General features: G+C 38.1%; 3 protein-coding genes across 3 annotated transcripts; 2 read left to right on the top strand and 1 right to left on the bottom strand.

The window, feature by feature from the left end:
- Window positions 1-34,449: 34,449 nt before the first annotated feature.
- LOC122051891 (protein CHUP1, chloroplastic-like) lies at window positions 34,450-48,537 on the top strand. The gene is made up of 6 exons (XM_042613207.1): window positions 34,450-35,694; window positions 35,802-35,933; window positions 36,026-36,207; window positions 36,284-36,395; window positions 48,048-48,182; window positions 48,284-48,537. The coding sequence occupies exons 1-6, from the start codon at window positions 34,450-34,452 to the stop codon at window positions 48,449-48,451; spliced, it is 1,974 nt and encodes a 657-aa protein (XP_042469141.1). The 3' UTR covers window positions 48,452-48,537.
- Window positions 48,538-52,157: 3,620 nt separating this feature from the next.
- On the top strand, window positions 52,158-54,152 carry LOC122053747 (probable polygalacturonase). The gene is made up of 5 exons (XM_042615728.1): window positions 52,158-52,731; window positions 52,807-52,927; window positions 53,038-53,212; window positions 53,287-53,357; window positions 53,436-54,152. Exons 1-5 carry the CDS (start codon window positions 52,399-52,401, stop codon window positions 54,074-54,076), a joined length of 1,341 nt encoding a protein of 446 aa, XP_042471662.1. The 5' UTR covers window positions 52,158-52,398; the 3' UTR covers window positions 54,077-54,152.
- On the bottom strand, window positions 54,125-55,245 carry LOC122050421. The gene is made up of 3 exons (XM_042611325.1): window positions 54,877-55,245; window positions 54,574-54,788; window positions 54,125-54,497 (listed from the first exon to the last, which is right to left on the bottom strand). Exons 1-3 carry the CDS (start codon window positions 55,243-55,245, stop codon window positions 54,125-54,127), a joined length of 957 nt encoding a protein of 318 aa, XP_042467259.1.
- Between the last annotated feature and the right edge of the window lie 16,844 nt (window positions 55,246-72,089).

Genomic DNA, 72,089 nt, shown 5'->3' with positions numbered 1-72,089 from the left:
ATACCTTTGGGGCTATGCTCTAGACACGGCAGCTTTTATACTCAACCGAGTTCCATCCAAGGCCGTGATAAAGACACCATATAGGATATGGACTTGGAGAGATGCCCAGGTGTCTTTCATGAGGATTTGGGGTTCTGAGGCTTACGTTCGACGTCAAGTCTCAGACAAGTTAGGACCCAAATCCGACAAGTGCTACTTTATTGGATATCCCAAGGAAACTAAGGGATATTACTTCTACATTCCGAGTCAGCACAACGTAGTTGTGGCAAAGACTGGGGTCTTTCTAGAAAGGGACTTTGTTTCTAGAAAGACTAGTGGGAGCATGTTCGATCTTGAAGAAGTTCAAGATGTGAACAATAGCACTGATGCCTTGATGGAAGTTGAACTGGAACCACAAAGTGTTGTGGATGATGTTGTTCCACAAAGAGTTGAGGAACAACAACCAGTTCAAGTAGACATACCTCTTCGCAGGTCTGATAGGGTACGTCGTCAGCCTGAGAGATACTCATTTCTCTTGTTTGACCATGATGACGTTGTGCTCATAGATGATGAGCCTACCACCTATCAGGAAGCTATGATGAGACCAGATTCCGAGAAATGGCTAGAGGCCATGAGATCCGAGATGGAATCCATGTACACCAACCAAGTATGGACTTTGGTTGATCCACCTGAAGGGGTAAAACCCATTGGGTGCAAGTGGGTCTTTAAGAGAAAGACTGACATGGATGGACTTATCTATAAGGGTCGCTTGGTAGCTAAAGGTTTCAAACAGATTCATGGTATTGACTATGATGAAACCTTTTCTCCAGTAGCGATGTTTAAGTCTATTCGGATCATGCTTGCTATTGCAGCTTACCACGATTACGAGATCTGGCAGATGGATGTCAAAACCGCATTTCTGAATGGAAACCTGCTCGAGGATGTGTTCATGACACAACCTGAGGGTTTTGTAGATCCAAAGCATACTAGCAGAGTATGCAAGCTGCATAGGCCCATTTATGGACTAAAGCAAGCTTCTCGGAGCTGGAATCTTCGATTCGATGATGCAATCAAACAGTTTGGTTTCATCAAGAACGAAGATGAACCTTGTGTCTATAAGAAGGTTGTAGAGAACACAGTTGTCTTCCTCATATTGTATATGGATGACATACTGCTCATTGGGAAGGACATCCCTTTGCTTCAGTCTATCAAGACCTGGCTAGGGAGTTGCTTCTCAATGAAGGACTTAGGTGAGGCATCCCGCATTCTAGGGATACAGATCTATAGAGATAGATATAAGAGATTTCTTGGCCTAAGTCAGAGTACATATATTGACAAGGTACTCCTTCGGTTTGCCATGCAGAACTCCAAGAAGGGATTTCTGCCGATGTCACATGGCGTGAGTCTTTCGAAGACTCAAGGTCCCTCTTCTAGAGAGGAGAGAGACCGCATGGATCAGATCCCTTATGCCTCAGCCATAGGATCTATCATGTACGCCATGCTATGTACTCGACCTGATGTCTCGTATGCTTTGAGCATGACGAGCAGATACCAGTCAGATCCAGGTGAAAGTCACTGGATAGCGGTCAAGAATATTCTTAAGTACTTAAGAATGACTAAAGAGTATTTCTTGATATATGGAGGCGATGATGAGCTAGCTGTAAAGGGTTACAGTGATGCTAGCTTCCAGACCGACCAGGATGATTATAGATCGCAGTCGGGGTTCGTGTTTTGCATTAATGGTGGTGTTGTGAGATGGAAGAGTTCGAAGCAGGACACAGTTGCTGATTCTACAACAGAGGCCGAGTACATTGCTGCATCAGAGGTAGCAAAGGAGGCAGTTTGGATCCGCAAGTTCCTCACTGAACTTGGGGTGGTTCTTAGCATTGCTGGCCCCATTGAGCTCTATTGTGACAACAATGGAGCTATAGCACAGGCAAAGGAACCTCGCTCACACCAGCGGACCAAACACATACTACGGCGCTTCTATCTCATTTGAGAGATTATCGAGAGAGGAGATGTGAAGATTTGCAGAGTATCCACAGAGGCTAACATCGCAGATCCCTTGACCAAGGCTTTGGCACAGAGGAAGCATGATGGTCACACTAGGTCATTAGGGCTTAGAGCCTACACTGATTGACACTAGTGCTAGTGGGAGATTGTTAGCTAGAGCCCTAGAGCCAGTAATTTCATGATTGTATTTTGGACTTGTTGTATCATATTCTATATAAATAAAGGCATTTGGTTTTTTAGTTATTATACTTACTTGTATTGGTGCCAAATAAACTAAGTATAATAACGTCCTTGAGTAGAAGGTTCTTACCTATATCAATCGATTGGTTGAATCGATAGTGAGATGATATAGGGAACACTACTCTTAATCATTCATAGTCGACTATTAACATCAGGAACAATGTTAATGCAATAAGACTAGCATGTAGGTCAACTCGATGACTTGATCTCACAAGTCATGGATATAGAGATATCAAGTTGACACATGGGTATGCATTGGAGAATGTATACTGAATGACCCGCCATGAGAAAGTATCATGGATCGTTATATGAGTGTCATATACTTTCTCATGTGGCTATTAGTATGACTACTAGTCCTTAGACCTGAAGTCACCATGGATCCCTACATAAGGAGTTATGTACTTTGGTTTCGTCAAACGTCACCCGTAACTGGGTGGACTATAAAGGCGATTACTGGGTATGTAATGAATTATGCAGAGGGATGTGAGTGATGTAGATGGGATCTATCCCTCCTATATGACGGGAGCGACATCGATATTCTTGATAGAGTGAGACCACGAAGTGCATGGTCATGCCCAAATGAGTCAATATGAGATATTGAGCTTATTTGATTTAGTGAGTCTACTTGGAGTTCAAGATTTAGATTGATCAGAGGATAACACAGTCTATGCCTCACATTGATCAATCTAGATGTCTAGGATAGAAGGACACTTGTCATATATTGTGAGGAGTCACAATTAGTAGTCACAAGGTGATGTTGGATCTCAACATTCTTGTAACTTGGGTAGTAATGATGTATTGCTAGATACCGCTAATTACTTATGCTTCTAAATGAGTTTAGGGGCATTGCCAACGTTACAAGAACCTATTGGGTTACACATAAAGAACAAGTGGATGGAGATTAGGTTCATATGATGAACCAAGAGGATTAGATTCATGTGATGAATCAAATTGGATTAAGAGTAATCCTAATTGGGCTAATTGAATTGGACTCAAGTTGATTCATGTGTTCAATGAGTCTAATTTAGATTATGACTCATTGAATCAATTTAATTAAATGAATTAGATTCATTATATTAAATTGACTTGAATTAAATGGTTGGATTAGATCAACCATGAGAGAGATTAAGTCAAGTTTGACTTGACTTGAGAGGAAGAGGAAGAGTCAAGTTTGACTTGACTATTTGCCACATCATTAGTGATTTGGCATTAGGAGGACTAATGATAATGTTCCACATCATCAAAGTGTGCCACCTCATGGGGGTTACAAATCTATTCTCTTTAATGGCCACATTTAATGAGAATGGGGGTTACCTTTTTGGTTTTGAATGAGAATGAATTTTTCAGTCACTCACATTCATATCATCTTCTTCCTCAAGCTCTCTTCTTGCTCCTTCTCTTCTCTTGGTCGTGGGTTTCAAGCAAGGGAGAAGAAAGGAGAGTGAATTTAATCCAAGAAGAAAGGTTAGTGAAAGTCACATAGAGATTTTAGTGGAGTGTGTTCTCTTCTTTTCCTTTCTTCTTCTTCCAATCCCATCTGAGAGCATCAAGAAGTGCTAGCACACTTGTGGTGTTCTCTTCTCTATCCTTGTGTGTTAGAGAACACATCTTGTTCGTGTGGATACTTCTAGAGAGTTGTCTACTTTGACAACTAGAGATCCGGCATCTCCTGGACAAGCGGGACTCGCGAAGGGCACGCATCGAAGGTATAAGATTTTCTCCATGTAGATCTAAGTGCAGATCTAGGTAAACTCGTACTCGTAGTTTTTCAAAAAAATTTCTTTGCACGGATCCGTTGGCTAGGGAGTTTCGGGGTTTCCGCGACGCGAAAAAGTGATTTTCGCGGCCCGAAAAACCCAACATGAGGTATATTGTGTCTGTAGAAATGGTTCAGATTGTCACCCGTACAGGGGAGGTGCTGCCGGAATTTCCTCTGGCATGGACTCCTCTGGGGTGTGACAGTTATAACATGCTCTTTATCATTACTTAAAGGAGTTGTATCAATAAATGATACCTTGGGCTTACTCTTAAGAGTTCCCTCTGGAGTTGAGCTTTCTCCTTTAAGCTTGTTCGGTTTCTTCCCTTTTGGACTTTGACTCCGATAATGTTCTCTTTGATTGTAAGATAAGCATACAATATACTCTTTGCCTTTGCATACCATGGGACTGATCTCCTTTGACTTCTTCTTAGCCTTGGGTGTCACTTGATCCTTCTTCTTGGTCAACTTAGGGCACTTTCTCTTGTAATGCCCATATTCCCTACACTCAAAGCAAATAATGTGTTCTTTATTTTTACAAATTAAAATTTTTATATCTTTGCTTATAAAGGTGACACTTTCTTTCATTTAATCCGGATGTGGAGGCTTCCTTTTGATCCGACATTGATGATCTACACTCCCTTTCAATCCTTGAGGTGGATGTCTCTTCATCTTTATCCTTGGATGTTGAGTATCTCTCAACCTCCAAATCTTCGTGCACATCAAACAAATAGTACGCCACTTTGCCTTTGTCTTTGTCTTTGTGCTCTCTAGAGGATGGATCTTCATCCATCAAGAGACAATCTAAACTAAGAAAAGAGCAAGGAACGCAAGATTCCTCATTGTAATCCCTAAAAGTCGTTCTCTATTATTTTTTGTGTTTGCGTTATTGTTTTCTTATTGTATTCTTATGTTTGAACTTGTATAAGAATTCTCCGTTTCCAGAAAAATCATAGTGCATTTGTGAAAGTGAGGAATTGACACTTATATTAATTACCTCAAGAAGATACATACTAAATAAAATTAAAATATTAACATTACTTCAAATTTTTTACTATAAAAATCATCTTCATAGGAGCAAATGAAGTTATCCACTCCCCTTCTCCTAGCACTCTACGTGTCCTAACAAAGATTTGATGGACTTTTTAATTCAAAGAAAGGATGATAATTTAAGGTATACAGCTTAAGTACATTATTCAAGCGTTGTGGGAACTTTACATCGCCTTTATAGTTGGAAGTATTGAGTAGAATTATGCCTAAGCCTAGTATTGAGTATAGTTACAAGTTGGATTTGACTTTATCGACAAATTATGTGAATCAATATCGACAGTAGAGGACGGCGATTCCAAATAAACACAAATTAAGTTGTCATCGTTTGGAGTCAGTCGTGGACCTATCCTGTTAAACTCATTTTCTCACGAATAAGTGAGGATATATGTGATATAAATCTAAAATGTCTGAAAGGCTTTCTTAGTTTTTCTTTGGAGATAGAGTAAGCTCACCTTGCATATGAGTTTAGACCGTCTAAAATTCATAAACAAATACAAGGGTATACTATTTAATGATGTTTTTTCCCTCTAATAATAAGTTTACTCTTCATAGCTATCTATCCAGCTTTAAATAATTAACAATCACAAGCCCCACCGCTCCCACCTCAACTATCACAAGCCAGCCCATAGGCAGGGAATTAAAGCCCATGCACCCATTGCCGGTCCACTCCCGTGAGAGGGTGGCCGGCGTTCCACTGGGTCATTCACACTCGTCATCACTGCCACCTCTCCAGCCTTCTCTTCTAAGCAAATTAAGTCCATCCCTCAGCTCGATTAGACTGCAAAACCAGGCGAGGCATCGACATATGAAAGTTAATGACCAGCTCAAGGAAAGGTGGCCCTCAACATAAAGAAACGATGCAGCAGATGCTACTGCTGCTACCTTTGGACTAGCCAGCTAGGTTTACTTCCACACTAAGATTCCTGATCGGCAGAGAAAGTCCAGACGCTAGTGCACAAAGTCCTCTGCTTTCTTTCCTCTGTTGCCTACTGGTAACACCAGGCCAGCAATGGCTCCAACTTTTACCACTCTGTCATCATCAGTATAGAGAGGATGAATGATAAGGAAGAATATTAATTCGATAATAATGGGGATTTTTAATAGACTAATCATATGGATTTTGAAAATGAATCTCGTGGGAACATTACTAGGAGATCGATCGAGAGCAATAAATCATTATCATATGCACGGCGTGAAGGGATTAAAGAATTGCATTTAATAGTCAACTAAAGGTGGTTGAAGTCAAAAGAGAATTATAACCAGAAGTTTGAAATAAGATAGTCAAGAATATATAGTATTCCTTGCAAAATACTCCAGTGATTTTTTTTTATTTTCCATTTTTTTTAGATTTATTATGGGTAAAAGTAAACCCCATGTAAAATAACACAATTATTCTCCAATAATATTTTTATTATGGATACTATGTATATCTTCCATCTAATTATAAATCAATAAAGTACATTGTAATAGTTATAAAATGATAATTATTATACATAACTAATGTTTCCTAGTTGCTATAATTATAACAATTGTAATTTGTAGTTATAGTAATTATGATTTTATAATTACTATAATATAAAAATTAATCTTAATAAAAAAGGAAATAAATTTTTGGAGTCTTTAAAAAATATTTAAACACGTTTTTTAAATATAAGACTAGACACTATGTTATAGTTCAATTAACTATAAAATTGTAATTACTATAAATATACAGTAACTATATATTCGTAGTTGTTACAATGCATCCTCAATTTAAGATTTAGATGAAAAATATAATTACGAGATAATAATAATAATAATAATAATAATAATAATAATAAATAATTGGGTAATTATACCTGCTACCGGTATACCTTTTAAATAAAAAATTAAAATGAGATGTTATCGTGCTAAAAATAAATATTGATTTTATATATTTAAAAAAAAATCTTGACAAGAGAAATTAATTATGCAACCATATCCTTCCAGCTCGGGCGCAGAACTTTGTGCAATTTGCTCCAGCCGCTTAATTTGTTGCGTCTATTGCCATCGGACAAAACCAATCCAATTAGGGCTAAAATAAAAAATGTATTTTATTTTTATTATCATTAAAAGGATGAATACTGAAAAAGCAATATTATTTTAATATTATTATAGTAGTTTTGATAAATAAAAAATCTTTTTTTTTCTAATTTGATCAATACCATTTTAGTTTGATCAAAATTTTCTTTAATATTTATAGGGTTCAATTAAAACTAAGTAGATAGAATATCTCAGGGCATCAAATTTCTTTTTAATATTTTTTTTTAAATACGACATTCTTGATGTCATTTTTTATTCTTAGCCATCAAATTTATCATACGGTAGTACTGATGTAATTAAGTGATCGTGTTCGACTTTTTAAAAATAATAAAAAATAACATATTTGCACCCTTAAGTAATACAGTAATCCATAGAAGTTGGACTGAACTCAATTGAAATTTTTAGAGTAGTGCAATGAAAATATTTATAGTGTTTATACATAGTTTTAATATCTCTATAATAAATTATATGTATCTATTACCTTAAAATCCTAAACTTTGAAAACATTTTAATCACAGAGTTAATGACTTCAAACTAATATTTCTGGACATATATAAACATTGGGGCACTCAATGAATTTTGATTGAAACCCCTTAATGAACCTAAAAAAAACTTTAAATGATATTTTTTAAACTTGAAATTGGAATATTACTAGTTTCTCCTAATAACAAGGATAAAAATTTGAACGAGTTTTGATTAAAAAAATTGTATCATGTTCTGATATTTAAGTTAAAAGTTATGGTCTCTGAAAGCAATTGACATATATGTGTAAAAATTAAGAAGATGAAAAAGGTAGTCGTATTATTAAATCTAAAAAAAAATATTAGAAATATAAAGTATAAAGTCTTATATAATTAAATTAAGAAATCCTAAATCTTAAATAGAAAAGAGAACAAAATACTAAATTACCCTAAAAGTTATAAACAAATAAATATATATAATCTAACATCCCCTCAAATTTAGCATGCTACAGCTAGAAGCATTGAGAGTTTGTCATATAAGAAACAAAAGCGTGAAGTAGAATGTGCCTTAGTAAACATATCAGCAATATGTAGATTTGAAGGGATAAAATGCAATATGATGATGTTAATCTGAAGATAATGACGAGTAATGTAATAGTCAATTTCAATATATTTCGTCCTCTCGTGAAAAACTTAATTGTGTCTAATTTGAATAGCACTCTGATTATCACAATATAACGAAGTACATTAATGAAAAGAGATACCAATATCCGCAAACAACTAATACAACTAAACTATCTCACAAGTAGTTGAGGTTATGGCACGATACACAGCTTCTGTGGAAGATTTATAAATAACATCTTGTTTCTTACTCTTCTAAGAAATGAGGGAATCACCATGAAAAAAATAGAAGCCAGTGGTATATTTGCGATCCGTAGGATCGCCAGCCCAATTAGCACCAAAGTATGCACGCAGCTCCAGAGATGAAGTAAAAGGAAATAAAAGACTTTGAAATTGAGTATCCCAAAAATAGATGAGAATATGAAGAACAACATCTCAATAAATTATAGTTGGTGCAACAACAAATTGACTAATCACATGAACAGCATATGTAATATCTAAACGAGTCATAGTGAGATAAATCAAGATTCCAACATAGTTTAATACAAACTAGGATTCAGTAAAGGTTAGTCATCAGATGGAGAATATCGAGCATTAGTCTCAATAGGAGTATCAGCGACTCTATTATCAGTAAGATGTATACGTTCAAACAGATCAAATATATACTTTGACTAAGATAAAAGATAACTTTTTTGGAGAATATGCGACCTTAATGCCCAAAAATGACCATAATATACTCAAGTCTTTCATAGAAAAGCAACGAGCCAACTCAGACTTCAAGGAAGTAATTTCATCAAAATCATCACTAGTAATAATTATATTATCGACATATAATGATAAAAGAATATGACCTACACTCATACATCTGACAAACAATGTTGAATCATGATTACTAAGATGAAAACCAAGTGAGGTAATAATTATAGAGAACTTCTTAAATCAAGCATGTGGTGCTTGTTTGAGACCGTAAAGTATTTTACGAAGTATGCAAACTTCACTAGGTTTGTGTGAAGTAGCAGGAGGAGGTATCATATAAACTTCTTCATGAAGATCACCATTTAGAATGTATTCTTGACATCCATTTAAGATATTCTCCATCGACAAATAGAAGTAATAGCAATTAGAATACGAACAGTCGTTATTTTTACAATAGGTGCAAATATTTCCTCATAATCCATGTCATACTCCTGAGAATAATCTTTAGCAACAAGATGAGTTTTGTATCATTCGATAGATCCATCAGATTTAGTTTTAATCTTATACAAATAATGAGAACCAATAGTGTTTTCTTGGTGGGAATAGTACCAAATCTCATGTATGAATTTGATGTAGAGCAATTAGTTCCTTGGCTATAACATTCAGCTAAAGTGGGTTACGAATAACTTCTCTATAAGATACAAGCTCGGAAAGACAATGAACAGATGTAACAAATAAAGCAAAAGAATGAGAATAACAAGAATAAGCAAAATCTGGTAGTTTAATAGATTTATGAACACAAGTGGACTGACGGCGGTGGAGAGAAGAATCATCTGCAACCTCAAGAGATGATTGGGTAGTGGTAGAAGGAGGAGCATGTGTAACGGATATTTCGGGAACCAAAGTACCATATTCAATTGAGCTACAAGTAGGAGTTATGGGTAAACCTTATTCAGAGTCGGTATTGAAAGGATCAATGCAAAATAGATATGACTTTATCATATTATGTGAACTAGTAGAAATAGAAAAGAATGGAATATGCTCAAGAAATACAATATGACGAGAGACATATAATTTTTGACTAACAGGATCAAAGCAATGATATCCTTTTTTATTAATAATATAACATAAAAAGACACAAAGAATAGATCGAGAGGCTAACTTATTACGCTCGACATGTGAATGAAGGATGAATCAAGTACAACCAAAAACACATAAAGAGGAATAGACAGGAGCATGTATAAAGGTGACAAGCCTGAATTATGAGATTGGAATTCTATTAATCACGTGAGCAGCGGTAAGGATTGCTTCCCCCCAAAAGGCATTAGGAACACTGACAGATAATAGAAATGAACAGGTTTTCAACAAGATGCCTATGTTTCCATTCAGCCACGCAATTCTATTCAAGAGTATTTGTACACGAGATTTGATAAATAGTACCATCAGAAGTAAATGTGAAAAATGATTCGAAGTGTATTCACCCATGAAATCACAACGAAAATACTTTATGATACTAGAATATTGAGTTTACATAAAAGCTCTAAAGTTGTCGAAAATAGTAAGATAATTAGACATGTGTTTCATAAGATATAACTAAAAGTAACGAGTACAATCATCAATAAATGAAACATAATACTTTGACCCCCTCCTTTTGTAGGAATAAGAGAGAGACCCCGCACATCAGATGATCAGAATGGATAAAATCAAATAAAGCAGAAGAAAAAGAAAGACTTTTAGAAAATAGTAATGCAGAAAATTTAGCCAATTTATTACCACTACAATCAGAAATATCAGAACTTTTTAAAGATTCTAATACTCCTGTAGAAGATAAAAACTACAAACAAGACGTTGAAACATAATCTAAATGAGAGTGACACAAATAAAAATCAAAAGATGAACTACTCAGACGAAAATATGATAAATCCACATTCAAAGCTACAACTTCTGGTACTTTGAGTTGATCCAAAATATAGAGTCTTCCTTGCCTACAATCTGTCCTTATTAGCATCTGAGATCGCAAGTCCTGAACATAAAAATTTGATGAAGAAAAAGAGACTAGGTATCAAAACTCATATAATTGACTAATAGAAATAAGATTTAAAGTAAGACTTTGAATATAACAAACATCAGTAAGAGATAAACAAGATATAACAATTAAGTCAACACTTACTAATGATATAAGAGTATCATTAACAGTCACAATAGATATAGATGAACTGAGAGAAAAAAAAATAAAAGATGATAAATTAGATGACATATGATGGGAGACATTAAAGTCTAAAATCCACAAGGATGAAGATATACCTAAAATACAAGACTATCACAAACCTATATGAGAGAAAGCTGACATGGCAGGAGACTGTGAAATAAAGAACTGTTGAAATTGCTTCAGCATATACAAATCAGATTTCTATAAAGTACTGTACGACTATGCATAATGAATTAATGATAGAACGAATAATACTCAGAATAACTAAACTGTACAGATACCTTGACACGAATAATGACCAGGCATAGTGAAGATCGGCGATAACTAGTGTCAGAATGGCCCATGGTCACATGAAGAACCCGAGGTAGAAAAGGATATCGCGTAGAAAAATGACAATAGAGGACATCGATGCCGAAATTGGCAGAAAATGACGTCGGTGCCAAAATCAGCAGCATAGGGTGTTAGCACTGAAATCGACAAAAAATGACGTTGGTGCTAAAATTGACAGAAAAGAGCATCGGCACAGAAATTGACAACAGTAGGAGACAACAACAGTAATATGAAGGAGCAACAAAGAGCAGCAAAAAAAAATTAAGTCAAAGAAGGAAAACCTCGCTTTAATACCACGTAGAAATTATGAAGAGAAAAAAACTAGTCATATTATTAAATCCAAAAATAATATTAGAAATACAGAGTATAAAGTTTTATATAGTTAAGTTAAAAAAAATCATAATTCCTAAATTAAAAAAGAAAAAAAAAAGATTAAATTATCCTAAATGATATAATATATAATCTAACAATAGATATATACATATTGTAGGGATATTATAATTAAATATGGAAATCATATATATCTTCATTGCACTATCTTCTTTCATTACATGTCAACTTTTTAAAAATTCAAATTTTCTAAATTCATAAATAAATTTTAATTAAAATTTATTAATAAATCTAGAAAATTTTGATCAGACCCAGTTTAAATATTATAAGTTTAGAAAGTACCTCAAAGTCTATATATCTATCATTTTATTTAATATTTTAAAACATTAGAATCATAATACTGTTGATGATTAAACTATGCTGATTTTTAAAAATCAGCATTTTATCACGTGCAGGTAAATGAGAAAGAAAATGTAAATGGGAAAGAAAATTTTAATTTAATTTAATAGGAAAGAGAAAAGATAAAAGTTGTTACACCGTAGATAAAATGAAAATAGATACTTCTTTTATACATTTTCAAATCTCTGAGTATCTTTAGCTATCCCAAATTTTAGATGCGTCATTTGAAAATTTGCCTAAATTTATTAGTTCTACTCTTGTGATGGTTGAGCACTCAGCACAGAACAGCGTACGCAGCCTCAAAAGCTATTGTTGGCCAGTTAGGGTTATAAATAATTTTCAATGAACAAATTTAGTATTCAATTTAATAAAAATTTATTTATATTCATTTAAAATATATATAAAATTAATTAAATAAGAAATTTGAACAATTCATTAAATTAAATAAATAAGTTTGAACACATATGTGTTCAAATCATTAATGTTCATAAATAAGATTCGTAAATAATATTTATAAACAACATTTGTGAATAATATTCACGAACCATGTTCATTAATAAAATTCATATCAATATACTAAATAAATAAAATAATAAAATAAATAAGTTTGAATTATGAAACCAAATAATCAATCAAACAAGTAAAAGTTGTAAATAATCAAACAAACTTGAATTGAGAGTTCGATAACATCTAAACGAACCAAGTTCGAATCAAGCTCAAGCCAAGCTTGAATTAACAGATCGATAACATCTAAACAAAACAAGTTTAAGCTCATAAAAAATAAATAAAACCAAGTTTAAACAATCATTTCAAAGACTTGGTTCATTTTAAGTCTGACTTGGCTTGACTTGATTACCTTATCAAATAAGCTTGAATACTCTGAAACTCGTCCTCAAGGCGTAGCACAGATGGTGGGCGTATAACATCTCTAGTGTAATGGTTAGGGGTCGATTCTCAAGAACTAACGACCTGGGGTTTACCCCACTATGTGCTTGACGTCTGTGTACCTGCATGTACCGCGTGGAGCTGGTACTAGGGGGGTGTTAATATAGAGAATCTATATTTGAATACTCCAAAACTCGATTCGACTCGATTTGATTTATTTACTGCCCTAGGACTAGTTGATGTTCAAAACATTACAATCTTCTTAAATACTAAATCGTAAATTCTAAATAGAGACCCGAGACACAAGACCCGAGAGAGTGCAGTTTAGCAGTCGCAGTAAGAGAAATGATATGCATCTTGAAATACCTTCTCGAATTCATATCTCAACTGATGTAGATTCCTGCGTGGGCATGACACGTCAGCACCAATTTTGGGGTTTTTTCACTCTGCGTCGCTCGATTCGCGCTCATTTCTCACCGCAATCCTTCCTCCTTGCCCTAAAACACGCTCTTTCTCGTCGTCTCCTTGCCGCCGCTTTTTCTCTCCGCTCTCTGCCCCGATCGAACTCCCGACGATGCTCTCTGCGCCCTCTGCTCTCTGTGGTCCTAACTCTCGACGCTCTCTGCTCGCCGCTCTCCCTTCCCATCAAACGTTCGGCAGCCAAAGACTCTCGACGCTCTCTGCTCGCCACTCTCCCTTCCCATCGAACGTCCGGCGGCCAAAGACTCTCGACGCTCTCTGCTCGCCGCTCTCCGCTCGCCGCTCTCCCTTCCCATCGAACGTCCAGCGGCCAAAGATTCTTCCCCTAGCCCTCCCCTGCCCTAAATCTGCCCTGGTATTTTCCTTAGCTGATTTTGTTGGATCTTAAGATTTTTTTTATTGGATTTAAACGTCGCTCGGTTTTCTTCTGTTTAGCTGCTTGCCTCACACTTCCATTGTGTAGATCAAAATAGGGTCGATCAAATTTCATTGTGATGGAGATTCTTCTTTGTACATTCATTAGTGTAGCCTGTGTATGGAAGCTCTCCTTCCATCAGTTTTTCCTTGTGTGGCATCATCAAGTGTTTAAATTAGGTTGGGATTGGTTGGAAATATTTAAGAGATGGAGATTCTTCTTAATGAGATGATTAAGTTACAACTCGACAATACAAATCAAGTGTTTGGTTCCATGATTGATTCTTTTGTGTAAATTGCAGGGAAGTTGAAGCTTTACTGGTATTCAGATATTCAATTTGTGATATCTGCCGTGATATGACCATTACATTTGCTTAATGTCTGTGGAAGAGTTTATATTGAAAATTGTTACAACATGTTGCATTTTATCTGAGAATAAGTTATCTAAGTTGCAGTATGTCTTAACAGCTGTAGTTCTCTATTGTTATCAGGTTGTAATCACCTTTATAGTTTCTTATCTATTTAATATGAAATATGGTCATTGTAATTTGCATATTTGATTAAAAATCCACAATTTTAGCAATTGTAGCATGGAGGAAAGTCGTTGTTTCGGATAGGTCGGTGTTTATAAAGACCAATGTTTAGAGTTTTGTGTGTTTGGTTTAGTAAATTTTTAAAATAAAACATGAGAGAGACCAGTACTGCGCTGACAGAAATCTCTTATAACTTTAGTGTTTGGATGTATGTTCTTTACCATCTGGATGTATGGTCATCGCAAAATAGCTTATTTCCTATTTTTGAATTGATTTAGCATACAATCTATGAGCATTAAAAAATATTTGAATCTAAGTAATTTTTGTTTGCTTAATAGGTTGTTATTTGATGGCATCATCAGGGTACAACTCCATCGACAATACAAAATTTGAACATGTACCATGTAGAGATTACGGACGAAGAATATTGGTATGTGTTTCTAGATCGAGCAAAAATCCCGGAAGGAGGTATTATGGATGTGTGCAACATGGCTGGCAAAAGTGGATGGTAGTTGATACTTTGTCTAATCAAGACAGAAGTGAAATATGTCGTGGAAGGTTAGGAAGAATAGAGTCAAGGTTAGGCAATGAATACATTGCTTCTCGTGGGCATAATCTAGGAAATTGGAATGTACCATCAGTGGTTTGGATATTAGTTATAGTGAATTTAACTCTTTTGGCTGTATATCTTATTACTTTGTTAGTTCGGTCTTGTTAATTAGTGTTGAGTAATGTTGTTGTTGTAATATGACAGATTAAATGTTTGTAATAACCAGCTTAAGACTAATTGGTTTATTAGTTTAGGTGGTTAATTAGTGTTGACTAATGTTGGTACTGTAATGTGATAGGATAATTTGTTTTTAGTTAAGATGGATAATGCAGAACTTGTTATATACTGGTTTGATCATTTTATAATGATTTATTATGTGTTCTTCTTCTTTTTGGACTTGTTCTTACAAGTACCCATTTTGTAATGGTTTGATCATTTTGTAATGATATATAGCTGCCTCTTGATATCTACCAGCATTGCAGAGACCCTTGAGCAAGGCATTGTAAGGTTCAACTTGCACAACGTCCTCCCTATCTAAGGTCATAGCCTCATTTAACTTCACAAATTTGCAAAGCCCATTGACAACATCTGTGTATGTAATAGTTAGAGGAGTAAGTCCCCAATTTTTTATTTCTTGAAGAAATTCTATTGCAGTCTCAAGTTGTCGGTTGTTACATAAGCATTGGATTAAATGTTTATACAAATATAAATTTTGATCACCCTTTATATTTCCCTTCATCCTTAACAATTTAATGCCTTCCTCAAATCTGTTGATGCTGCAAAGAAGAGGCATAACATTATAATAAAAGTCTGGAAGATGAGTGCAACCAGACTCGAGCATCTGCTGAAATACATTATGTGAAATTGGGCCCTTTATAAGGTAATTTAATGTGACAACATCTGGAAGAATCCTCGATTTTACCATTTCTGTATATACAAACATTACAATGATGAAAAGAAATTTCCACTGTGTGAGGAAAAAGTATCTAAAAGTCTGTTGCAGCATGTTGAGATGGATGGTTGCTGTTTTGCTAAAATTGAATATCTGAATACCAGTAAAGCTTCAACTTCCCTGCAATTTACACAAAAAGAATCAATCATGGAACCAAAATACTTGATTTGAGTAGAAGCTCATTTGAATGCTTTAAGAGCTGAGGTCACATCCAACATAGAATCCAACACATGAACTAACCTCTGAGGATGAAGGCCACCTTTAAGGGCCTGCACTATAGATATAAACTCCGCAGTATCTGGATTGATCATGTGCAACAGTTGCATATGAAAATGTACAATCATTTAGAGAAATCCAGACGAAGGCAGGCTTGGGAATAGTTAAATTATAAAACTTGGTTATCGTTTCATCAAACAATGGATATGCAAAGAGTCCTTGCCTCTTAAACAATGGATATGCAAAGAGAAATTAAGTCTCAGCAGTTTGTTAAAATGGCATGCATAGCTACAATTAATCATCACATAGCATTGAACAAGCTTAGAAACATAAGAAAAAAGTATCATATAAACAGATCGAGATCCATATATTGTGTTTCAAGGAAAAAAATTTGAGACATCCTGATCTGGCTTAAACTTCTTGACTTCCAAAGCTTTGGCTTGGCACACTGCCTTCTTAGCCCCTGACAAGCCTGTACATGAATCTATGGCCACGCCAAAAGTGATCGCGAAGTAGAGATAGATGGTGCATAGGATTGCCAAGAGCGTTAGCATCGTCAGGAGAAACCTGTGGCGCTGGAGCAGAATGGACCAACTATCATGTAAACCAAACATACTATCTTTAACAGATGAAGTAAATCATACTACTTTAATTTGGACAAATTATGTTGGAACTAACCTTTGCTTTGACATCAAATTTTAAGAAAAGCATATTATGTTGTTGATTGGTTGGTTGTCACAGAATGAATGACCTGACATTGTATTCAACATAGAACCCTGTAAATAGTAAATAGAGATATTTGGCTACAAAAAAGTATATAACGCAAAAGTTATCTCATAGGTACCGAACAATAATCCTCTATCGCTTAAAACATAATAAATCATACCTTTCTTCTGGTCTTTGCAACTGATTTCTTCATAATTTATTCAATATTAGATTATTTTCTCTTTATGGGTGGGCGACCTCGAGATCTTACTTTTAATGGAGAGTGTATTGTTTTTGAACTCGATGTAGATGCTTCTTTCAGTTGATCCGCTCTTGAATGATCTATCTAAATAGCAATCAATTTTTCCTTCGCATCTTTCAAGATTTCCACCAAACAGAACAACCGTCGTCATTATTTGCCCCAAGTTGTTGAACCTCTTGTATCAATGGAGTGAGAATATTATACCGATGTCTTTCTCTTTCACAAACATATTCATCATAAATGTTAGTGATACTTTGATAACCACGCTTAATATCTTTGCGCCATCGATCCATAATATAATTCATAGGAACCTCAATCACCTTCATTCGTATTAACACAGAGATAACATGCCTACATAAAATTCCCTGAAACTCAAAAAGATGGCATAGACACTTAACTTGACAATTTAACTCAGTATAATGTACCCTGAAGGAAGCATCTCTTATAGGGTCTCCATTTTTTCCCAACAAAGTTTCTACTACTTCAAATATAAAAGCAACCTCTTCTTGCCTCACTAGTAAGGTATTGCAAAACATCAACCCTCTTATCTCATCTTAGAACAATTTAAATAAGTTGTTAGTGTAGAAACTTTGAAATTGTCTTTCAATTGGATAACCAGAAATTACTAGTATCATAGAATTAAAAGAACCAAAATCCAAATTTTTTTCTTTTTCAATCTTCTTCTTCAGAGCGTTATCAAACTGTTCAACAAATTGCTTCAAAGAAGTTTTCGAATGAACATATTCATCAAAAAAAACATTCATACTTTCACTACTTTGAGATGTGGACATACCTGCCCAAAACTTATCCTTGACGTAAACAGGTATCCATCTATTCCGCTGTTCATACAAAGATTTCAACCAGTCATTATTTTCTAAATTAAAATCCTCAATCATTTTCATCCAATTCTCATCACATTCATCAATAGTAAGTGAGTTGTAAACAATATTCTTCAATTGTTTCTTTATCAGTTTATATTGAGCATGTCCACCTAATTTTGCTGGTAATTTTTTCATTATATGCCAAAGACACAAACGATGATGAGAATCTAGAAATATCTCTTCAATAGCAATTGTCATGGCGCGACACTGGTCTGTGATTATGGCCTTCGGAGCACACCCGAGCATACATGTCAGCCAAGATTTGAACAACCATTTGAATGTTTCTGAATCTTCACTGGATAATAAACCACATCCAAGCAAAATGGATTGACCATGATGATTCACCCCAACAAAAGGAGCAAATGACATATCATAACTATTAGTCAAATAAGTAGTATCAAAAGTCACAACATCAGAAAAGTAATCATATGCAGCCCTACATCTTGCATCTGCCCAAAAAACATTTCTTATTCGAGACTCTTCATCTAAATCAAGCACATAAAAGAAGTTAGAGTTCTGACTTTGCATGCGACAAAAATAATTACTCAAGGCTTCAACATCTCCATCCCCTAACCTCAACCTTCTAGCTTCTGAAATATAATTCCTACACTTTCTCTCATCAAATATCAAATTCTCATAGCCTCCAGCCTCAACTACCAATGAATGAAAACTTTTACTTAAAGTTATTTTTGCTTGATCATTTAATTCAAGTTTCTTCTTTGTAGTTGAATCCAATAATTTATTACATCTAAAATGTCGTGACTTTCCCGGGCTCAAGACGTGATTATGTTCAAGAGATACACTACTTATCACAAAGTTATAATCATTCCGAATAACAACATTAATTTTAGCTTTGCAATTTGTCTTAGTAGAAGGTCTAGGGTACAAAGCATTTTTGGCTTGAGATATTGTTTTACCACTTTTGGCACATCCAAAACAAAAATATTTTTGTTTTCCATCATCTCCCTTTTTACCACCTAATTTGCAAATGCCAAAACCAACATTCTGAGCAAAGGATTTATAAAAATTACAAACTTCATCTTCAGATATAAAAGTCATTCCAATTTTAGGAATCATGACTTCATTTAAATTAGATGGAGATAGATCTGTGCTCACATGGTCGTTGTTATCGTTTACCTCATTTGAATCACTTTTTCCTTGTTCCATGATTACTTTTCACCTACATTTATTCAAAAATGGAAGACAGGTAAGTATTCAACTACATTTATTTGTTTAAAAATTAGAAAACAGATCCAAAAGAAATGTAACCGGTAAGCAAATAGCAACAAAGTTAGTACCAAATTTACTAAACCAAACAAACGAAACTCTAAAATAAAAACTAAAACCCAAATAGCAAATAGCAACCGGTAAGCAAATGTAATGGTCATATCACAGCAAATAGCTTATGAGCTTAGGAAGCACTAATGTTATTGCTTCCATACACTAATGTTATCACGGCAGATAGCTAAAAATGAAATTTGATCACTAATGTTATCACGCCAGATACACAGGCTACACTAATGAATGTACAAAGCAAGAATCTCCATCATAATGAAATTTGATCGACCCTATTTTGATCTACACAATGGAAGTGTGAGGCGAGCAGCTAAACAGAAGAAAACCGAGCGACGTTTAAATCCAACAAAAAAAATCTTAAGATCCAACAAAATCAGCTAAGGAAAATACCAGGGCAAATTTAGGGCAGGGGAGGGCTAGGGGAAGAATCTTTGGCCGCCGGACGTTTGATGGGAAGGGAGAACGGCCAGCGGAGAGCGGCGAGCAGAGAGCGTCGAGAGTCTTTGGCTGTCGGACGTTCGATGGGAAGGGAGAGCGGCGAGCAGAGAGCGTCGAGAGTCTTTAGTCGCCGAGCGTTCAATGGGAAGGGAGAGCGGCGAGCAGAGAGCGTCGAGAGTTAGGACCACAGAGAGCAAAGGGCGCAGAGAGCATCGCAGAGAGTTCGATCGGGGCAGAGAGCAGAGAGAAAGAGCGATGGCAAGGAGACGACGAGAAAGAGCGTGTTTTAGGGCAAGGAGGAAGGATTGCGGCGAGAAATGAGCGCGAATCGAGGGACGCAGAGTGAAAAACCCCCAAAATTGGTGCAAACGTGTCATGCCCACGCAGGAATCCACATCAGTCGATATATGAATTCGAAAAGATATTTCGAGATGCATATCATTTCTCTCGCAATAATTACCATGCTCTTCATCTCAAAAATGATACTTAAAGAAAGTAGCAATCTTCATGCTTTTTCATTGTTTTCTCATTCAGTTGTAACCAAATTAATTGGATCAAATCAAAGTAGATTATCCAAAATTAAATAAATTAAACAATTAAACTTTATTATTAAAATTAAATAAATTAAATCAATATAAATTTAATTAATTTAATTAATTATTTAAAAAAATCAAAAAGTTAATCAATTTAATAAAAAATTAAAAAATCTTAATATTTTTTTAGTATTTAATAAAAAATAATTTAATTGATTTAACTGATTTTTAAAAATTTAAAATTAAAAAACTGAATCAATTTAACTTAAATAATTAGTATTTTTTAAATAAAAATTAAACTTACAAATAAATCAAATATATTTTCTTTTAATTATTTCATTTAATTGAAGTTTTATTCATGCTTATCTATAATAATTCAATCTATAATTGTGTTAATATATATGCTCACCCTTACCACTTTTGTCCCTTCATTTTTTGTGATGCCTTAGTTTAATAATTGATAAATTGAAAAGCCTTTGTTTCACTTTTCACTTCTACCTCTTTATAATTTATATTTCTTTATCAACTTAGCCGTCCACTCAACATGTCTTGCTGTTTCTCGTACTAAATGTGTCAGCAAGTCATGGTCTCTATTATGACTTAATTTTGTTTGGATGTAAATATTGTTATGGTACTTTTGCTATGACTTATTTTGCTCGATGTTTTTTTTGATCCTCCTATTGTGAATATTCATGCTACTATAGATAAGTTTACAATCAAAATAATAGATCGGACTCACGTATGAGAGGAGGTAATAATCATGGTCACTCAGCACTAGAGTCTTTAGTATAATGGCGTTCGATCAATCTTTAGTATAAAGACGCTTGGTCAATAGGTCGATCGGATCAAAGGAGTCTAACATTCTCATCTGTAGTAAGACGCTTAGTATATACCCGATTGCCCATCATCCATTCGGGTTCAAGAGAGTCCCAACCAACTACAAGGCCGACCAAGAATAATATTTGGACATTACCCAGGGACCTAGCATCTCACTTGAGATGCCTAGTATATAATGGGCTAATCTGGTAACTGACCAAACATAGTGATCTTCATCATTTATTCTCCCGTCCTTCTATATATAAGTGGCCGAATATACAACTAACTAGAGTTACAAAACAAATCTTAGAAGAAACCTATCTGAATTTCCAGAGCTTAAATATTACTTCAGGGACAACCCTACCAGTATAAGGACAATTGGCTGAAAGTACTAATTAGGTCTCTCAGGGGCTCAGTTCTCCATTCTTCAAAAATAAGTATCCCTCCATATAGTTGTCGGTCTTAAAAAACTATCCAAACCTAGGGGACTTGGCTTTTCATTACTTCATAATCAGATTTCCAGCATTACACAACATATCTCAGAGTGGTCTTAAGGGTCGAATGTGTAAGTACCTCAAGGTAATTTTGATGTGATCAACTGAGTTAAGTTAGGTACTATGTGCATTTGATCATTGTGTCTAAGTGTGCAGGAACTTAGGAACACAAAAAGTCGAGCGAAAGATGCAGCTAACGAGAATGATGGCCCGGGAAACGAGTCGATGGGCTCAGTGCATCCGAAAGACAAGGTGTTGTGAAAGAGTACACTAGTGAATGAGAAGGATGTGCATGGTAGTCAGAGGGATGAGAAACTGGGGAGGAAGGTTTCTTGAGGAGAATATCAGAATTGGGTTCAGGTGAGCTCCAATTCTGGAGGGTTAGAGCATCACCCAAGCGAGCAGAGCAAATAATAGTTAGAAATAGAAGTTAACCATTTTCGGATGAACAATGTCGAAGATGCCTTCGAAGGTGCCTTTAAAGGCATGGAAGGCGCCTTCCAAGAACAGTACCGAGACTCCTTCAATGGATTGAAAGATGCCTTCAGTGAATGGTACTAGCTTCAAATGACCATTTGTTTCCATTAAATTGTGGATAAAATTTTATCCACTTGAAAGCTGTAACGACCCACCTTCTACTAACTAGGCTGTAAGACCGGACCGTCACATTATACTGTGCTAAACTATATCCATGACCATCACTAAATCTAGATGCGGAAGCTGTACTAATTAAAACTTTGCTAAGCTCTTATCATTTCTTTATTCTATATGTGCTAAGGGGTGTAATCTAACTACTCATGACATATTTTACATCCCCCATGGTCAAGAAACTAAACTAAGGGTCTTCCGGCTGTTGTCAGGCCTCCCAATCGATCCATGGATCGATTGGAATGGTCTAATCGATCCAGTGATCGATCCAGCATGCTACTGTATGCGGAACTTAGGTTGGATCGATCCAGTGATCGATCCAGCACGCTACTGTGCTCGGGACAATATTCTGGATCGATCAGCTGATCGATCCAGACTGGCCAATCGATCCAGTGATCGATCCCAGGGCTTTCTGTTCGCGACAGAAGGCATCCGGATCGATCGGCTGATCGATCCAGGAGCTTACTGTTCGCGGTACGAACTTCTCAATCGATCGGCCGATCGATTGAGAAGCCTCCAATCGATCGGCCGATCGATTGGGGTTTCTGATTTTGTACCAAAAGTCTGATTTCAGCACTGTTTCGTGCCTCAATCACACATACAAGTTCTAAAACAATTGGGAAACATTCTAACAACACATAACTGACATTCTAAGCAGGAACACTAACAATCTAAACAGGTCTTTCATGATTTGTAGCATTAAAATAACTGAAATGAGGAAAGTAACAACTTAATAAAATGCTAAGGTTTCAGATTTATTTCTAGTTTCCCCAAGGTATTTATTCCAGGTTCCATCCACACACATCTTCATCATTGCATTGACCTCTAGCCTCCGCTAGTCCATTTTTCCTTTACCTTTATCTGCAGTATAAGGAAAATAGTATCTGTAAGCTTGAGAGCTTAGTAAGAAACCATCTACCTCACTAAAACATGCATACGATGCAATTTATGTTTTTAAAACATGTTATTTGAAATACGTACTGAAAATGCTAAGCATGGCATGACATACAACACATAGGACTTAGAAACTGATCATGACAATAAGAGCTAATCATAAACTATTATGTTGTATCAACAGAAACTAAACTGATACAAAAGCTGAATTAAGCTAATACTAATCTGATGTTAATGCTGTACTGAACCCACATAACTATTTTGCGATGTTTGAAAACTATATTCATAGGTAGATCAAAATAATAATCATGCTGCTGTTTGGGCCTGCGCATCCCTAACTAGACCCGGGTTTGCAAGTCCCGAATTTAGTAGGGTTACTAGGTTATCTGAACCTAGGGACGACTGTGGGAGTCTAACCCAATGGATATCTAATCCAGTACAGTGCCACTGAGAAAGTAAAATACTGAACATAGCTAATTATTGCTTGTCTTGCTCTTTCTAGATTATCTGAACCTAGAGCTAGGTTGTCTGAACCTAGAGGCGACTGTGGGAGCCCACCCATTGGTCATCTAGTCCCATAAGAGCTGTAGCAAGACTAAATAAGCTGTAAAAAAAATGCTTCTATTGCATTTATCTAAGCTAATAAAATGCCTAAGTTGCATTTTAACTGTGCTAATAATTTAATCGAACACTTGGTATGCGCTAGTTCGCATCCTTTGTGCCGAAAGTCTACATACTACTAAACTGAAGCATAAAATTCACACGGAAGCTACTTATACTGCAGGTGAGGGGTTTCTTACCTCCTGTTCGGATTTTCTTACAAATCTAATCGCTAAGTTTTCCGGTGGAGACGATCTTCTCGATAGTTCCCTCGCGTCTACGTGTTCCTCTCGCGAAGGGAAGCGTCCTCGTGTCGGAGTCGTCGCCGGAAGGTGCTCCTAGAGCCCTTAGGCTTGGTGCGCCGAGAGAGGAAGAGGAGGAAGAGGTGGGCGATGGTGAGGGTTTGAGGGAGAGGAGTTGCGTTAAAACCCAACCCCACTTAATAATTTTCTATTTATATCAAGTGGTTAAATTCACCCAACTCAAATATAAATATAATTGTTTTCCTTTCCTTTCAGCACGGCCCTGCTGGGTTCACTTGGTTTACTAAAGCTATCTACAAATCATAGGGTTCGCTAGGTCTCGGGTTCAATTCCCGCGTAGGCTGTTTTCGTTTTCTATTTATTTTTGCTACTTCCGTTATTCTAAAAATTTCATAAAAATATCCTAAAATTTCAGAAAAATACTAGGATATTTCTAATAATTATTTTGAGAATTTTTCGGCGTTACAATCCCCCATACCTTATAAAAAGTTCGTCCTCGAACTTAAAATAACTCTGGGTACTTCTGCCTCATATTAGCTTCTGTCTCCCAAGTTGCCTCTTCTGCTGAGTGATTTTGCCAAATGACTTTTACTAATGGTACCTCCTTGTTCCGTAATTTCTTAACTGCTCGATCTACTATCTGAGTAGGCCGACTATCATAGCTGAGGTCTTCACGGACTTGTACCGACTGGGGCTTAATCACCTGGGTGACATCTGGAATATGCTTCTTCAGTATAGAGACATGAAATACATTATGAACAGCTGACATTTCCTGGGGTAGCTCTAGCTCATATGCTACCTTGCCAACTCTTCTGCTGATAAGGTATGGTCCCACATATCTGGGACTTAGTTTGCCCTTCTTCCCAAAACGCATTACTCCCTTCATGCGAGCTACTCTGAGGAACACTGAATCCCCAACTGAAAACTCTAAGGGTCTGCGCCGTGTATCAGCATAGCTTTTCTAGCGGCTCTGAGCTATCTCTATCCTCTGGCGGATCTGCTGTGGTGTCTGCTACTAGATATGTCTGAAGTTCTAGTTCCTTCTGTTCACCACTCTCATACCAGCAGATTGGAGATCTACACCTCCGCCCATAGAGAGCCTCGTAAGGTGTCATGCCGATAGTGGCCTGATAGCTATTGTTGTATGCAAATTCTGCTAAGCTCAGATATTTGCACCAACTTCCTTTGAAATATAGGGCACATGCTCGGAGCATATCTTCGAGTACCTGATTTACTCGCTCTGTTTGACCATCTGTCTGAGGATGGAAGGTTGTGCTAAACTTTAACTTAGTGCCCAAAGCTGACTGTACACACTCCCAGAAGTGTGATGTGAACCTACTGTCCCTGTCTGAAATAATGGTTCGTGGGACTCCATGTAATCTAACGATCTCCTTGAGATACAACTGAGCTAGCTGCTCCATGGAGTAGGATATCCTGATAGCTAAGAAGTGGACTGATTTAGTCAATCTGTCGACTATTACCCAGATGGTATCAAAACCATTCGTGGTCCTGGGTAGTCCCACTATGAAGTCCATGGAAATATCTTCCCACTTCCATTCTGGAATCTGAATAGGCTGCAAAACTCCTCTGGTCTCTGATGTTCTGCCTTGACCCTCTGACAGGTCAGACAGGTGCTAACATATCTAGCGATGTCTCTCTTCATCCCAGGCCACCAAAAACGTCTCTTCAGGTCTTGGTACATCTTGGTGGAGCCAGGATGCATCGCATAAGGAGTCCTGTGAGCCTCATCTAAGATCTTCCTGCGTAGTTCCTCCTGATCTGGAACACAAAGTCTGTCACCAAAGTACAATACCCCACTATTGGTCATTCTGAACTCTCCACTTTCTGATTCTGCTAACCCTTGCTTGATTTTCTGAATTTCAGGATCCTGTTCCTGAGCTGTCTGGATGTCACCAAGCAGGGTAGATGCTAAGGTCATAGTAGAGAGCTGTCCCACTATGAGTTCGAGATCGAAATCTGTGATCTCCTTCTGTAGGGGCGGTGACATGGCTGCTAGGGATAGTAAGGTAGCACTGGACTTTCTGCTAAGTGCATCTGCTACCTTATTAGCTTTTCTTGGGTGGTAGAGGATGTCTATGTCATAGTCCTTGACCAGCTCTAGCCATCTGCGCTGTCGCATATTCAGATCCTTCTGAGTGAAAAAATACTTCAGACTCTGATGATCTGTGTACACTCTACACTGAGCTCCATACAGGTAATGTCTCCAAATTTTGAGAGCGAACACGACTGCTGCAAGCTCAAGATCATGAGTAGGATAGTTCCTCTCATAGTCCTTGAGTTGTCTGGAGGCATAGGCGATCACCTTGCCATTTTGCATCAGCACTGCTCCTAGTCCCAATTTAGAGGCATCACTATAAATGTCAAAGCTGCCTGTGTTTTCTGGTAGAGTCAGAATAGGTGCACTAGTCAATCTCCTCTGTAGCTCACTAAAGCTGTTCTCACAGTCCTCTGTCCACTGAAACCTTCTGTTCTTCCTGGTAAGAGCTGTCAGTGGGGAGGCTATCCTGGAGAAATCTTCTACGAACTTTCTGTAATAATCTGCTAATCCCAGAAAGCTTCTGATCTCACTGGCGTTCTTGGGTCTTTTCCAACTACTCACAGCTTCTATCTTACTGGGGTCTACCATGATACCATCCTTTGAGATGATGTGACCCAGGAAGGACACCTGATCTAACCAAAATTCACATTTCGTGAACTTGGCGTACAGCTGGTTCTGCTGAAGGGTCTGCAATACTATTCTCAGGTGCTCGGCGTGTTCTTCCTGAGTTCCTGAATAGATAAGGATGTCATCGATGAATACGATAACAAACTTATCTAGGTATTCTCTGAATACCCTGTTCATGAGGTCCATGAAAGTAGCTGGAGCATTTGTCACGCCAAAGGGCATGACTACGAACTCGTAGTGTCCGTATCTAGTCCTGAATGATGTCTTGGGTATATCCCCTTCTTTAACTTTCACCTGATGATAACTTGATCTGAGGTCTATTTTCGAAAACACTGCTGCTCCCTTTAGCTGATCAAACAGGTCATCAATTCTGGGAAGAGGATACCTGTTCTTGATTGTGACTTGATTCAGTGCCCGGTAGTCTCCCATCCTTCTTCACGAACAATACAGGCGCCCCCCATGGTGAGTGACTAGGACGTATGAAGTCTTTGTCAAGCAGCTCCTGTAGTTGTTCATGAAGTTCCTTCAGTTCTGCTGGAGCCATGCGGTAGGGTGCTTTGGAGATAGGATTTGTACCGGGAATGAGTTCTATCTCGAATTCAATCTCCTTGTCTGGTGCTAGGCCTGGTAACTCTTCAGGGAAGACTGCTGGGTAGTCACATACGACTCGGACCTCTGCTAGCTGTTGGTCCTTGTCCTGACTGGTACTGACTACGTGTGTTAAAAGTCCCGTACATCCTGAATCCATTAATCTCTGTGCTTTCATAGTTGAGAGAAACTCCTTGACTTTTCTCTTTGGCTCTCCGACGTATTCAAACTGCACTTCTGCTTCAGGTTGGAATACGACTTTCTGTTTACGGCACTCTATAGAGGCACCGTATATGATCAGGAAGTCCATCCCAAAAATGATATCGTAATCAGTCATGTCTAGCACTATCAGATCACAAAAGAGTTCTCTGTCTGCTATAATGACTGGCACTGCTCTAAGCCAGTGTGTGGATGCCATAATTTCTCCCGAAGGTAGTGTCGTCAGAAACTGACTACTGAGTCCCTCTGAGGGTATCCCTAACTTTTTGGAAAACATCCTGGATATATAGAAATGGGTTGCCCCAGTATCGAATAAGACAATTGTATTTTGCTGTAAAATAATGATCTGACCTGTAACAACTGTCGAGGCATTCGCTACGTCCTCTCTGGTGAGTGCGTAGATCCTCGCATTGGTCGTAGCTGGAGGGGCTTCTAGTCTTCCCTGGCTGATGTGTGGACCATCTAAAGCGGCCTGCATCTGATGTAACTGAGCTGGCTGGCCTCCATACTGAATCGGTTGGGGTTGAAGAAGACTAATCTTGTTTGGGCACTGCTTAGCCATATGCCCTTCCTGTCCACATTCAAAGCATCCTCGTGTGCCCTTGCAACAAACTCCTGGGTGAAATTTCCCACAAGTAGCACATTTGGGATAACTAGGTTGTTTGCTAGCTGGTCCTCCTTTTGGGTAACTCCTCGCTTGTTGGAGTTCTCTTTCAGCTAGAGTGGCCTGTTTCGAGTACCGAGCCTCCTTGCCCTTCGACTCGAGAGGACTTGCACGCTTGATATTATTCGTAGTGCTCTGGTTAGAGCACCGCGACTAGTTCCTCGGTGGTTTGCGGCCTATGAACGCCGCAGCCACGTTCATTGCTATTTCCGCCTCGATCTTAAGCATCAACCGCACTCGTTCTTTTCCAGACTAGTTCAGGCATGACGAGCCAATCTATTGAATTTCTTCACGGCTTCCTCAGGTTGCCTTGACGAAACTCCGTGAACTCGTCAGAGTGGCGGTTTGTGACCCGCATGTGAAAGAACTCTCAAGAATTCTTTCTCAAGTCGCCCACGTCATGGTTCACTGGGCGCCGCTTAATTCTCCCACCACATACGTGCATCTCCGTCAGCGGAAGGAGGCGCACTTCACCTTCTCGGGCTCTGGCCAGTGTTTTGAACCATGCTTGAGCATCCCATGGTTCACGGTGCCATGTTCTCGCTTGACTCTCCGCCACTGGATCGATAAGCTTCTTCTTGCCTCTATTGGGGATACTGCATCAGAGGTCGGATGGTGGAACCTCTAAGACTACTGGCGTTGCTAAGTTTGGTTCTGGGGTGACTGTGAGAGTATTCTGCTGATTAGCCTTTAAGATGGCTATCTCCTGTTGCTGTTCAGCTAGCTGCTGCTGTAATTGAGCCACTAATGCTGTAAGGTCTGGGGGAGGCACTGAACTGCCTGCCTCGTGCTGGGGCTCAGTAGCTGGTGCCCTTCTAGCTGGGCGTCCTCTTGCCATTTCTAAAGGAAAAGAGGAGATAGATAACTAATACTATCACATTTAACTATTTACTATAATCAACCATGTTAAACACTATCATATATCAACATGCTTTAGCTATCTATAAACATGACAGTAAGAAAACATAAATAAGAGGAGAGGTGTTCTTACTTGGAAGCTGCAGGTTCAATGCTGATGTGTGTGAAGGAAGTATGGAACTTAGACTCTGATACCACTCTGTAACAACCCACCTTCTACTAACTAGGCTGTAAGGCCGGACCGTCACATTATGCTGTGCTAAACTATATCCATGACCATCACTAAATTTAGATGCGGAAGCTGTACTAATTAAAACTTTGCTAAGCTCTTATCATTTCTTTATTCTATATGTGCTAAGAGGTGTAATCTAACTACTCATGACATATTTTACATCCCCCATGGTCAAGGAACTGAACTAAGGGTCTTCCGGCTGTTGTCAGGCCTCCCAATCGATCCATGGATCAATTGGAATGGTCTAATCGATCCAGTGATCGACCCAACATGCTACTATATGCGGAACTTAGGTTGGATCGATCCAGTGATCGATCCAGCAAGCTACTGTGCTCGGGGCAATATTCTGGATCGATCGACTGATCGATCCAGACTGGCCAATCGATCTAGTGATCGATCCCAGGGCTTTCTGTTCGCGACAGAAGGCATCCGGATCGATCGGCTGATCGATCCAGGAGCTTACTGTTCGCGGTACGAACTTCTCAATCGATCGACCGATCGATTGAGAAGCCTCCAATCGATCGGCCGATCGATTGGGGTTTCTGATTTCATACCAGAAGTCTGATTTCAGCACTATTTCGTGCCTCAATCACACATACAATTTCTAAAACAATTGGGAAACATTCTAACAACACATAACTGACATTCTAAGCAGGAACACTAACAATCTAAACAGGACTTTCATGATTCGTAGCATTAAAATAACTGAAATGAGGAAAGTAACAACTTAATAAAATGCTAAGGTTTCAGATTTATTTCTAGTTTCCCCAAGGTCTTTATTCCAGGTTCCATCCACACACATCTTCATCATTGCATTGACTTCCATCCTCCGCTAGTCCATTTTTCCTTTACCTTTATCTGCAGTATAAGGAAAATAGTATCTGTAAGCTTGAGAGCTTAGTAAGAAACCATCTACCTCACTAAAACATGCATACGATGCAATTTATGTTTTTAAAACATGTTATTTGAAATACGTACTGAAAATGCTAAGCATGGCATGGCATACAACACATAGGACTAAGAAACTGATCATGACAATAAGAGCTAATCATAAACTATTATGTTGTATCAACAGAAACTAAACTGATACAAAAGCTGAATTAAGCTAATACTAATTTGATGTTAAAGCTGTACTGAACTCACATAACTATTTTATGATGTTTGAAAACTATATTCATAGGTAGATCAAAATAATAATCATGCTGTTGTTTGGGCCCGACAACTGTACTTGCTATGCGCGCATCCCTAACTAGACCCGGGTTTGCAAGCCCCGAATTTAGTAGGGTTACTAGGTTATCTGAACCTAGGGACGACTGTGGGAGTCCAACCCAATGGATATCTAATCCAGTACAGTGCCACTGAGAAAGTAAAATACTGAACATAGCTAATTATTGCTTGTCTTGCTCTTTCTAGGTTATCTGAACCTAGAGCTAGGTTGTCTGAACCTAGAGGCGACTGTGGGAGCCCACCCATTGGTCATCTAGTCCCATAAGAGCTGTAGCAAGACTAAATAAGCTGTAAAAAAAATGCTTCTATTGCATTTATCTAAGCTAATAAAATGCCTAAGTTACATTTTAACTGTGCTAATAATTTAATCGAACACTTGGTATGCGCTAGTTCGCATCCTTTGTGCCGAAAGTCTACATACTACTAAACTGAAGCATAAAATTCATACAGAAGCTACTTATACTACAGGTGAGGGGTTTCTTACCTCCTGTTCGGATTTTCTTACAAATCTAATCGCTAAGTTTTCCAGTGGAGACGATCTTCTCGATGGTTCCCTCGCGTCTACGTGTTCCTCTCGCGAAGGGAAGCGTCTTCGTGTCGGAGTCATCGCCGGAAGGTGCTCCTAGAGCCCTTAGGCTTGGTGCGCCGAGAGAGGAAGAGGAGGAAGAGGTGGGCGGCGGTGAGGGTTTGAGGGAGAGGAGAGTTGCGTTAAAACCCAACCCCACTTAATAATTTCCTATTTATATCAAGTGGTTAAATTCACCCAACTCAAATATAAATATAATTGTTTCCCTTTCCTTTCAGCATGACCCTGCTGGGTTCACTTGGTTTACTAAAGTTATCTATAAATCATAGGGTTCGCTAGGTCTCGGGTTCAATTCTCGCGTACACTGTTTTCATTTTCTATTTATTTTTGCTACTTCCGTTATTCTAAAAATTTCATAAAAATATCCTAAAATTCCAGAAAAATACTAGGATATTTCTAATAATTAGTTTGAGAATTTTCGGGCGTTACAAAAGCTCCTTGAACCCTTTTGAAGGCGTCTTACACCCACAGATATGATCTCCCATGGGTTATAAAAAGACCTATGGAGCTAGGAAATATTCAACAATTCCTAGCTAGTATATTTCTGAGCTTTCAACAAGTGTAAGAAGCTTCTCCGCCTTCAACAAAGGAGACTTTTAGTCTTTCACTTGTCTTGGATTAACAACCACCTAGGTTGTAATCAAATAATTTTCCTCTTATTTTTATTTTATTAGTTGTTCATTAAATTATTATAATTGTTCTACTAATCTGAGTTGAAAGATCGAAAAATAGTTAATTTTATTTTTGTGGGTAAATCACCCTCCTCTTACCGGTCGCACCAGGACTAATAGAACATCCTACCATACTCAGTACTATGGTCTTATATATACACTCAGTCAGTTAAATATCCGCCCGATATATCTTCAAGACCACATTGCTATAGAATCGCAATAGTCTGTTAGATAATCACAATTACCGCTTGTTAGAAAATATTCTTTTGTTATTACACGAATATTTAATAGAACATTCCTCAAAGGTAACTTTGCATTTTCCATTAGCCGACACTTTATGACAGTATATTTCTTCATCCGCCTCATTAATGGTGTCAGTTACAAAAAGAGTGCACACGGATAACGGATTCCTCAGACGGTGACTATCTGCCTCCCAAAATACATATTTCTTTACTTGATAACTTCTGACATCCGACATTTTCTGCCACCTTATGATTACGGAGGTTATGAGATGTGATATATAAAGGGAGCTTCTACAATAGCAAGGTACGCTTTAAGATGCTTTTAAGATGCTTTACACTTTAATACGCCTTGATACGCTATGTTACATAGCTATTGTTTAATTTCTCACTTGGGCATCACACTTACTTGAGTATCAAAGGGTTTTCGTTAGAGACTCATTCTCTAATTTTTAGCACTGAAATTTATCTACTCTCTTGAGTGTGTATAGAAAGAATTTTTATTCCCGTTCACAACCTCTGCTCTCATCTAAAGTTTTCATTTAGTCAACTTATAGCTATTTATCCAGTATGTCATCTCTTTAGCTTTTAACAAAAGCTAGAACAAATAGTTATGCTTTATCAATGCTAGAACTGCCCACTACTATATACTATTTATTTGGTGGTGTTTTTCTCTATTGAGTAGCAATATGAAATTTACTAATGCTATTGGGTGTGTGTTTCCTTTGAAGAGATATGGTGTGTGTTACTCGTGCAAAGATGGGAAACCATTATTAGTCAGCATGCACATTCATCAAAGTAAAGGTACTCATTAAGCACCTTCAACTATATTAGATTGTTCTACGTAAACATAAGAATAAAGTTCTTTTAAAGGCCATAGTGAATAATCCACGTTTGAGGTAGATCATAAGTAACATATAGGTAAAGTACAAAGTTTACTTAACAATTAAGGATATATATATATTTTTAATGATTATCAAACTTTAAGGTGCATTTCCAAAGAGAAGATAAATTTTGAGAGGCAACAATTAAAAGGATACTTCTTTTGTTTTTACATCCCACTCTTTTTTTTTATCTTGAGAATACTTTTATTTTTAATATTATTATAGCAGCTAGATACTAGCTACTTTAATTTATAACCGTTACAAATGATCTGTTATAATATGATAAAATATAATATTTCATTCTAAATAAAATTATTATATATAAAATATTGTTATATTAAAATATTTTTTTACTAATTTAGTAAAAATATGTAAACTCTATTAAGATCATTTTAACTTAATTAAAATCACTTTATAATTTTTAACTAATAATTGTTGTAAAAAAGAATTTAAAGTCATTTCAATCAAATTTTAAAAAATATCGATGCAGTTTAAGCATTTTGACTGAGTTGAAAAAAAATATTTTGAATGAGAATATTATATATATAATAATTGTGATTAGAATGAAATATTATATTTTATCGTAGTATAGTAGTTATGGAATAACCATGACTAGAAGATCGTCATAGTTACCAAAGTTAAAAGTAAGGATGCTATTGAAATAAAGAAAATAAGATAAGTGCCCATTTGAGGATTTTTACAAAGGAGCAGTTATTTGATGATTCCTTAAATATGATATACACTTTTGATTTCTAACTAATTTTTTAAGGAAATATTCACTCCCTGTACATAAATATTCAAGTTGTACGAGGGCAAATGTGAAATTTCCAAAACTAAAAAAAATCAGTATGTGTGATTTTAAAATTTTCATCGTCGTCGAAATAAATAAAAGAAACGCTCACGATGAGGTGAGCGACTTAAAACTTGGATGTTATATGGAGAGTAAATTTTTTGGTTTATAATTTCTAATTTTTTTCTAGTCATTTTCATAATTTGTAGGTCAAATTAAAATCCAATTAAAATTAATCCTGATCTTCTTTGGATTCATTTTTTTATTTATGTTATAATTTGATTCGAATTATATGACATCGTGTAGGAAGACGACGGTCGACTCACTATCGACGACTTCTAATTATTTGTCTCGATCAAAATTATAATCTAAATGGAAAGATAAATTAAAAAAAAATCGTAACTAATTTTAATCAAATTTTAATTACAATCTAACATATAAATTATGAAAAACATCAGAAAAACATCTGAAATTACAGACAAAATCTACAATCGTCTTCATCTGGGGTGTCTATGACAATGGTACATTAAGTTGATCACAGATGAAAATAAATTAGTCGGTCTATAAGTTAGACGTGAAAATTTAAAAGAAAATGGAAATGGGATACGTTAAAAATTTCCACCTTTATTTAAAAACTTTGTTTAGTTATTTTTCTGACCTTTATTTCAAATCTTGCACCCCGAAAACAATGCAATAAATAGCCTAAAAAGCCGAACTCCGTGCTCACAACATCGAGTACGAAGCAGAGGAAAGCATTGCAATATATAGAAAGCCAAAAGCAAACGAAGAAGACATTTGCCATGGTCGCCGGCAAGGTGAAGGCTGCCATGGGGTTCCACCGCAGCCCCGCCACGCCCAAGGCCGAGGCTACTCGCCGGTCCTCCTCAACCTCTGCATCCCATAAGCTCTCTCCCGGGACCGCCGGGCACCAGGCACCGCCGACTCCGCTTCCGTCCCTCAGCCCCAAAACTGCCGCCGCATTCGCTCGCTCCTTCGGCGTTTACTTCCCACGCACCTCTGCTCAAGTGCAGCTCCGTCCGCCTGAGGTCGCCGATTTGCTACGCCTCGTGGAGGAGCTCCACGAGAGGGAGTCGCGCCTCCGCACCCAGATACTGGAGCAGAAGCTCCTCCAGGAGACCGTCGCCATCGTCCCCTTCCTCGAGAAGGAGATAGCGGACAAGACGGACGAGCTCGCTCGGGCTCGCGACCGGATCGAGCGTCTAGAGGAGGAGAATTGCACGCTGCGCGACCAGATCGCGGGCTTAAGTTCTAAGCTGCGTAGCAGCGAAGAGGAGAACCAACATAGGGAGAAGAAGATTTCAGACCTAGAGGCCGAGTTGGACAGGCTGAGGAAGGTGACTTTGGAGCAAAGCAATCGCGAGTCACAGGCTTTGGTGGAAGGAGCGATCGACGAGCGCTCGTCATCTCAGCAGTTTCAAGGGCTTATCGACGCCTCCGCGAGGTCGAATCTCCTCAGGAACTTGCGAAAAGCTTCCAAATGCGCTGACATTGTCGGTCCAAGTCACGACGACCAAAAATGCGAGAGCAGAACTGACAAGGCGGATGAAGCGGAAACCAAAGGGGCGCATCGGCAACCTCACAGCCTTGAGAAAGAAGACGTCTTGAAGCCTCGAGTTGCTAGAGTTCCAAAACCACCTCCTACGCGTAACATCTCCGCCTCGAAGACATCTTCTTCGTCTTTCCTCTCAGAGACCATATCTGGTGTGGCGATAAGCAAAACCCTCAAATTAGCGGAACTCCTCCCGCCGATTCCACCACCTGCGGGTCCCACTCGTAATGACGGAGACCGACCACCTCCGCCTCCACCTCCACCTCCACCCCCGCTGCCGTCAAAGGGGTCCAGGTCGACATCGGGATGCGTGAGGCGAGTGCCGGAGGTGGTGGAATTCTACCATTCCCTGATGCGGCGAGATTCTAAGAAGGAGTCGAGCTGCGGAGGCCCTGAAGTAGCCCCCATTTCCGTCGCTTCCAATACACGCAACATGATCGGCGAAATAGAAAACCGTTCTGCCCACCTTCTCGCTGTAAGCCCCTTCCTCCCCTCCGTTAACCTTCGCCGCCGTTTCCTCTGTAATCGCCAAGGTCCTAGTCCAAATTGACTTAGCTGGTTACGGAAAATCTTAATTCACAGATAAAGACAGACGTAGAGACGCAAGGCGACTTCATTAGGTTCTTAATTAAAGAAGTTGATCACGCGGTCTTCACCGACATCGAAGACGTCGTCGCCTTCGTCAAATGGCTCGACGACGAGCTCTCCTTCCTTGTATCCTCTTTTTTTTTTTTTTTTTTAATTCAGCAAATTTTATTGAGCTGTTAATTAGTACGTACTTTTGATGTCATGAACGATGCGGGCAGGTGGACGAGAGAGCGGTGCTGAAGCACTTCGAGTGGCCTGAGCACAAGGCGGACGCAATGCGCGAAGCGGCCTTCGGCTACTGCGACCTCAAGAAGTTAGAGTCCGAGGCGTCGTCTTTTTGCGACGACACTCGGCAGCCCTGTGTTTCCTCTCTTAAGAAGATGCAGGCGCTGCTGGAAAAGTACTCATCTGAGCCCTCTTCCTCTACTCCCTTCTGTTTATTAGGGATTACTTCGACGCCGGCTTCCATTCCACAGGTTGGAGCAAGGCGTTTACAACCTATCACGTGTTCGAGAGAATGCCGCAAAGAGATACAAGACGTTTGGTATTCCTTGGGAATGGATGCAGGACTGCGGATGCGTTTCCCAGGTATCCTGGCGACAATCTTTGCTCTATTTTGTTTATTTACTCATTCGCGTGCTCTTGCTTGCGTGCTGTGTTATCGATCTTCTGATAAGAAAGGACCTTGTTTCTTGTGTACGTGCTTACTTCCTAAGTATGCTTATGACATGCATAAGTATCGAGACAAACAGAATACAGATATCATGGGCCAGAAAAAGAAAATGACATGCGGAATCAAGTTAGGAATTCTTCTTAAGTATGCTTGTGACTCCTGAGATGCTTTACAGCAACGCAATTGTACGGATTTCCTTGGCCCATCCTGAGTTTTTTGTCCTAAAGCTATAACTTGTCTTTTTAGGCTTTTATTGGCTAGCTAGTGGTTAAGCCAAAGAATGGCCATCTTACCCAGTGAAAGCGTTACAGAGTCATTCATTACTCTCTTTAATTTGTCCATAAATCTATTAAGTTGTGTTTTTTAGAATATTGTTTTAAATAAGTTGAAATATGATCACATAAATGTTTGAAACAGGTTGACAAGAAAAATTGGAGTCCTCCTAACAAAAAGAAAATGCACTTGAAGGAAAATGTATAAAGAAAAATAATGCAAGCAGCATAAAAATAAAATGACTAAAATTCGTCTCATGTATGCTAGGTATCACTGAGCTTAATTTAATCTGAAATAAAATTCTAACATTGAGAGATCCCTCAACGTTGCAAACCTAGAGGTAAAAGAAAGTAGAGGACAAACATCAAGTGTAAAGAAAACGTATCCATGATATAATTGTTGGTAGTTTTGAGAGCATGAAACAAAACCTAAATAAAGCGGTAACCACTCACATGGATCTCCCGAAGTTGCAACTGAAGACGCCGGCGGTCAACGAAGAGGTTCCTGCTGTCGGAAGCACGATCACGGAGCAACCGGAAAGCGCTTCAAGGTTCACGAGCCAAATCCCAGCCGCTGGATGTTCTCCTTTGCTCGCACATGATTACCTCACGGAGCTCTCTAAACACCTCCGCTGAGATCGCACACCTTTTTCCAATCCCATTTTGGATATGTGCTTGGACGCTACTTTTATAGGAAGCCTGAGGAAGACGAAGGGGAAAGGACGCCCCTTCGTCTCCTTGGCGTTTGCAGCAAAAGGAGTAACGAAGGGGAACCCTTCGTCTCCAGTAACGTCTCACATCTCCCACTCGTCCAAGTCAATCCATATGGTCACATAGACCATGTTAGTCACATAGACTACAAGGTGATCATGTCACGAAAACCAGAGCGAAATTAGTCACAAAGACTAAATAAGTCACGTAGACTTTATGAGGATCAAGTCACAAAGACCAGAGCAAAATTTAGTCACAAAGACCAAATAAGTCACGAAGACTTTATGAGGATCAAGTCACAAAGACCAGAGCAAAATTTAATCACAAAGACCAAATAAGTCACGAAGACTTTATGAGGATCAAGTCACAAAGACCAGAGTAAAATTTAGTCACAAAGACCAAATAAGAACATCCATTCCATACATTAGGGAAAATGGTTAGTGCGACAATAAGCACAGTGAGCATTCAATTGCTAAGAAGATTATCACACCTTACTTAGCTGCTCCATAGAATGAATCAGAGATATAAATGTCCATAGAACAAATCAAAGACATAAATAGCTTGGCTTTACCCCAGATTAAATTATTTACATCATTATGAACATCTCTAATCCCTCATATTGATCATATGTCAAGAGCATGTTCAACATCTCCAATCAAACAAATTATTCACAAATACATTTTATGTACTAAACTAAAAATATAACCGGTACCATAAAAATGTCACAGATGTAAATCAATCTTAATCTTCCTTTTTAGCTAGAATCTATTCATTCTAATCAGTCGCTTTCCTAGTTATGCTCCATAGACCGAATCATCCATAGCCAATAGGAAACATGCCAAAGTAGCAGACACTGATCAAAATTTCAAGTAGATAGCTAAATAGTCACTTAAGGTAAAATCGAGATTAACTTATAATCTCAAGGGTCTCACATAGTAGAGAAGCAGGGATCCATTCTCCTACTACCCTTCTTATCGCCATAGCACATGTGGTATGAATCACATGCTACGATGTTATTCTCTTTACTAAAAAGAGCGCATGTTTTTCCCAAAATCTAGCATCGTACAGATTTCGATCTAGACATTCCCAATGTCTAATCCTGAATTCAACATATGAATACTAATCTGACCTCAAGCAGATTCAGTAAATGGTGGGTGCATTTACTTCAATCATTACACAAATGATCTCATCTTGACATAAATATCAAGGCGACCTTAACTTATGGGTATCTCTATTCACAGCTACATAAGCTGTCCCATAAGCAACGGTCTTACCTCTATTTGTACTTAACAAATAGAGATGATTGTCCATGTGAGTGGACCAATCCCAATCTGCCAACATGCTTATCGAGACTTTTATTCGAATGTAACAAAGACATATACACTGAATAGATCATGACATTTTTCATTTATCAAAATGTCTTTACAATTGTTACATTCTTCGAAGTCCCAAAGACTTCATATGCCCATGAAATGACTCTTTAGTCAATGACTTAGTAAAAGGATCAGTAAACATATTTTGTGTAGGGATGTACTCAAGAATCACCTTTTTCTTGTCAATAATATCCCTTACAAAATTATATTTAATTTCTATATGCTTGTCTTTGCTGTGATATTTGAGATCCTTGGAAAAAGCTATCGCAACTTGATTGTCACAGTACACAGTAACAGAACTCCCACTATCCTCAGCAATCTTCAAATGCTTTAGGAACCTTCTTAGCCAGACAGCCTCTTGCACAGCCGTTACACAAGCCACATACTCAGCTTCCATTATCGACAAGGCTACACAAGCCTGCTTCTTACTGTTCCATGAGATGGCGCCATCATTCAGCAAGAAGACATAGCTAGATGTGGATTTTCTGTCATCAAGGTCCCCTGCCCAATCTGCATCTGAGTAGTCACTTAGGCTCATATCTGATCCTTGGAAACAGAGGCAATAATCAGCTGTTCCTTTAAGATATCTGAATATCCTCTTCACCGCTTTCCAGTGTCTCAATCCTAGGTTTGACTGGAAACGACTAACTAAGCCAACAACATAGCTTATATCGGGACGAGTACACAACATAGTGTACATCAAACTACCAATAGCACTGGCATATGGTTTCTTCTTCATTTCGGTTATTTCCTTAGGAGTCTTGGGATACATACTTTTGCTCAAGACAATACCTTTCGATATAGGCGTCTGTTCAACGTTGCAATCTGACATATTGAAGTGTTACAGCATCTTAGTAATATAAACTTCTTAAGACAAACCCAAAAGTCTTTTTGATCGGTCTCTAACGATCTTCACTCCTAAAATGTACTCTGCTTCTCCCATATCTATTATGTCAAATTGTGATGAAAGCCAACTTTTGACTTCTATCACACACTTTATGTTACTTCCAGCTATTAACATATCATCAACATATAATGATAAAATGATAAACTTTTCTTTTTTCCTTTCTTAGGTAAACACAATGATCCTCATTGACCATTTCGAAATCATAAGATAATATTACTTCATTAAATCTTATGTTCCATTGTCTTGACGCTTGCTTTAGCTTATATATAGACTTCCGAAGTCTACATACTCTTTTCTCTTGGCCTTAGCAACATAATCTTCTGGTTGTACCATATAGATTTCTTCGTCAAGATTACCATTAAAGGAAGCTGTTTTTACATCCATCTGATGTAATTCCATGTCATATTGTGTTACTATAGCTAGGATGACACGTATTGACACAAACTTCACAACTGGGGAGAATGTCTCTTCAAAGTCAATACCCTCCATTTGGGTATATCCTTTTGCAACTAATCGAGCTTTGTATCGATTAATCGATCCATCTGCTTTCCTCTTTACTTTGAGAATCCACTTATTCCCAATAGCCCTTCGGCCCGGAGGAAGATCGACTAAATCCCAAACTTGATTCTTTCTCATTGACTCCATTTCTTCATTCATTGTAATTTTCTATTCTTTTCTAACTGAGCTTCTCAAAGCTTCCTCAACTGTTTGAGGTTCATCATCATCAACTGGGAGAACCATCAATGCCTCATTCTCAATATCAAACCTTCTCCGAGGAATAATCTGACGACTACTTCTTCGAAGGTTAGACTGTTGAGAAATTGACTCATTCAGTGGCAAATTACTCCCACTCGGTTGACTAGATTCAGGCATCTCCTGATCTGTTGATAAAGGAACATTATCCTCCTCCTCTATCTCATATAGAGGAATTGTCTTATCAACTTCACCTCGTGTTGGGAACTCAGTTTCTATAAAAGTAGCATCTCTTGACTCTATTTCAGAGATGGTTCTATCTTGTCGCTCACCAATAAAAACATAACTCATAGAAGTCTCAGAGTACCTTATAAAGATACACTTCTTATTTCTGGGTCCTAATTTTTCATATTCGTGAGTCTTATCATGAACGTAGGCAGCTGACCCCCAAGATCTCAGATTACTCAAATCTGATTTTCTGCCTGTCCAACTTTGAAGACACTTTGTTAAGTATATAGGCCGCAACTAATAATGCATATCCCCAATAGGAGATTGGCAAATTAACATGCGCCATAATAGACCTAACCATTTCAAGAAGAGTCCTATTTCTTCTTTCAGCAACCCCATTTTGCTGTGGAGTTCCAGGGATAGTTAGTTGTCTAATAATCTCTTTTTCATTACACATTGTCTTGAACTGATCAGACAAATATTCACCTCCACGGTCAGTGCGCAAGGTTTTAACCTTATATTCCAATTGATTCTCAACTTCGTTCAAGTAACGAATAAAGCAATCCAATGCTTCAGATTTGTGAGAAATCAAATACACATGACCAAAACGTGTGAAGTCATCAATAAATGTAATGAAATAAGAACTCTCATTTTTAGCCTTCATATTCATTGGACCACAAATATTCGAATGAATTAATTGCAATGGTGATTCAGCTCTAATAGCCTTACCAAATGGTTTCCTAGTCGTCTTTCTAGCAAGACAATGCTCACATATAGACAAGTTAATCTTAGCATGAGTGCCTAAAAGGCCCTCCTTAGCTAATCTATTCATCCGTTCTTGTCCTATATGTCCCAATCTAGCATGTCAAATTTCATCATTAACATCAGCATTATTAGTAAGAGCAATGTTTGAAAAACAACCATCATTATTATTTGGTTCTACATCAAGAACCATAAAACCATTTGTTACATAACCATACCCAATTAACACAGAGTTAATTCGAAGTTCCACACAATGGCTATAAAAATTTACATTATAACCTAAATCAAGAAGACAAATGACGAAAACCAGATTCCGTCGAATCTCAGGAGCATACAGGACATCATGCAGAAACAAGGTGCCTCGACCACGTAGGTTGAGCTTGTAAGTGTTAATTCCTTTGACTTCAATTCTTGCATTATTTCCTACATATATCCATTTGTTGCCAGCTGGTATCCGACGGTACTCCACATATGTAGCTCGATCACGTGCTACGTGGTTCGTTGCTCTTGAATCTTTTTAGGCTCAGAACACTCCCGAGCAAAATGACCCTTCTTGCCACAGTTGAAGCAAGTCAACTTGCTCATAGGTCTTTGTCCATATCTCTTTCCTTCTTCTTGATTTGGTTTTTAACAGCAACAACACTAGCTTTCTTTCCTTTCCTCTTTCCTTTCTTAGACCATTTTTTCTTTTTCTTAGAACCAAAACCTTCAGCTACAAAAGCTTGACCAGAAATCCTTGCGGATTCAATCCTCTCCGCCTCAAGTTCAACATGGCGTGAGACATCGGTGAAAGTCTTGATACTCTCACTGTAGGTCAAATTCTGTTTCATCGTTTCCCAAGAATCAGGAAGGGAACGGATAACTGCTTGAACATGTTGTTCATCGGTCAATGCATAACCAGCAGTTTTAAGCTCTCGAATCATGTTACCTATCTCCCTGAGATGTTGGGCCATGGTAACATTCGAGAGCTTTTTATAGCTATCAAACTTGATAGTTAGCTAGCGAAGCTTACTCAGACTGACTCCACTATATTTCTCTCTAAGAGCTACCTAGCATGAGCAGATGGCAATGGCTCATACTCAAATATCAGGTCATCCACCATTGAACTAATCAATATACCCTTAGCAATGGAGTCCTTCCTTTTCCATGCCTTATAGGCATCAAGAACCATCAATCGGTTCCTCCATGATTTGATTTACAGCCTCTAGAACTTCTTGTTCTTCAAGAACGTATTGTATCTTGAGGTGCCAGATTTTGTAGTTATCCCCATATAATTTCTCACCCTTATTGAGTTCAGCTATGATGTTTTTAGTTGCCATGATCTACATAAATAAACACATTATTTATTATTTCAGTGTACTTCATATATGTGCAATTATTTATTGACTCAGTGTAAATTAGAGTTAGTTTACAAAATCAAGTGATAACATTGTTTCCACTCATCATTTGTATATTCTAATCTAATCAACATTGATCAATCATATTACACATATCCCATCTAATGAACGAATCATTATTAAAATGAACTAATCATTTTTCATATGAACTAATCATATGGATATATGAACTAATCATGTCATGAAATGAACTAATCATTTCCAAGTTTGTTAACATATAACGTAACTTTTCATTATATAATTTTGTTCGTACATAACGACAGAAATTATTACATGATTCAAAAAACTAGATGAGCTAACACTGTTCGTACATAACGACAGTAAATAGAACACTAATAACATAGATAAGCTAGCACTACTCCCACTAGGATAAATGCTAGAGTAGTGGGTAATTGCATCCCGTTTGTTTCGGATTCTATGATGGGTGGTTCAGCCTCAGGTGTATCCATCAGATCCATTTCTGGATCTTCTACACACTCTTGAGGATCCCCCTCTGATTCTTCGGGATCTATCTCTAGATCCTCTTCGAGATCCATCTCTGGATCCTCCTCAAAATCTTCAGGATCCATTTCTAGATCCTCTTCAAATTCTTCGAGGTTCATTTCCGGATCATCTTCAGATTCTTCGGGATTTGGATCCTCCTCTAAATCTTCAGAATCCATTTCTGGATTCTCCTCAGATTTTTCGAGGTCCATATCTTCGAGATTTGGATTCTCTTCAGATTCATCAGGACCCCATTCCAAATGAAGTAACTGTCTGCACATCTCTGAATATGAGATGTGCCCATCAGACTCATCCCAAAGTTGGAATGCTATCTGCCTTAGATGTTCCGATAATGAATAAATCAGAGACCATCTTCTTTCTGTTTCCTGGACTAGATACCCTTCTTGCTCGAGATTCCAGAACAACCAATCGAGCCGACCAATAAGCCTACTAACTCCGTGATCCGGATCATATTCCAGCTTCTTGATCTCCTCCCATAGCTCATGTTGTCGTTCATAACGACCAATCATCGTATATATCGTTCTTTGTATCTGGAATTGAAAATCATGATGTCAATACAAAACCGACAGACCAGTAACAAAAACCGGTCTAATTCAATTCTCACATATAGAACAAAATATACAGAATGCACAACCAATTAAGAAAAATAAATTTCCTTATTTTGGGGAGTCTCATGTGACTGACACATTGGATCGGTCAATCAGGAATCCGGATCTTTAAGCTTAATCTATTGTCCTCATTAGAACTAATCTAATTGGACTTATATTCTGTTATTGTTTAAGCTCATTTGAGTCAATCTCAGACTTATTGACCAAACTCAGGTTCGTTTGATTCGTCCAATTGCTCATTGGATTAAGTCTGAACCATTAGAACAAATCTAATTTTTATGATCAAATCTGACACAACAGAACTAATCTGGTCATATTTGATCAACCCAACTTCTGTAATCAAACTTACCCCCAATTAATTCAGTAATAAACCGAACTGGTTAAACCAACAAATAATTTGAACCAGCTTCAGGTATTATTGAATCAAACTGGTCTGCTTAAATCAACTAATAATTTAAACTAGACCTGGGTTTGATAGGACAAGTTGGTAGGGTTCCAATTTTCAGTAAATTGAACCACAAATTAATTAAATATTTATTTATTTTAATTAATTAAATACATATAGGTATGTATTATTAATTAGTAAATAAATATTTAATTAAATATTAGCTACTATGCAGGATCTTGAAGAAGCAAAGAAAAAACATGTGTGCACTCTTTTAGTTTTTATACACGTTTTTTTTTTTAATTCTTTACTGTTCTTCGTCAAATGAGCACTGTTCATTCCTTTTTTTTTTAATCGATTCATGAATCGATTCAACACATGAGTGAGGCACTATGCCGTCAATTGAATCGATTCAAAATATTTGAATCGATTGAACAATCGATTAAAACAAAAAACGCGCACTATTCATCTTCTTCGCGACAGAAAAAAAACAGCGAGCTATTCTTACACCGATTTTCATGCTTTCAAAACCATGATTTCGTGCTCTGATACCATTATTGGTAGTTTTGAGAGCATGAAACAAAACCTAAATAATGCGGTAACCACTCACATGGATCTCCCGAAGTCACTGAAGACGCCGGCGGTCGATGAAGAGGTTCCCGCTGTCGGAAGCACGATCACGGAGCAACCGAAAAGCGCTTCAAGGTTCACAAGCCAAATCCCAGCCGCTGGATATTCTCCTTTGCTCGCACACGATTACCTCACGGAGCTCCCTGAACACCTCCGCTGAGCTCGCACACCTTTTTCCACTCCCATTTTGGATATGTGCTTGGACGCTGCTTTTATAGGAAGCCTGAGGAAGACGAAGGGGAAAAGACGCCACTTCGTCTCTTTGGCGTTTGCAGCAAAGGGAGTAACGAAGGGGAACCCATCGTCTCCAGTAACACCTCACAATAATATCTCATAGTGAAAAATAAAATATTCAGGATGGTAACAAGAAATAATCATCATTAACTCTCATTATATCTCTTTCTTTTCCCTTAAATAGGTTCACTTTTTATCCCATTTTTTTTCTTTAAATTTTATTTCATCTATTACATACAAGATGGAGGATAGAGAATCCGCAATTCACCAAGTAATAATGCATCCTATGTAAAACATAGGATGTAGGATGTACATGAACCTGTTGGTCAAAATAATCTATTGTAGGAGATTTTGGGACTTTAGCTAAATTTAAATATACAAACTTAAATTCAACTTACCTGTTGAAATGATCTGAGCTGCTAATCTCAGGTTGCCAACAGGGGCCGGTGCCTGCCAAGTGCCGAACGTAGGCTTCACAGTGGTCGAGCGAGTTGGGGCAAGCCGGGCAAAGAGGCCGAGCGGGCGAGTCGGACGACTGAGTGAACGTGCGGTCGAGCAAGTGAAACAGCCAAGTGGCCGGTCGGGCAGAGCAGTAGGGCGACCGAACGAGTGTGCGACCGGCTAGGCTTGAGGCTGGTCGGGCACGAGGTCTACCGGGCGAGCTGAAGATAGACTGACCAGGCTTTCAACCGGTCGGGTGAGCAAATAACCGAGCGAACTATCTCCCGAGCGAGTTGGAGCCTAGTCGGGCATAGAGGCTAGCCGAGCGGGTGAAGCGACCGGGCGAGTAAGCCTTTGGCTGAGCGAATCGACTGGGAGGGGAAAAAGGTCGACCGGGTGAAGAGGTCGGGCGAGTTGACCCAGCGAGCTGTAGTCGGATGGGCGTGCAACTGAGCAGACCAACTGAGAGGCTTGGCGAGCTTACTGTCGAGCAAACAGAGCGAGCAGTCAGACAAGTGACTGACCAAGCGAGTGAGTAGCCGGACGGGCGAGTCGCAGACCACGTGACCGAGTGGCCGAGCGAGAAAGCGTACGAGCGGCCGGGCGAATTGGGCGAGCGGTCGAGTCACTAAGGGAACTAAGAGGTCGATCGGGCGGTTAGAGAGACCAACCGGGCAATGTGACCGGGCGGGCAAGCGATCGACCGGGTGAGCGTTTCGAGGCCTGCGCTGGACGCAGTTTCCTTGAAACAGATTCGCCCTACCTTCGGCTGTACTTCGAGGTTTCCTCAAGTCATCTATTTCCCAGGATATAATGGTGAATCGTGATTCCCACTAAGCACTGATGGTCACGGCGAACTGCGAGGTACCCGATTGCTATCACGGGCAGTCCGCCGCGCAAGAGATGCACTTCGTTACACAAATAATAAAAGGTTTACATGGAAAAATGTTGGTTGTTCCACTTGGACAAATTTTGCCCCGATCGGTCCGGCATTCGGCATGTGCAGGTTGTTCTTGCACATGAGTCAACTTGGTTCAGTGCAATCCATACCATGGATTTGCACCCCCTGCACACCTACGTGTGAGAGAGAACCTCTCCCCATGCATTTGTTCACATTATCAAAGCATGCGAATCAATATAAACCAACCAAAATGTCTTGAAACTCCTAATGCGGGACTAAGATCTCATTCACAATGGAGCTTCTTCCCTCTTCCATCTCTTTTCCATTCACATATATCCAACAGAAGGTGAAACTCTCAGGGTGTATCTTTGGAGGGAAGGAAAATATGTATAAAAAAATTCTCTACATGTGGAAAAGCTATTCTAGATTAATTTTCAAGAAATTTTTTAAGTATGTATTTCCTATGTAGAATTAAAATATGTAAAAAAATGAACAAAATGAACCGGGATGGATTCAGGAATTAGAGATGGGCTGGGTTTTGGGTGTGGAAGTGGTGGGCCAAGCACCAAAACAAAATGAACGAAAAGAAAATAAAAAAAAAAACACATCATTTCTCCTTGGTGCCAAGTTGTAGGCTATAAAATACATATGTAAGATTTTTTTTTTGAATTGGACTAAAGCCTAGGAGAGTCCTATCTTAGATCATTATCCAGAAGAAAAAATACATATTAATTACTGAAATTTTAGCAATACCCTAAAAAAAATACTATGAAGGTCCACAAGGAGTTCAAAAATTGATATTAAATTTTTTAATTTTAAAAAAGAATTCGAAAAATTAAATTATTACTTATAGTTTGATTTAATTGACATTTATTATATTATAATTAATTAAATAAAATAGATGAAATTCTACTTTTTTTTATTTATATTATATATGCTAATTATATTGGTATCTATTATATTATAATTAATTGAATGAAATAGGTGAAATTCTATTTATTTTGTATTTATATTATATATTATTTTTTTATATTAATATTATAATATATTTTTTTATTTGCATCTCACAGTTCAGAGATTGGACATGGTAAGGTCATAACTGTGCTCATCTAAGGAAAAGTTATTATCTCAGGAAAAATTAGCATTGTCCTTTGTTAAATGCAATTGCTGTATTGTTTTCAATTGTTCTTCTCCACAGTGACTTCCTTTCTTATCCGTGTTCTTTAACTTGACATTTCCACATAAAAATCTTCATTGCCTATATTTGTGATTTGTCAAAACTTGATATTAAAAATCTCCAATCATTAATATCAGAGTTGATTCTTGTTTGATTCTGTAACATGAATGGATTCATTGTTATGATCAGCATTCTTAGTACATATTGTTTGCATACATCATTAGTATTCCTGATACATGGGGTATACTCTCATCCTGCAAGGTTGAAGCTCATTTTGCAATATACATAATTATGAAATGGTTAACTGAAGTTCTTAGTTTTGTCTATCACCAATGTATAAACAGATCAAGTTAGCATCAGTGAAGTTGGCAATGAAATACATGAAGAGAGTTTCCACTGAGCTGGAGGTTATCGGAGGTAGCCCCGAAGAAGAAGAGCTCATGCTTCAGTGTGTTCGATTTGCCTTCAGAGTACACCAGGTACTTGAGGATCAATATAGCACTTTTTACACTTTTCACCAAGCACGGGCTCACAATATAAGCTGTAAAAATTGATGACCTTCTCTTTCGATGTTATCCAGTTTGCTGGAGGTTTTGATGCTGAGACAATGAGAGCATTTCAGGAGCTCAAGGACAAAGCTAACACCCTACATCTACAACGGCTGAATCACAACCAGCCCAAGGTCTACTGCAGGTTCACATCTTGCCAAGGTTCGCAACCAAGCAACCACTTGTGTAAAGTAGACTAAATCCATTTGATTGATACCTTAACCATTCTATAGACATTACTGGAAACCTTATACCACAATAGTGAAGCTCTAATTATTTCAGACTAGTGGTATCTGATGCATGCAGTTTTACTGCTGGTTTTGTTTGGCTTTCTACCTCCAACTGTGATTTCAATCATGGACACAGATACTGTTTCTGGAAGTGGTATCCTTTTCTTGCTCCCTCCCTAGCTAATTCTTTGGAAAGATCCGAAACTTCTGCTTGATTAGATCATGGATTGCTTGTATTTATATGCTGCTTTTCTTCCTCTCTCCTTCCTCCTAGTTGCTTGTATTCATTCATAGCTTTATCCTCTGCCTTAGCTTGCTCTCTGTTCTCCATGATCTTCTCCTTGGCCCCATAAGTCACAAATACCTTTTTTTTAAATTTGAAAATGAACACAATTTGTTTCTTGTAAAATTTTCAAAATTATCCAATGTGATTAATGCATAGAGACCGTAGGAATAAAATCTCTGTGCTTGTCGCAAACAGTTGATTACGTTGAGGTAGGTAATACATTGTCAAGTGAATCATTTTGTTGGGCCTTGTTGGGGGCTATGAAGTTCGTACTAAAAGGATGTTAATTCATCGACAGGAAAATCTTTGCAGGAGGTTAATGTAATTGATCATTTTACCAATGACCTTAATTGAGTACTTCTATCGATTTAAATTTAAAATTTAAGAAAAAAATAATTATATATATAATTATTTTGATAGAAAGGCAGTTAAATAATTATTATATTTAAGCCGTTTAATCATTTTAAAAGCGTGAATACATCTTAACTAAACTGACTAAACGACTCAGACCCTTTTAACGGCAATTTGCATGGTTGTGGTCCTTGTGCAGTAGTACTCATTGCGCAAGGGGTTTTGGGACCATTTATTTGATTCAACACTGAAAGACAAACTATCAGTCAACGACTGAAAGTGGCTATAAATCCTTTGTTGCCTTTCTTACTTTCAGTAACATTCCCCTCCTTTGTCCATTATCTCCCAGCTTCAGGGTTGTCAACTTTTATCCTTTTCATTGCATACATACAGTTACTGTTGTAATAATAATAATAATAATAATAATAATCCGATTAATTTTGAAAATGATGAATTTAACTCCATAAAAAATTTTCAATATAAATCAGGAAAGCACAGATGAATTATTCTATATAAGATTTGAACCCCATTACATTTATCATTTTGAACAAAACATAAGGAGCTATGCATATCATAGTTCAATTGGAGCATCCAATATCCTCCTCTTCCATATTTGATACATGGAAGCGTTCCACTATCCTAGTAATTTCCTTAATGTTAACTATTACCTCTTAGCTATCAAGCATCAGTGCTAGTATAATTTCCCAAACATTCGATCTTTGGTTTAATTTTTCAACCCAGAAAATGTGTATGCTTGGTTGAAAAATTCTTATATTTATATTTTTCAAAAATAATTTTAAAATTAAAACAATTAATAAGAATTTAAATTAAGGAGGATTATGTTCACAAATGGTTAGAATTGTAAATAAATCAATAAAAATTTATTTACGTTCATTCAATATATATAAAGTTAATTAAATGAATGAGCTTGAACAACTCAGTTAAATTAAATAAAAATTTTGAATAAATACGTGTTAGTTTATTAATGTTTATCAATAAAAAATATCATAATAAAATTTATGAACTATGTTTATAAATAAAATTCTCATCAATATGATATATAAATAAAAAAAAAATTAAAGTTGTACAAACAAATTTGAATTATCAACGACTTAACTTATTTACATCAGATAGTGTATAGCAAACAAAAAAGTGGCACAGCTACATCATAATCAAGTATTATATTGGACATAGTGTAATAGTAAAACACTCAAAAGAGTAATAAAAGGATTGGACGAATATTTTAAAGATTGACCTTGAATGTGTATATATGTTAGGAGAAAAATGCTTTGGGGACATTTAAATTATATAAAACATGGATTGCTAGGCCCATAAGGAAATTAATGCTCCTGATAATGAGGCCAAGGCAAGGCATGCATGCCTATGTGCTAGAGGTGTCAAAGCATTTCTCCCGTTCGTTCTCAGCTGGTCCACTTGTTATTCCTCGACGGATTAAACCTACTTCTTTTAACTCCATCCTTGGCTGCATGTTTACCCACCACCGCAAAAGAGCATGTGATCTGTTGACTGTTGGTGCCACTACCCCGTCGCTGCTTCACGGGAAATGAGTTCACGAGCTCTTGTCATGGCCTGCGAGGGTTTCTGATGACCCTTCGCTCCTTAACAAAATCTCACCATCACTGATACCTGTGAAAATGCTGAGTATTTTTGATATAAAGAAGACATTAACAAGTACTATTTCATGTAATATTTTCACAGAATTATAAATGCAGCACATGGTGAAGAAGAAGCCACGAGGATAGCACTACTAGCTAGTACTAGATTCCTCGCAAACGGCTCAATATATGTCAGGAACACTAACTTTCTCATTCTATTCTTCCATTGGCCATTCTGCACGACCAAAGAGAATAAAGTACATTAATACTTATTTGGGCTAGCTAGTGAAGTTACAGATACGAAGAGAGAGTTTTTACTTATTTAAAATTAATTTTTATAGAAATTATTTTAAAATTAGTGGCAAGTTAAAGTACAAGTGTTTGAAAATAAAAGTTAAGATAAAGTTGAAGTGTTTGATTAATAATTACTTTAAGTTTAATTTTTAATTAAATGATAGTAATATTTTTAAATTATATAAATTAATCTTTTTTAATTATTAAATATAATTTTGATACAGTATAATTATTATTATATTTTAAATATTATATCAAAATTATTATTTTTTATAATAACAAAATATACAAAATTAATAAAAATAAAAATAAAATTTATATAAATACATAAAAATATGTATAAAAAAATCTATAAATATAAATTATATAAAAATATAAAATATTATTTAAAAAATAAATATCACAAAAGTGCGGTGATAATTATGTAAAATGTTAAATTTATTAAGGTTATAAATGTGATTACAATTATGTAAAATGATAAATTTATTAAGGACCTAAATACTAACTTTTAATTTTAGAACATAAACAAAAAAGAAGAAGCAAAAAAAAACATCAAATTCTTACTTTCAATATTTGAGTAAAAGTTAGGGCTTCCACAATAGTGTTAATACTGAAGCGTTAGTGCCAACGTGAATGATTTTTAATAGTCCTTACTAGCGCGTTCAATTCTTTGAACGCAATAATACCTATAGATTAAAAAATTTAAAAAAAAATAACATATTACCATTAATACCAATGCGGATGCTTTTTTAAGAAACTGAAGTAAAAATTGACATTCACATTCACTCAAAAAAAAAAAAACTTCAGTATAACTAGAATAGAATAAAGAAATTGTAGATCCGCTAGCCCCTTAGAATCTCTATATAAAACACTCCCTAAAGCCTAGTTCTGTTATACTGAACTTCAGCATTCTTGTGAATTAGAGCACCAAATGTTAGGTAAAATAACTCACTAATGTCAATCCCGAAAGGTATCATCTTCTTCCCAGGATGAATAGAATGCATTAAATAGCTCGCTAGTGTGGCCCTCGAGTAAAAGAAGGGATTTAATTTGGAAAGAGATTCTCATCTCCCCTCCATTATTCCACCACAGAAAGATGACATGTAAGCGATCGAGATGCTTGGTTCTGTTGTTAATATAAACATTTTCCAACAGTGATGAGCTGGTTAGAAAGATTTTGCTCTGGAGCTTTCTACTTGGATTCATGCATGCAACGTTTCTCCTTTCTCCCCCCCTTTTTCTCTCTTGGAGCCTCTTCGGTTTCTACATTGATTTAGCGTCAAAGCTTGGTCTCCTGAAAAGCCTATCTTGGCATCTCCTCTTGTACTCCTCTGCTTTCAACTTCCATCTTCCTTGTTAGCTTGAAAAAAATGGTTCCTTTTGAAGTTTTGTTACGACCGGCCGCGTTGCTGCTTATGCTGCTGCAATGCAGCATGTCGATGATGGAGGAGTCGTGCGTCGGCGTGGTGCCGATGAAGCAGAGGAGGGAGATGATATCGATCACCGATTTTGGGGCGGTGGGGGACGGGAAGACACTAAACACATGGCCCTTCAAGAAGGCCATGTACCGTATTTCGCACCAGAGGCACAAAGGTGGCACTCTGCTCTACGTCCCCCCTGGCGTTTGGCTTACAGAGAGCTTCAGCCTCACTAGCCACATGACTCTTTTCCTCGCCCGAGGAGCTGTGATCAAGGCCACACAGGTGCTCCTCCTACAATTTTGCCCAATCTAATGACTGGATTTTAAAGTGGATTTGATTGAGCTTCGTCTCCTGCAGGATACAAGGAACTGGTCTTTGGTGGACCCTTTACCATCTTATGGAAGAGGGAGAGAGCTGCCTGGAAGGAGATACATGAGCTTCGTTCAGGGAGATGGAATCAGTGATGTGATAATTACGGGTGATCCGCATTTTGCTCTATCTCTTCATTGGTTATTTATTACTAAAATGACAATGTCCACAACATTGATGCTTGTTCAGATTACTAAACATGTTCTTTTGTGTTTGCAGGTGAGAATGGAACAATTGATGGCCAAGGTGAGGTGTGGTGGAGCATGTGGAGACAGAGATCTCTCCGTTTCACCAGACCAAATCTTATAGAGTTCAAGAATTCCAGAGACATTCTCATTTTCAATGTCATCTTTCAAAACTCTCCGTTTTGGAACATTCATCTTGTTTATTGCAGGTTACTATAAAACAATTCCTTTAACTTCGTATCATCCTGTTTATCTGAAACTAATTAAACCCTCCTTGGTGTAGGAATGTGGTGATCAAGCATGTAACAGTGCTTGCTCCTCGTGATTCTCCAAACACTGATGGAATCGATCCAGGTATATATATATATTCGACATGTTTATTTCTCTTCTTGACTTCAATCTGCAAATTAACCGTCGTGAAACATGGTTCAGATTCCAGCTCAAATATATGCATCGAAGACGCCTTCATCTCAACCGGAGACGACTTGGTGGCCGTCAAGAGCGGCTGGGACGAGTACGGGATAGCCTACGGCCGTCCTAGCTCTGGCATCACAATCCGGCGTATCACCGGGTCGTCGCCCTTCTCGGGAATCGCCATCGGAAGCGAGACCTCCGGCGGGATCGACAACATCCTAGTGGAGAACGTCGACCTGTACAACACCGGCATCGGCATCCACATAAAGACCAACATCGGCAGGGGAGGCCACATCAGAAACGTCACGGTGGCCAACGTGCGCATGCGAAGGGTGCGAAAGGGGATCAGAATCGCCGGCGACGTCGGCGACCACCCCGACGAGTACTTCAACCGGCGGGCGATCCCGACGGTGGACGGCGTGACGATCAAGAACGTGCGGGGCGTGCAGGTGCTGCAGCCCGGGTCGATGGAGGGCATCATCAGGAGCGCGCCATTCACTCGGATATGCCTCTCGAACGTCAAGTTTTGGGGCGTCGGTCCTCGCCGAGCGGCGTGGCGGTGCTCATCCGTGAGGGGAGCGGCGGTCGACGTCCGGCCGCGGCCCTGCTCGGAGCTCGCTGACACCTCCAGCTCCGGATCTTGCTCGAGGACTGCGTAGAAATTGTTGGAGCTGTCTTTTTTCTTATAAAAAAAGGACAATAAAGTTTCAGAAAAAAAGGACAATAGATTTCATATTATTCCCTTGAAATGAAATGTGTGTATTTAAGAGGTCCTGCTGACTTCCCTCGCTCGATCGCTCTCGTGCTCCAGTTTTCTCCTGAAGAAGACCAACTTCCTCAAATTGCTTCTTCATCCTACCGTTTCCAAGTATCAATGTAAGCCGATCCTCTCTGCCTTTACTTAACCTCTCATATGCAGAGCCTCGAAGCTTCTCAAGCCTCAGCCCGTCCATTTGCTGCATCTTGAACACCTTAATCACATTCATCAACCCACCAACCATGAACAGAACACTCCCGCACAGACCCAGCCAACCCCAATTTCTCTCCTGCGTTGAAAAACAGAGGCAGCTGTGAGTTTCGCTGACAGGTTAACGTCGTTTTTAGTTAGATTAATTAACAACTCACAACTATTCTCTGTGCATGGATTGAGCCAAACACATGGCATTTGCTGAGAATTCCAGCGACCAAGAAAAGCAAGCTTCCCGTGAGCAGAGGAAGCTGGACGCACTTCTGCAGGATCTGAACATGCCCATTTGCTCGCTCGTAGATCTGGCATATGTTGTGGATGGAGCCGATGAGCCAAAAGAGTGGGCCGGCGATCAAAGTGTTCAGAGCATGTTTTTGAAGCAACTCATTGTATCCATTCTCCGTCTACATTTGTAATTGTGCCGACGCACCAGCTTTTAGTGCAGTTTCTAATGCCAAAACGTAACGGGTGAGGTGCTTATCGCGAATTAACCTGGAGCGAGAGGAGCAAGACGCCGACAAAGGCTAAGATAGTGCCGACGATGTTGATCACGGGAACAGAGAACTCCACGAGTGCCAGCTGCAGGTCGAACTCGAACAGCGGGAAGCAGTAGTCGAAGCCGGCGAGGTGGGCGACGAGGTCGTGGGCGTTGACGGGGAGGAGGAAGGCGAGACCGAGGAGGGTAAGGGGGAGGCCGTAGTTGGCACTGTAGGGGAAAGGAGAGAGCAGGACTGACAAACCACAGACGAGGAAGAGAGCAGCGAGGAGGTAGAAGCCGGCGTTGAGGTACTCCCACCGGTTGCGGGTGCGGCGGCCGGGCCCGTAGGCGCGGCTCTCCCTAGTCGACGCGAGCTTCACCATGGCGAGGAACGACGGCGATACAACACTAGCGAGGGAAAAGTGTTGATAAATTCTTCATCGATCTGTGGCTGTAATAGCTTCGTCCTCACGGGGGCGGTCGGGCAGAGATTGGAGGCGAAGCAGAGAAAACCGAGAGCGGGGCGGGCGGAGCTAAACGTGGCGTCGTGCATGGCGTGGTCGTGCCCAAACTGCGTTATACGTGTCAGTTCTACAGACCCCAGGACTGCTTTTCGAATGGCAGTTGACTGAGAACTTCCCTCGTTGTTTGCTTACAAATTTCTTAAAATGGTAAATCAGCGCCAACATTTACTTGGGACAACGTAAAATATGTATAAAGTTCCATTATTTAAAAAATGATAATTTGATTTTAAAATTAAAAACTAAACTATTATTAAAATAAATAGAATTAAAGGAGATCATCAAAACATACTTCATTTTCATTGATTTTCCTAAATATAGAATTTATTTTAAATTTTATATTTTATATAAAAATAATATTTATAAAAATTACTCTATCTATTTTTTAAATTTAGATTTTATTAATAGACTTCTCTAAATTTATTAGGGAATAAAATCTATCCTGTAAATATTAAAATATTATTTAATTTAGGTGAGAGAAAAAAATAAAGAAAATACATTGGATATTAAAAAATAGATATTACATAAGGAGAGAGAAAAAATAATAAAAAAAAATTAGAAAAAAAGAGAAGAAAGTAATAAAAAAATAATAGAAATTTTAAGATAATTAATGTAGTGTGTAGTAAAAAATAATTATCTAAATTTAATAAAGTGAATGATTTACTCTAAATTTTAGAAATATTATAGATAAACTGATATAGATCCTCTTACACTTGTTTTATCAACATTCATACTTCCTTCTAGAATTTATCAAAAGAAACATAAATTTGGAAAAAATGTTAAATCACACCTCGTACTTTGAGAATTACCAAATGACACCTTGATTTGGATGACCTTCCTATTCTACTTGTTCCGCTAACATTAGCTTTCAGCATGCTGGTTTCTAATGTATCCGAGCCACATTTTAAAAAAATATATAATTTAAAAGTAATTGTTGTGGTTCGAATGCATGTGACCTCATCATGTTGGTCATCCTCTCTCCCCATTACGTGATATTGAGCTTCGTGTTTACCATACCTCTTCTTGCTCTTATAAATATAATGCTATCACGAACCTCTTCCTACTTACCATATCACTTCTTGCAGTTTGACGGGATTGCAATAGAGTAAGCAAAAGCAAGAGTAAGTATAAAGAGGGAGCATTGTCATAAGGTGTTGAAAAGATGATGTCAAAGGACAATGGCATTAAAGGAAAAAAATTGAAGCAAGATTGAATATTATAAAAGAAGATAGATAAAGATTTAATGATGCACATATAGTATTTGCTATTATTTGTCAAATTGGTCTGTAATGTGTAAAAATATAATGTACACAAATGGTGTTTTATGTTGTCCATCGCTGTGTGGAAAAAATTTATAGAACAACACCAAGAATATAGTGTCCTCCATTATTTATTTCAAGCTCTTTGGATGTACTCAACTATTATGCTAACTTTCAGCTAGAATGTGGTCTCGATCTCTAGGAGACTAAGCCCACGTTTGTCCTGATATGGGATTATAACAGGCTCGTGGTAGTCCTAATCTCTCAACACCAGACTCACATTATTCCAATAGGGTAGCTCTGAAAAAAATAGCCCTTGTCTTCCAACCATACTTGCACATCCTAATAATGTATTTATTTATCTCATCGGAATCATGTTGAGAATACTGGTAGAAATCCATAACTATCTACTTGTTCAATGATTTATTCACCTGAAGCATGGATTGTTGGAGGAGGTTTTCTGACTACAAAATTCTTTAGGAATTTTTTTTATTTCACCTAAAAGGATGATCAACTAGTAAAAATTTATGGTGATTATCAAACCAAGATACCTTCCCATAGCAATGTAATGAAAATACATCAGATTCTATCATGTAGTGTGGGCATGTTAATTTACCAATTATGCTTCATCCCGATAATATTGAGTATGCTGGAAAATCATTGATCATCCATAATAATATAGCATGTAATTTAAAATTAGTTTTACTTGCAACATCATAAGTCACTGACTCTACATTCCATAATTCAATCAACTCAGTAATCAAAGGTTGTAAAAAATATCTATTTTTTCTTTAGGATTGGTTGGATCAGGAATAAGCATAGTAAGAAATATAAATTCATCTTTTATGCACATCCATAGAAGTAGATTATACAGTGTTAATATAACTGGCCAAGATAAATATTATTGTCCCGACTAACAAAATGGTCGAAATTCATCTACGGAAAGTCTCAATCTCACATTACGTGGTTCTATTGCAAAGGAAAAAAATATAGTATCAAGATGTTTCCATGCAAGGGAATTATAAGGATTACACATAATACTTCTTTTGTGCTTATGCTCATGATGTCACATCATGTGGTAAGCTGTAACGACAAATGCATATAAGTGTTGAAGTCTAGCAGTTAACGAATAGTAATACGCCACTTTCTAAGCAATTATTTTTCTTCTTCTTCCCTGGTATGTGAGAACCATACTTATAACGAGGATGAGTACAGATTTTGCATTCACTTAGTTCATTATCTTTATTTCAAATATTATACAGTTTTTTATACAATAATCAATCTTCTCTGTAGACAAACCTAAACCTCTGACCAATTTCTTTATACTGTAGAAGCTATCAGTTATTATGTTATCAATAGGGAGTAACTCTGACATCAATTAACATATTTCATCATAACATCTTTCTGAAAAATGATGTTCTTCTTTCATATTCAATAACCTTGCAATAGATGATAGTTGGAAATAATCAGAATGAATGTCTTCTTGATAGGACCTTTGTGTTTGGCTAGAGGGGGGGGAGGGTGAATAGTCTTTCTTTAATTTTTCACCTACAATTTGTTAGCGGAAGCAAAATAGAAAGAAATGAAAAGCAAGAAAACAAGAGAGCAATGCTAACTCCTTGGTTTACTTGGTCTCCACCTCCTTGAGGTGACTAATCCAAGGCACAGACTCACACGATCAAGCTCCAATATGAACTTCTCCTTCTCGTTATCACAAACGAAGGTGGAGAAACCTTTACAAGGGTTGCCTCTTCCTCTTACAAGATGAGATCTAGGTTTAGGAGGAAGAGACTCAAATCTTTTTCTTTGAAACCACTTGGAGAGTTCACTTTTTGCTTAGCACAATGAGTATACAAGATGGTATTTTGCTACAGTTGTTTTTACCTTTTTATATGTATTTGTAAGTAGTCGTTTCTCACATAACTGTTGTCTTCGATCGATTGAGCACATCTCCAATAGATTCAAATATAGCCGTTGAACATCGTTCCGATCGATTGGGCCAACACTGGATCGATTCAGTCAATTCAATCGATCAGCCGATCGATTGGTTACCTCCAATCGATCAGCTGATCGATTCAAAGTCGCACTGCTCCTTCATGCAGAAACCTTGTGAATCGATCGACCGATCGATTGGGTGTACCCAATTGATCGGCTGATCAATCCAGGTTCGCATTGTGCTCTTGCGCAAATCATGTGAATCGATCGCCCGATCGATTGGATTACTCCAATCGATCGGCTGATCGATCTAAGTTCATTCTGTGCTCTTGTGCAGAGGTTGTCAATCGATCGACCAATCGATTGGTTTATTCCAATCGATCGACTGATCGATTCAGCAGTATTCTATTTAGTTTTGCGCCTCAATCGATTTACCAATCGATTGCTTGCTGGTTTCCCAACCAACACCTCGTGCTAGATAAACGCATCCCTGGACTTTCTTGCCAAGACTCCGGTCCTTGATCTCCTTGGACTTCTCTTGCCTTACACCCGGTCTTCTGACCTGCAAGGACTTTCTCCTGCAAAACTTGCAGGACACGTTAGATCCAAACGTATTAACCTAAACTTAAATAGTTGTCAACACATTGAAAACACCCAAGGCATGATTGCACCAACAATCCCCCCCCTTTTTTGATGTTTGATAATCTATTTGAGTTTAGGCTAATTTCCAACACATCATAATAATAAGACGATAAGCAGTAAATAGAAACAAGCATGATCTAACAGTAAATACAATATCGTTACTAACTAGGCATAAAAGTCATCTTACTCGATTATAAGCAATAATAGTAAATCATATATGACTAAGCATGAATTTCCTTCTTAATTAAGCATAAACTTCAATTTACATCTCCCCCTTTGTCAAAGATCAAAAAATAAAACTCCCCCTCAATTTGTGCACCAAGCAAGCACGATAAACTCAAGGGGTACTCCCCCTACATCACACATATATCAACAAAAGATAACAATCAGAAATTTAGAGACGAAAGACAATATAGAAAAGCAGTATATCATATACCCAAACTAAAGTGAAGTTCACAGAAGGACTCCACAACAAACATCCACATAACGTACAATAACATGTGTCATAGAGTTACATAGAACTCAACTGTATCGTCTCCCGAAGGAGTATGAACAAGAATATCGAGAGGATTAGAAGAAGGGGCAGATGCAGTAGCAGGAGCATCAGCAGACGCAACAGCATCCTCAGGAACAGTGGCAGCAGGAGGGACGGGATCTATGGATGGAACAGACTGAGACGGATGACCCGTCACCCAAGAGTTCACCAAATCCACTATCTTGTCCAGAGCCGCCTGCATCGTAGTCTGTCGATGGACCATAGTGTCCATCGTTGTGCGCAAGCTAGCTACCTCCATGGTTAGCTCCTCAAGACAGGTATCGACAGTCTCCTCGAATGTCGGAGAATCAGGCTCGGCGATATCCTCCTCAGCATCAGTTGCCGCAGGAACTAGTGCCTATACAACCCCCTGGCGGCGAGCCCTTGGTCCGTCACCAAGAGCACGTCCATCACGCCATCGGACTCCCCCTGGACCAGCTGCTAAACCCGTCTTCATGAAAGAGCAGGAAGAAATCCGAGAGTAGGCAACGGTCATGGTCTCGAGCCGACCTCGAGAGACATCTATCTTCATGAACTCCAGCCAGTCAGTGATGAGATGACCGAAAGGCATGTGAACCGTCTGCTGCACTAGCTGAGTAAAATGAATGATGCAATGAAATATGTTCAGAGTAATGTTGATGTCAAGGGAATACCGAATGGCATATAGGACAAACATGTGAGGGGGACGAAGAGCGGCTAAGGCACGTGACACAATGGGAAAGAGACAGTTAATGATCACCTTAAACAGGGCGGCGTTCTCAGTCAACAACTCAAGAGAAGAGAAAGTAGTGATCTGTGCATTCGGCCCATCCGGACGAGGACGACCAAAAAGGAACTGATGCATAGATGCAATGCTGAGATGCTCAAATGGTGGAGGCAACTCATCAGGAAGTGTGGGATAAAAAATAAAATCATTTTCGGATGGTAGACACCCTAGAAAGGACTGAAGGATCTCATAGGAAAACTCCAAGCTCCGCTTCGCAACGCGAGTGCGATAGTTGACACCATCAGAAGTGTGCAAATTATTATAGAATTCAGAGACAAGGTTTATATTGATACCCCTCTCACAAGATAACAACGACTCAAGTTTATAGTGTCTAAAACAGGAATAGGTATTGATACGGTGCATGTTTTGTGGGGTCGGTATGATGATGTGGTTATAAGTCAATACCACAAGAGGGTTAGGAGTCAAGATGACTCGAATGTCAGGAAGGTCAGAAGTCAAGCCTCCGTGGCTGGTCAGCAGTCAAGCTGATGTGGAGAGCAGAAGGTCAAAAGTCAAGCTTACGTGACCAAAGTCAAAGTCTCAGCTGACGGGGCGGTCAAAGGAGGGGATTATAAGACCAGCCCTAATAGTGGGCAATAAACGGGCCCGCAGGCTAGATATAGTTAAGGAATGAGACTACATGTTAATTAAAGGTCTGGACACAGACCTGACATGCAGGTCGGGACATCCAAGCCAAGGATCACAGGTCTAGCACAGACCCAGCGTGCAGGTCGGGACATCCAAGCCAAGGATCACAGGTCTGGTACAGACCTGGCATGCAGGTCGGGACATCCAAGCCAAGGATCGCAGGTCGAGATATAGACCTGGCGAACAGGTCGGAACGTACAAGCCGTGGGTAACAAGTATACCAGCAGGTCTCGACACAGGCCTGGCGTGTGGGTCGGGACATCCAAGCCAAGGATCACAGGTATGGCATACACCCAGCGTGCAGGTTAGGACATCCAAGCCAAGGATCACAGGTCTGGCACAGACCTGACGTGCAGGTCGGGACATCCAAGCCAAGGATCACAGGTTTGGCACAGACCCAGCGTGCAGGTTGAGACATCCAAGCCAAGGATCACATGTCTGGCACAGAACTTGCGTGCAGGTCGGGACATCCAAGCTAAGGATCAGAGGTCTGGCACAGACCTGGCGTGCAAGTCGGGACGTACAAGCCAGGGATAGCAGTGAATAGTAAACGGGTCTGGACATAGACCCGACGTGCAGGTCGGGACGTACAAGCCATGAATAGCAAAATAGTAAATAGGTCAGAACATAGATCTAGCTGGCAGATCAGGATGTAGAGGCCGTAAATCACAGATGACAAAGGCGGGTCGGAATGCAAGCTTAACACACAGACCGGGACATACAAGTCAGGGATAATAGTATATAAAAGTAGGGTGGGTACAGATCTCGGAAGGTAGACTCGGCGTCCAAACGCTACAAGATGAACAAGCCAAGGAATCGTAACCGCTTGCCAGAGAATGCCAGAGAATAATCAGCATGTCAGGAAATATTCTTACAGTCATGGCTCATTACCCCTTTTTGATTCCGTCGCCAGCCTATGAAAAGGTGCCACCTGTCATCCACCGCCAGACAAAGCCTGACAGCCGACATTCCCTGACATCCGTCAGACCCAGAAACTTCCATTGTAGTATAAAAAGGGAGGCTTTGTCCCTTGCGCAGGTACGCTCACTCGTCATTTCTCACTAGTCTTTACTTTTCGTCCTTTCTCTATGATTTCTGGGGAAAAAGTACCTGACTTGAGTGTCGGAGGACCTGACTCGAGGACATTTTCCCTGATTTCTGGTCTCTAACGACTGGTGGACTCCTCTGAGTGTGCGCAGAGCGACAGCGTCATCGTCCTGGTCATCTCTCTCTGTCGGCCGCTCGTGTGAGCCTTTCTAGGATGGTACCTGGTAGATTCAACTCTTCAGCAACTTTTCGTCAACTTTTCGCACAACAAGGCCCGCCTTCATCCGACTCAGCTTCCGGACGGGATCAAATTTGGCGCTGTCTGTGGGAACACAACAGCCTGTTCCTGAACGTGACGATGGAGGAGTTTGGCCACATAAATGTCACTATGACTGCCGGAGAGTACGAGCTCTTCAAGGATGCCAAGAGGCGAGCAACCTCTAAGAAGCAGGCGACTGTTTCACGACCACGACAAGCTCCTGCTGAAGCTTCCAAGAAGCCCCTCCCTGTCTCAGATCGGGGCTCTAAAAGAAAGTAGTCTGAGGTATTTCCTCAAATTCCTTATCGTGAGCTTGGCGTCGGGTATTACCAGCCAGAGCCCCAGGGTCATAGCCTCAAAAAAGAGCAGCCTCAGGCCTCCATGGCTGAGAGTTCCTTGCCACGAGACTCAAAGAAAGGGAAGGCCCTTATCGTACCAGAGGTATTCCCGGAAGATCCGGACGAGAGAGTACCTTTCTCGGCCAGGATCTTGAATGAGAGATTGCCCAAAGGTTATAGAGCTCCGTCGATCGGGGAGTATGACAGGAGCAAGGACTCGGAAGAGCACCTACGAAAATTTAAAAATGCAGCCTTGCTACATCAATACAGTGATGCTGTCAAATGCAGAGTTTTCTTAAACACTTTAACTGGCTCGACTTTAAAGTGGTTTGATGGGCTACCTCAAGGGTCCATCACCTGTTTTTTGGACTTCAAAACGGCTTTTCTGCGTCGATTTGCTAGCAGTAAGAAGTATCAGAAGACAGATCATTGTCTCTTCGCTCTGAAGCAAGGGTCGACTGAGCCCTTAAGAAGTTATATCAACTGCTTTAATCAAGTGGCTCAGGATGTTCCCACTGCCACTTCAGAGATTCTGATGAGTGTCTTCTCTCACGGATTGGGAGAAGGAGAATTCTTCAGAGATCTCATCAAAAATCCTGCTCAGAATTTTGATGAGATGGTGGAAAAAGCTGCCTCCTACATCAAAGTAGAAGAAGCGCAAGCAGCTAGGAGGAAAGCTGAAAGACCACCACCCTCAACCAACAAGCAGGAAAGAAGAGTACCTCAACCACCTCCTCAACCTCTGCCACACGCCCGGGAAGCCAGACCTGCTTTTCATCCTGGGCCCGAGATCAGACCTGCTACTGTTAGTTGCTACTCGGAAAACCTAGAGGTTCCACTGTACAAAAATTTTGTACAAAGGTCTGAACCTTTTCCTAGCTACTATGTGTTCTTTTAAATTAGATTTTAGATCGCCTACGGAACTTAACACGTTTGATCCAAAACTTAATCTATTCGTTCTTTTAGGTTTTGACTTGGGTCTCCTGCGGAACTTAACACGTTTGACCCAAATCACCTTAAGTTATTAATTCCATTAAATATTAATTTCCATAATTGGTTCCCAGTACTGACGTGGCGAGGCACATGACCTTCTTGGATATGCGAGCAACCACCACCGACTAGACAAAACCTTTTATGGAAAGCTAATATTTAATTTCCTAAAATAACTTTAGGTTAACCGAAAAGAACAATCAAATCACAAGGGAAAAAAAAAACAAAAGAACACAACATCGAAAAACATATTCGAAATACTAGAATCGCATGCCTCTTGTATTTGGTATTATTTCCAAAAATAACTAGTATGATGCGGAAAGAAAAATTACTAGTTATACCTTTTAGAAAGACCTCTTGATCTTCTACCGTATTCCTCTTCTAACCTCGGACGTTGTGTGGGCAACGATCTTCCGAGATGAGAAACCACCAAAGCACCTTCTCCTTTCTTCAAATTTCGGCCAAGCACAAAGCTTCCAAAAGATGAAGATCTTTTCCACCAACTAAGCTCCAAGGGATATAAGCTTTCTCTCCTTCTTCCTCAAGCTAGATCCGGCCACCAATTAAAACTCCATGAGCATGAAGAGGTTCGGCCACAAAGAGAAGAAGAAGAGAAGAAGGAAGGGTCGGCCACACCACCAAGGAAAAGAGGAAGAAAAATAGAATAGAGTCGTTAGCCTTGAAGCCTCCTCTACCCCCTCTTTTATAATCCTTGATCTTGGCAAATAAGGAAATTTTAATAAAAACTTCCTTAATTCTTTTGCCATTGAAAAGGAAAATTTATTTAATTAAAAATAAAATTCTTTCTCAATTTTATTTGGCCGGCCATATGAAAGCTACAAACAAGGAGAGTTTTAATTAATTAAAACTTCCTAATTTGTCTCCAGAAATTTTTTTAAAAAAATTTCTCCAATAATTTTTATCCCTTTATGATTGGTTTATAAAATGGAAATTTAATAAATTAAAATCTTTCTTTTAAACATGTGGATAAAAAAAAAGTTATCTCTAAAAATTAAAATCTCTTTTAATCTACAAATAAGGAAAGATATCAAATCTTTTCTTAATCTTTTGTAGAAACTTATAAAAGAGAATATTTAATTTTAAACTCTCTTTTAAATTATGAACATGATTAAAAAGGAAAGTTTTCTTAAAATTTAAAATCCTCCTTTAATCAACAAATAAGGAAAGATTTCAAATTTTAAACTCTCTTTTAAACATGTAGATGATTTACAAATAAGGAAAGTTTTTACCAAAAATTAAAACCATCCTTTTAAACTACAAATAAGAAAAGAGATTAATCTCTTCTCTTAATCTTTTGTAGAAAGCTATAAAAGGAAATTTTTAATTTTTAAACTCTCTTTTAAAATCATGATATCCACATAAGAAATAATTTTAATAAAAATCCTTTTTAATATTCTAGTGGTCGGCCACCTAAGCTTGGGACCCAAGCTTTGGCCGGCCACCTACATGGCTCATCCACTTGGTCTTGGCCGGCCCTAGCTTGGGTTCCAAGCTAGCTTGGCCGGCCCCATTGGATGGGTAAGAAGGTGGGTATGCGGTGGGTATAAATCTCTATATACTAGAGGCTACGATAGAGACCGAGAGGAGGAATTGGTTTTGGTCTCCCGATGAAATTAAGCATCCCGTGTTCGCCCCGAACACACAACTTAATTTCATCAATAATAATTCATTCCACTAAAGAACTATTATTGAACTACCGCACCAATCCCAAATTACATTTTGGGCTCCTTCTTATTATGAGTGTGTTAGTCTCCCTGTGTTTAAGATAACAAATGTCCACTAATTAAGTTACTGACAACTCACTTAATTAATATCTAGCTCCAAAAGTAGTACCACTCAACTTCATCGTCATGTTGGACTAAGTCCACCTGCAGGGTTTAACATGACAATCCTTATGAGCTCCTCTTGGGGACATTCTCAACCTAGATTACTAGGACACAGTTTACTTCTATAATCAACAACACACACTATAAGTGATATCATTTCCCAACTTATCGGGCTTATTGATTCATCGAACTAAATCTCACCCATTGATAAATTAAAGAAATAAATATCAAATATATGTGTTTGTTATTATATTAGGATTAAGAGCACACACTTCCATAATAACTGAGGTCTTTGTCCCTTTATAAAGTCAGTATAAAAGAAACGACCTCTAATGGTCCTACTCAATATACTCTTAGTGTACTATTGTAATTATATAGTTAAGATAAACTAACACCTAATTACACTACGACTTTCCAATGGTTTGTTCCTTTCCATCATGGTCGTGAGCTACTGTTTATAATTTATAAGGTACTGATAACATGATCTTCTGTGTGTGACATCACACACCATGTTATCTACAATATAAATTAATTGAACAACTACATTTATCACAAATGTAGGCATTTGACCAATGTGATTCTTATTTCTAGATAAATGTTTATACCAAAAGCTAGGCTTTTAGTATACACTCTAACAATCTCCTACTTATACTAAAAGACTAAGCTGCCATATCTGCTGTCATACATCTGATTCCCATGCCTTTCAAAAAGCTTTTGCCTTAAGGACCTTAGGTTATCATCTCATGCAATCTAGGCGGCAACAACTTCTCCTCGTTATACAATTTCTCGTATTGGGTAGTACTTGCGCTCTATTGTGTTTACTTGCCTTATAGACTCATGGTTTCTTCGAGTTTGTTACTGCACCATTATTATTACAATAAATTGTAATAATCTTTGGACAAACTAGAAATCATATCTAAGTCTATCTTGAGATAATTAAGTCATTCAGCTTTTATGGCTACCTCAGAGGCTTGCCATATACTCAGCTAGTCCAGAAAAACACCTATGCTTATCACTCTTCCATAGTTATGACTTTTCCTCCTAAAGTAAACACAAAACCCCGAGGTCGACTTATTATTGTCCCTATCCGATTGGAAGTTAAAATCCGTGTAACCCACAGGGACCAAATTAACTGCCTTGTAAGCTAGCATATAATCTCTAGCGCCTCTAAGGTACTTTAATATATGCTTTACTGCAGTCCAATGTCCTTGTCTAGGGTTACTTTGATATCTGCTAACTATGCCCTTGGCAAAACAGATTTCTGATCTCGTGCATAGCATGCATTAGGTTGTCTAACTGCCGAAGCATAAAGAACTGCCTACATGTCCTCAATCTCCTTTGATGTCATCGGAGACATCTCTTTAGATAAAGACACTCCATGCTTAAAAGGTAAGAAACCTTTCGAGGAGTTTTGCATGCTTAAAACGAGCAAGGATTTTTCGATGTATCAAGCTTGGGATAAGTAAAATATATTTTTTCTTTCGATCCCTTATTATTTTGATCTAAAAAATATATACATTCTCCCAAGTCCTTTATATCGAATTATTTGGACAACCATACCCTTACTTCTGACAACATTTTAATATTGTTTCCAACTACCAAAAATGTTATCTACGTATAGTACAAGAAATACCACCACGTTTCCATCACACCTTTTGTATACACAAGACTTATCCGTTTACTCAATTAATCCATAGGTCTGGATTACTTTGATAAACCAGATGTTCCAAGACCTTGAAGCTTTGCCTCAGTCCAAAGACTGATTGAGCTTGCACACAAGATGCTCTTAGCCCTTTGCAATGAACCCTTCTGGTTGCTTTATATGGATGCTTTCATTAAGACTTCCATTAAGGAATGCTGTCTTGACATCCACTTGCCAAATAGACAAAAGAATCCGGATAGACTTAAGCATGGCTACCAATGAAAAAGTTTCCTTTTTCATCAAGCCTTGCTTTGAAAGTTACTACCTTCCTTTCTATCCCTCTTTTCCTATTATAGACCTTTTTACACCCAAAGGCTTTTACACCATTTGGTGGTTCTACAAGCTTCCAGATTTTATTAGAATACATATATTCTAATTCTATTATTCATTACTCTTTGCCAAGATGTTGCATCTTTATCTTGGAATGTTTCGTCATATGTCCGGAGATCAGGTTCATGTCCTCCAGGGATCGAGTCCAAAAACTCTCCCAAAACATGAATCTTTTTAGGTTGCCTAACAACCCTTCCACTACGACAAGGCACTTTCTGCAATTGTGTATCATTTGTGATACGTGTTACAGTTTCCTTGTGGTATCTCATCTTGTACAGTTGGTACTAGATTAGACATGCCTTTTATTATTTCTTTAAGAACAAATTATCTTATGGGCACATGGTTTATTACATAGTCCTTTTCTAGAAATCAATCATTGATGCTAACAATGACCTTTTGATTTTTAAGACTATAAACCTACTTTCATTTCACTAGGATAACCCACAAACAAGTGAATTCCTGTCCAACTTATCATTGTCTCTCTTCTGCATATGTGCTGGACTACCCGAATCCGAATATGCTTCGAAATAGGCTTACGCCTATTCAGCAATTCTATATGAGTAGAGAGTTCTGACTTTAGAAGGTACTATATTCACTCCCGTTTCCAGAGTATATCCTTAAAATGATTTTGATAATATTCTTAATAACTCATCAATCTACTTATTTCCATAAGAGTCCTATACCTTCCTTTTCCTACACCATTCTGTTGGGGTGTACCAGGTGCAGTTAGTTAGGATTGAATCCCTACTTCTGATAAATGACTCCTAAATTCTCCCAAGAGGTACTTGCCACTACGATCTTACCGTAGTGTCTTGATACTTTTACTTTGTCGTTTCTCCACATCAGCCTCATACTCTTTGAACTAATCAAAGCACTTAGACTTGCGGCACATCAAGTAAATATATCCGTATCTCAAATAGTTGTCTATAAAATAGATGAAATATTTGAAACAACCTCTTGCCTGGATGCTCATAGGATCACACAAATCAGAATGAACCAATTCCAATATATCTTTGACTCCATACCCCTTAGACTTTAAAAGCTTCTTGATTATTTTTCCTTCCAAGTAAGACTCGTAGGTTGGAAAGATTTCCACTACTAATGAACCCAAAAGTTCATCAGCTACCAATGAATCCTACTCAAGTTAATATAACCTAGCCTTAGAAGCCAAAGATATAATTGGTTCATTTTCGAAGGTTACTTTCTCTTAAAGGTTGAAGATGTGTTACTAATTTCCATTTGTTGCATCGTGAGAGTTATTGGATTTATAAATTACCAACCAACGTACCAGAACAGATAACTTCCCTCTTTTTCTTAATAACAACTTTGTTATTAAAAGAGGCAGAATATCAAGTTCTTTGAATAGTTTAGAAACTGAAAACTAGTTCTTTCTAAACTTGGTGCTTAAAGACAATTACTCAAAAATCCATGTTTTATTCTTATCAAAAGATAAACATCTCCCACTGCAACAGCTACCATTTTTATAGTAGTGCCCATGTAGACGGTGTTTTAATTTTCATTTAGTTGCTGGGTTTCCTGGAACCCTGCAATGAATTGCAGACATGATTAATGACATCTGTATCTACACTCCAGGTTTTGGTAGATAACACCACTAAACATGTTTCAACTAATGAATTAAATACACCTATATTGTTCTTAGTTCTAAGAAGACACTCTACCTTAATGTCCAAGTCCTATTTCCAATCATTACAATTGAGATTACTAAGTCTTTCTTATAGTATGACTACTAGGGGATTGACAAACATTTTAAATCCTAAGAATCACAAAAATACTTGGTCAAGATCAACTCCTTAAAAATCCCCATGAATTTTGTATGCCACGATAGTGTGGACGTATACAAAATCGAAAAGGAGATTTTATCCATTAATTTTATTATCTCGTCAACTTTACTTTATGACGAATAAAATTAATAGTTGATCTGTCTTTGATCAAATATTTAGTCAAAAACTTTTGAATTTAAAAAAAATATTGATTCCTCAAATAATATTATTTAAATTCACCAACACCTCAAACACCGTGAATTTTGCATGCCACGTTAGTGTGGACGTATACAAATTCAACATTTGTAAAAGGAGGGTTTTAACCCATTAATTTTATTATCTTGTCAACCTAACTTTTTGACAAATAAAATTAATAGTTGGTATCATTTGGTCACACAAATAATAGCAGTGACTCTGATGGGGAGGATACTATTAGATGTGTCTAAGTGTATACCATTACTTGACACTAAGTCCATTAATAAGATTATGCCCCTTCCGTTGGGGAAGATCACACGCTCTTAATTAACTTCCTATAGTCATCCAAAAATGGAAGTCTGTTCTAGTGATCCACAAACAAGTTCATCTGTTATGGAGGAAGGCACTCAGAGCCAACGCGCAAGCTTGTTTGCATCACTTACAAACCAGTAATGGAGACCATGGGATTTACTTAAAAATCCCTCTCCCACTTAGTTATTTATAAATGAGGAATTTTAACTATGCTAGCCTACTAAATATGTAAACTAACATGCACACACAACACAATATAAAAGCAATAAATAGAAAATCTAATTTTCAACTATTATGGCTTTTATCTCTTGTTGTCCTCCGTATGTTATCATCCCAAGCTGCTGCCATATTTGGCCACTGCCACCGGGTCTAGCTGTCGCATCCATCTTGCTCCTAGTTCCGCTGCGCCTCTGGTCCTTAGAAGGTTCCACGCTTTGCAAAATTCGATCCACGACATAAATAGAATTTTACATTTTGATCCTATATTCCTCGAAGGAATGTACATGTAAACTAGATCGAACATAAAATAAAATTTACATCCATCGATCCTATATTCCATAAAAGGAATGTACATGTAATTAGATCAAAAATAAAATCCTAATAAAACTAAATACAGCTCCTGCTGTATTTTATAATACAATCATGCACACACACAATAAAATGCCCTTGACATGTCCAAGGGTCCAATCACACACATAATAACTATAAGCCATAATAGTTGGATCCTGCATTCACAAAGTTAGCACACCCTACTATTAACCTGCCTAAATTATGTATGACATGTGCATAATTAAACTAATACCAAATACACAGAGGCAAAACCTGGCTCTGATACCAATTGTTAGTTACTACTCGGAAAACCTAGAGGTTCCACTGTACAAAAATTTTGTACAAAGGTCTGAACCTTTTCATAGCTACCATGTGTTCTTTTAAATTAAATTTTGGATCGCCTGCGGAACTTAACACGTTTGATCCAAAACTTAATCTATTCGTTCTTTTAGGTTTTGACTTGGGTCTCCTGCGGAACTTAACACGTTTGACCCAAATCACCTTAAGTTATTAATTCCATTAAATATTAATTTCCATAATTGGTTCCCAGTACTGACGTGGCGAGGCACATGACCTTCTTGGATATGCGAGCAACCACCACCGACTAGACAAAACCTTTTATGGAAAGCTAATATTTAATTTCCTAAAATAACTTTAGGTTAACCGAAAAGAACAATCAAATCACAAGGGAAAAACAAAAGAACACAACATCGAAAAACATATTCGAAATACTAGAATCGCATGCCTCTTGTATTTGGTATTATTTCCAAAAATAACTAGTATGATGCGGAAAGAAAAATTACTAGTTATACCTTTTAGAAAGACCTCTTGATCTTCTACCGTATTCCTCTTCTAACCTCGGACGTTGTGTGGGCAACGATCTTCCGAGATGAGAAACCACCAAAGCACCTTCTCCTTTCTTCAAATTTCGGCCAAGCACAAAGCTTCCAAAAGATGAAGATCTTTTCCACCAACCAAGCTCCAAGGGATATAAGCTTTCTCTCCTTCTTCCTCAAGCTAGATCCGGCCACCAATTAAAACTCCATGAGCATGAAGAGGTTCGGCCACAAAGAGAAGAAGAAGAGAAGAAGGAAGGGCCGGCCACACCACCAAGGAAAAGAGGGAGAAAAATAGAATAGATTCGTTAGCCTTGAAGCCTCCTCTACCCCCTCTTTTATAATCCTTGATCTTGGCAAATAAGGAAATTTTAATAAAAACTTCCTTAATTCTTTTGCCATTGAAAAGGAAAATTTATTTAATTAAAAATAATTTTCTTTCTCAATTTTATTTGGCCGGCCATATAAAAGCTACAAACAAGGAGAGTTTTAATTAATTAAAACTTCCTAATTTGTCTCCAGAAATTTTTAAAAAATTTCTCCAATAATTTTTATCCCTTTATGATTGGTTTATAAAAAGGAAATTTAATAAATTAAAATCTTTCTTTTAAACATGTGGATAAAAAGAAAGTTATCTCTAAAAATTAAAATCTCTTTTAATCTACAAATAAGGAAAGATATCAAGTCTTTTCTTAATCTTTTGTAGAAACTTATAAAAGAGAATATTTAATTTTA

This window comes from Zingiber officinale, chromosome 3A (assembly GCF_018446385.1).
Source record: "Zingiber officinale cultivar Zhangliang chromosome 3A, Zo_v1.1, whole genome shotgun sequence".
NCBI classification, from domain to species: domain Eukaryota; kingdom Viridiplantae; phylum Streptophyta; class Magnoliopsida; order Zingiberales; family Zingiberaceae; genus Zingiber; species Zingiber officinale.
The sequence above is the reverse complement of the archived record's forward strand: the minus strand, read 5'-3'. Positions and strand labels throughout refer to the sequence as shown.

Bases quoted from the DNA above. Each gene is read 5' to 3' on its own strand.
- LOC122051891 (XM_042613207.1), top strand. From the start codon at position 34,450: ATGGTCGCCGGCAAGGTGAAGGCTGCCATGGGGTTCCACCGCAGCCCC. The intron at 35,695-35,801 runs GTAAGCCCCTTC...CTTAATTCACAG, and splicing joins GTTCTGCCCACCTTCTCGCT to ATAAAGACAGACGTAGAGAC. The intron at 36,208-36,283 runs GTACTCATCTGA...TCCATTCCACAG, and splicing joins ATGCAGGCGCTGCTGGAAAA to GTTGGAGCAAGGCGTTTACA.
- LOC122050421 (XM_042611325.1), bottom strand. From the start codon at position 55,245: ATGGTGAAGCTCGCGTCGACTAGGGAGAGCCGCGCCTACGGGCCCGGC. The intron at 54,789-54,876 runs GTTAATTCGCGA...TTACAAATGTAG, and splicing joins TCTTGCTCCTCTCGCTCCAG to ACGGAGAATGGATACAATGA. The intron at 54,498-54,573 runs GTTTGGCTCAAT...TTAACCTGTCAG, and splicing joins ATTCTCAGCAAATGCCATGT to CGAAACTCACAGCTGCCTCT.
- LOC122053747 (XM_042615728.1), top strand. From the start codon at position 52,399: ATGGTTCCTTTTGAAGTTTTGTTACGACCGGCCGCGTTGCTGCTTATG. The intron at 52,928-53,037 runs GTGATCCGCATT...TTGTGTTTGCAG, and splicing joins CAGTGATGTGATAATTACGG to GTGAGAATGGAACAATTGAT. The intron at 53,213-53,286 runs GTTACTATAAAA...TCCTTGGTGTAG, and splicing joins ATTCATCTTGTTTATTGCAG to GAATGTGGTGATCAAGCATG.